This window comes from Balaenoptera ricei, chromosome 1 (assembly GCF_028023285.1).
Source record: "Balaenoptera ricei isolate mBalRic1 chromosome 1, mBalRic1.hap2, whole genome shotgun sequence".
Classification (NCBI taxonomy): Eukaryota; Metazoa; Chordata; class Mammalia; order Artiodactyla; family Balaenopteridae; genus Balaenoptera; species Balaenoptera ricei.
Window position 1 is genome coordinate 190,165,526 of NC_082639.1, and position 72,089 is coordinate 190,237,614.

Sequence of the window (72,089 nt, forward strand, 5' to 3'; positions counted from 1 at the left end):
TCCCCCTGCCTACCTCCACCCCCAAACATAATTTATTTTTCCCATCCCTGTCTCTCCCCTCCTCCCCTTCATTCCTTGTCAGGCTTTGCTGCAGCCAGCTGCATGAAAGCTCAAAAAGCTTTCTTTACAGACTGAGATTCACCAGTCTTTACACAGTATTGCATTTCTTGAAGACTTACATGTCAAATAACCCATGTGTGCCCTTCATTTTTAATCGGAAATTGTGCTCTTCCCCCAGAATTATATATAATTCACTTGGTTGGTAACACATTAGTACCTCTACAATATAGGCCAATAAAAAAAATTAAAATACAGTTTCTAGTAATAGCTTGTAAAATGCACTAAGAGAATTTTGTAGAAATCCATTTCTGAACAGATAAGTCAAAAAGAAAAGAAAATACTCTGGGCTTGGACCATATTCGAAAATTCCAGCTACTTTCAAATCTAAATATTTAATTCATAGTGGATCAATACATTTGACTTAGGCCAAACCAAGTTACCACTGTAAAGAAGAGTGACCAAATTCTGGAAATTACTACAATGTCTACCAGAACATTGAATTCAAAAATTAAATTCATTGTGTGTAATAGTGATTGTTTCAAAGAAGCAAAGGGCTTATTGCATTGATGGTTTTGATGTGTGTGTGTATCACATACATCAATATTTTGGTAACATACCTGTATATATATTTTAAAAATAATATCATTGCCTTGCTGTAAGCAGTGAATTCTTTTCAGAAGTAAATTAATGTCATGTATAAGCTTTATCTTTCCCTTCCCATTAGATCCTCGTATTTCCTAAGTGATGACAGTCATAGAACCTGCTTATTTTCCAATATTGTTCTTTCCCCTTCTCTGCCTTCATGACTACCATTCATATTTTTTAAATTAAAGCCTTCTTTTACTCACCTACCCTCATATATTTTTTTAGAATATATGTCTTACCTTCAAATTGTTCAAAGTTTTTAAGAACATTCTGGGTCTCACTTTTTGTGTACCTTTGTACAATGAATATTTGGAAGTGACAAGAAGAGTATCGCCACTTCACAAACTTGAAAACAGGCTCTGGAGAAATGTCTTCTAAGAATCAGAATGTAACCCTTCCAAACATGAATGACTATATCAGCAGTAAATGGCAGATTTTTTTTTTTTTTAATGGCAGATGTTTTTTGCAAAGTGGATGACTGAGAGATAACTAGTTCAACCTTGTATGGAAAAAGACTATGCAATTAGTTAATCCATCATCACAAAATAAAATTTTATTATTTTAAATGGGAAAGTGAGGACAAATAACCATTCTCCTTTGGAAAAAGACTATGCAATTAGTTAATCCATCATAACAAAATCAAATTTTATTATTTTAAATGGAGAAAGTGAGGACAAATAACCATTCTCCTTTGGAAATGAAATTATCCTAATACTTCAGAATGTTTGAATTTTTAAAGTGTATACATACTAAAACTATAAACATAGGTATGTTTCTATTTTTCTCTAGTGAGCTCTATTTTGCTTGCATCTGAAAATATTTCGATATTATTATCTTTTACCAACAAAATAATTTTTTAATTCCTTTATTTTAGGTTTAAGTAATGATTAAGCTCCGCTCTGTTTTATGCTAATAAAACTGAAATGTGGAGTAAGTGAAATCAATTGGATAGAAGTAAAGCTTACTTAATAATTCATACTCCAGGAAAGAAAGACCATGGGGGCGTGCATGAGAGCTTGTTCGGGCACAAGCATTAGTGGGGGATTAGTATACAGGAGTCTCTAGGCTGAAATAAAGCCCCATGGTGGGAGAGGTGATAACAAATACACTTGTAATAAGAGGATATGATATCCATTTTCTTAGCAGAAACCTAGGAATGTATGGGTCTGGATTTTTTAAAAGCACCTCGTTTACACAATTATGTATTTTAACATTTACAGTGCATTTCTCCCCTTTCTTTTTGGAAAGACATTGCACTAAAAGGGGCAAAGATATTTTGATGAAGTGACTACAGGGTGAAATTTTTAGGCCAGACAAAATGAAAGTTCAGTTAATCACATCTGTACCTGTTCATTTGCATACGAGTGTATGGAAACTGCTGTCCAGTTCTTTGACACAAACTGGATTAATCCAAAAGATAGTGAGCAGTTACCTTTAGGGGATTTCCCCCTGTGTTGCACAAATGACATTTTTATTCATTAAAATTCAAAGTTGGCTAAATTACAAATATATCTAGTGATAAGCACTGAATTTTTCTGTGGGTAGATGATTAGCATGTTGGAAACTACTAAAAAGTGATATTACTGGGAGTTGCTAATAAAGGTGAGCTGAGGTGGCAACCCCTTAAGGGATCCAGATTAAAAGCAGCCATGCAATTCCTACTATATCAGGTCAGTACTAGCAGGATTGTATCTAAGCTTAAAAATATGTTTAATACTACAAAAGATACATGTGCTGTAAGCTTATACTTAAGGAAACTTCTTGCAGTAAATTGTCTTAAGTGTAATGAGATTAAGGTCCGGATGATGGAGATCCGCTCTCAAACTCAACAAATCTAAAATGTGATACTCGTTCTCTAGATTAAAGAAGTATGGCACAGGGCAGGTTTTATCCTTTATGTATTTTCAAAAATATACATTCCATGTAGACGGTTCAGACTTTATCTCTGGGGGGAAAATGCTGTATATTAACTTCAACAAAAACTGATGGCACCCATGGGCTGCATAGGTTAAAAAATGAACCAGAGGACCTGAGTTTTTGCTATACCAACTATCAGCTATGAAATCCTTATCAAATGATGGAACCTCTCCCCTCCTACACTGACTGTGGGAATGTAAGTTGGTGCAGCCACTATGGAGAACAGTACGGAGGTTCCTTATAAAACTAAAAATAGAGCTACCATATGATCCAGCAATCCCACTCCTGGGCATATATCTAGAGAAAAACATGGTCCAAAAGGATACATGCACCCCACTGTTCATTGCAGCACTGTTTACAATAGCCAAGACATGGAAGAAACCTAAATGTCCATCGACAGAGGAATGGATAAAGAAGATGTGGTACACACATATAATGGAATATTACTAGCCATAAAAAAAGAATGAAATCATGCCATTTGCAGCAACATGAATGGACCTAGAGATTGTCATACTGAGTGAAGTAAGTCAGACAGAGAAAGAGAAATATCGTATGATATCGCCTATATGCGGAATCTAAAAAGAAATGATACAAATTAACTTATTTACAAAACAGAAACAGACTCACAGACTTAAAGAACGAACTTATGGTTACCAGGGGGGAAGGGTGGTGGGAAGGGATAGTTAGGGAGTTTGGGCCTGACATGTACACACTGCTATAGTTAAAATGGATAATCCACAAGGACCTACTGTATAGCACAGGGAATTCTGCTCAATATTATGTAACAACCTAAATGGGAAAAGAATTTGAAAAAGAATAGATACATGTATATGTATAACTGAATCACTTTGCTGTACACCTGAAACTAACACAACATTGTTAATCAGCTATATTCCAACATAATATAAAAAGTTAAAATTTTTAAAAATTTTAAAAAAGAAAAAAAAAAAGATGGAACCTCCATAATTTCATTCCTCAAGAGAAAATGAAAGGCTGCCAACACCCCAGTAGACCTCATGGTGTTTGGGTGGGGATTAGGTTAGCTAAGGGAGGACAGACTCTATCACAGTTAAATGGACTTTGGTATCCGGAAGACCTGAGTTTGATCTTTGACTTTGCTGCTTTGTAATCAAAGGACCTTGAACACTTAAACTCTCAAAACCTCAGTTTCCTCTTCTATAAAATGGGTATGAAAGGGTTGAGCCAGTCTTACTGACTGGTTATCTATGTATCTATCTAACTATCTATCTGTCTTCCTACTTACCTACCATTTTATGTATCAAGTAATCATCACATTGTGAGTTCTCGTAAATATTAATAAGGTAAAGTATTGTGAAGATTAGTATTCCACACAAGTGTAACCTATTATTAATAGAAGTAGCTTGAGAAAAATTGCATATCTAAAATGCATCCTTCAAAGTATCAACATTATACCTATAGTTAAAACTCAAGCAATTTCATATTATTGGAGTATAGCAGCCTGGATATTATATCAATATCTAATTTTTATTCCTAGAAGAAATGAATGCATGTAAGTAACAGAAAAATAATGTAAAATTTAAAAAGTATAAAAAGTGTGTTTTCTCTATCCTTTCTTCTGTCTATCTAAAGAATGTATTCTTAGGATTTTCTTTTAACACCTAGAGGAGTAGCTGCCCAGGATGCTGATTCATGGAGGTTCTTGAAAAATCTTCACACCTAAAGAGAATTGAAAGCAGGGACTCAAGTAGATACTGGTACACCCATGTTCAAAGAAGCATTACTCACAATAACCGAAAGGTGGAAGCAGCCTACTGTCCGTCAATAGATAATAGATTAACAAAATGTGGTCTATACACACAATTAAATACTATTCAGCCTAAAAGAAGGAGAAAGTTCTGCTATATCATGGATGAAGCTTGAAGACATTATTCTAAGTGAAATAAGCCAGTCACAAAAGGACTAATACTGTATGATTCCGCTTTCTTGACGTGCCTAGAGTAGTCAGATTTATAGAGACAAAAAGTAGAAGGGTGGTTGCCAGCGGATGGGGAGGAAGGGGGTGGGAGTTTTTGTTAAATGGGTATGTAGTTTCAGTTTAGGAACACAAAAAAGGTTCTGGAGATGGATGGTGGTGATGATTGCACAACAATGTGAATATATTTGAAGCCACTGAACTGTACGCTTAACAGTGTTTAAATTTTACGTTATGTGTATTTTACACCATAAAACATCTTGTGATCTAATAATTTTCTCTATGTTTTTCTGCCTCCTTATATTTAAAATTGTAATCGCAATCTTCAGTTTTTGGTGTGTATATTCAGTATCTCCAAAAATAACTTGAATGGATTGAACAGGGCATGGAAAGGGGAGTAAAATAGGTCATTTTTGCTTTGGCTGAGTCCTCTAATTTTAATCCTTCTTTCCTAAATTTAAAATAAATACATTTAATCCATGTTAAGATAACCAAAAGGGTTTCTGGCTTTGCTTCCTCTTCTAGCTAATGGATCTGCATAGAATGATTAATTGATTGTTTCAGCAAGCCAGGCATTTTATAGAACCACCCAAATAGCTACTTATCAGTGGAACTGATGCAGAGACACAAATAGTACTTGTACACATATTGCAAGTATTAGAAACTTTTTGTGTCTTTTAAAGAAAGCCCTATCTAGCCCAAAATAATAATATTATTTACATAGGAGTTTAAAGTCTTATTTTTCACATATACGCCCTTAATCCACACACAAATCTTAAGACTCAGAAACTCCTATTCTAGTACATACCTTAGAGCATTTCTTGCCCATGCATACCAAGAGACATATACAAGGATATTTACATCAACAGCGTGTGTAATTGCCAAGCAGATAACAACCCAAGGTCAAAGAAGAGAATAGAAAAATAAATTGAGGCTATGGACACAACTCGGAAAACTACACAGAATTGAAGTACAAAAACATTCAACTATATGCAACAATGTATATAACTCTTAGAAACATAATTTTCAGTAAAAATAAAACTAGTTCTAGTAAGACCATATAGAAAGTGTTACTTTTATAAAGCTCAAAAAAACAAAAACTATCAGGTATATGAAAAGAATCTCAAAGCAGCCCATGAAAGTGGCAGAGCCATTATGCAAATCTGTGTAGGTTACACACTGCACACTTCAAAGGGCATAATTCACATGAGGCTCAGCTGGATACGAGGGTCAACATTTCTTAAATTTGTAAAGTGCACACTTTGCACAACTTTCTGTGGCAGCCTTGATAATAGCAACTTCTGGGGAATTGGGGGGAGATAGAGGAGAGACATCATTTTGGTACTCTTCTAGTTCTCAAATTGGATAATAGGTTTACAAGTGTTCATTATATTGCATGTAATCTTTTGTATTTATCAAATAATAGACTCCCAAAAATATTTCTAGGCTATATCTTGGGGTTTGAGGCAGAAGAGAATGGGGATATATAATCAACTACTTTACACATAAGGAGAATTTTTCATTCTATTCTGTTCTCTTGCCCCTAAAAATCATTATAGTTTTGGCCCCAATACAAGAAAAATACATATTTCAAATTAAAATGGCCCCATTTAGCTACATCAAAATCTGATGGGAAAATATTTGCCACGATTTCTTGTCAATTGTCAACGAACTGTGGAGACATCCAATTCTGATTCCATGAAAAAGTGATATATTAAATCATGCCCCTTCTCAATGAATCAACTGCAGTTCCTCAGGTAAGTTAAAATATGTTGAAGAATCCCTGGCATTTCCAGGTGGTAAAAAAGACCTTATTCTTCAAAGCTACCATATGTCCGTTGATTCCCTTTCTTCCTACTCTATGTGTAGCATACAGAATGTGTGATTTTCTACACAAAAATATTAGGGATAAAAGCTGGTCAAAATTGTTTGGAAGATTAGGAATCAATTTATTTGCAGTAGATGGCTTTTCCCCAAGCAGATACATATTAAAATATATCTATCTGTTTGGGGAAAGTTGAAGCTTAACTAAAGTACTGTCACTTAAATTAAAAAACAAAAAAACAAAAAATAACCACAAAAATGTCTCCCATGGGCACATTAAAGTCACTTACACTCAAACAAGCCTCTTGCAACTCAATCTTAATATGATTTAAAAGCTCATTATCTTTTCAAATTATTTAAATCTGCTTGAAAATGCTTGAAGCTTCATGTTATGTTTTTGAAGCATGAAAGCGAAGTTATCCATCAGTTACCAATCAAACATATGCTCCTAGACAAAATAAGTTTCACTTTTCTAAGCACCTGTAATAACTATTTAACAATATATATAACATTGGGTAGCAAAAAAGGTATAAGATCACTGATTGCATGTTCCTGCTTATATCTATATGTAAGAAAAAGCTCACTACATCTGTAAAAATGTAACATCTCATTTTTATATCTGCAGGAATATTCTAAGTAAACTGCTAATTTTATTGTTAAGTCATTATAATAAACATTCTATTAAAGTACACATTCAAATTAAAACTTGTCTCTCTGGTGACATTTGAAACACACCATCTGCATTGTGTGCTACAAAAGAATTCAGATTACAGCCCCTTTCACTTATATGTAATAGTCACTCTCTTACATATCAGTTTAAACTGATATAAAACACTTTGCTTTGAGGAAAAACTATTTTAGCTATAATTCCCTAATGGGCACACATTCTTGATTTTCATTTAATATGTGTCTATAGTATACCATGCATCATGTCATATATAAGAAAGATGATAATACTAAGAACAAACAAAAATGTGGAGGAGGTATTGCAGAAAAAAAGGGGAAAAAATCTATAAATTGGTTTAAATTAAATTAAAATAACATAAAGCAAAGTAATCTTTTTGTCTTGCTTGACTAGGTCAACTCGTAAACCCAGTTTAAAAGACAATTTGCTCAATTTTTTTCTAGCAAAAGAGAAAAATGAGGACAAGTACAGTATGGGTTTTAAAATGACATACTGACAGATTATAATATGGTTTCTCATCAGATGACGTGGTGTTTTGACTGCATGGCTACAGAAGGGCTATAATTTAAATACCATTAAAGACACATAAACTCTAGCATGGAGACAGGAATACTGAAAAATTTTTTGGTCTATAGTCACAATGCAGATAAAATTGTTTCTTTGATCTTGCAGTGCCAAAATCTGTTGTCCAGAAGGGAAATGTCTTTGTGTTTCTCTCTTAAGCTAAGACAGATTTCATTTTCCATCTAAGTCGTTTCGTTCACACCACGTAAAAAGTAAAGTGTATTTTATCAGCAGAACTTAGTTTTCTTCCATTGTTATTTTAGGTTACTTTATGATCACGTAGTGCTCAAAAAATGTACCCAAAATACACGCATCTGGGTTTAAAGTGACAAAACTCTAACCTCAAATGTTTTCATAGGGGCAGTTTAGTAGCATTTCTATCAAGAACAATGCAATTTTCTTCTTTAATACATTTTTCTTCTTAAAGAATAAGGACACATTTTGTTTATAAGACTCAGCAGAACATAAACACACATATTTGACCTTTGTGTGCAATGTTAGCAGCTAATAGTCTGTAATAAAATATATACTACAACCCTTTGCAAAGCAGAGTGAATTCTCTCTTGAGCAAGTTTCTAAATTATTGAAAATCTTGTGAAATGTTAAAATTTTTTTGGTTTTAAATTTTTATATTACATTTTAAGGGAAATATTTGGTGTGGAAATTTTTCATAATTGATTTATTATGTCTTATTCTTTGGAAAACCAGACAAAAGGAATCAGTCACTATGATTTTCACTTAGCCTTGATGGCTCATTGTACAGGACCTGATTACATTTATGTCAAAATCATATATTGTTTTGAGACCACAGCATGCCAGTGATAGTTTCTAGAATTTAGTGAACTTTAAGACTTAAGCATTTATGTTTTGATCCTTTTATACTAAAATATGAGGAATAATCTTTTAAAAAATAGATACTGAGTTGGAAGTAGTTTTGCCAAGATTGAATCTAATGTTATAAATCTAATTTGTATCTATCTCTCTCTATTCTCATTATACTTAAGAAGTAGATCCAATTTCTCTTCCAGGTGAAATTTTGGGGATAATTGAAAGCAGTATGTTTAATGGCCAAAAATAACATTTTTATCCCGTCAAATTTATGCCATCAAGGTGGGAAAATCTTGATAATAAACTACCAAAATCAGGTTTGAAAAGCTTAAAGGCAAAATATCTACTGCATAAACAGTGCTTCTTTAAATTTTTTCTGCCTTGATACATATCATTATATCATGGCGTAACTAAATTCTAAAGTCAATTTTTTGATTAAGAATTCTTTGGAAAATTAAGAGTTATTTAAAAAGTGAAAGAAAAATGTTGAAAAGCTTAATCGGCACTATTTCTGGCACGGATCCTGCTCAGGGTAAAACAACTCAAACGCATTGGGCATTTCTGCAAAACACCCATCAACAAGCAAGCGAACAAAATCAAAACCCAAGCCTGTGACTGAGGTCTTCCTTAATGCTGTTCTTCTATATATTTGAGAGAGCGGTTTGTATTCAGTAGAAATGGGGGCTTCTTTCTTTTGCTGCCCATCCCAACGTGGAAACTAGGGGAGAGGTTTCTGTGTAAAACTCTTTCCTAGCGTTTACTGTCACCCACCTGCAGCACCTCATGAGGAAAGACTCTCGATTGTGACCCCCTCACCCGGACCCCACGCGGTGTCCCCGGCAACCTTCCTTGCAAAGCCCCTAGAGCTCGTCAGACCTGGACCAAAGGATGAAGTCGCCACCTGCTGAATGGCGGCCCGACCCTCTTTTGTGCAGATCGATTCCTTGACAATAAAAAGTACCTCACTGGCATTCTACTCAAACCTCTGCGTAACATAAAGGCTGTGTTAAAACTCCATCATATAAAAATAATTATGCTTTTATTGATTCTGAAAATATTTCATCTGTCTATGAATGTCCAGGAACAACCCAAGATTGATACAAAATGTCCTATTACTCAGTGCCTGCTGATGAAAAGTGAATTCTAGTTAACATAATAAGAAAGGCAAGTGGTGTGGACGGCAACATATAAACAATCCTAGAGAATATGTTGAATATTATGTATTTGATTTTGAAATGTTATTTTTTAAAAATTTCATATCAGCATCTTTCTGGAATCCATAATTGTTAACGGTTACAAGTATTGGCCCCAGGCAGATTGCCTAGCAAGGTTTTCTAGAGCAATAAAGGTAAACAAGCCAATTACTATGCAAACAAATATTGTGCTTTATGGTTATTTAAACACTCAGTGTACATTGGAGTATTAAAATACTAAGAGGAAGCACACTATCTTCTGGTTATCATAGGGACGGTTGGATAAAACAGAAAAATGCTTAAGCATACATAGGATCAGTAGCATAGGGGAAATATATTAAACACAGAGCAAAGGCATTTCTAACCAGAGGGGTATCAGAGATTACAGTCACTAGAATAGAAGGCATAAGTAATTATTCAGAATCAACTCTTAAATTATGAGAGAGAGGATTGGTTTCATCACTATGAGTTTAAAATTCCACAAGAAATAGCTAAGCAAAGAGAAGTATTTTATTAAGTTGGAGATGAAAGCCAACACAAATATACAGTGGTAAATATTGCTATGCTTTGGAGGAAATGTAAGAAAGAGAAAACACATTATAAAATGTGTAAACTAAATACAAATCATCTGTCATTGTATTTTTGCAGAGTTCTGCTCTGAATCAGTGCAGTCTTGAATGAGTTCTGCAGCAAACCAGTCTGGTTTCAAGGAGATCACTGGTAATAATTTTGATTAATAAGGTAATTGTAGGGTGTTACTAAAATCCATTTCATTCTCAATTTGATGAGTAAAAAGCACTAATGTTCTTACAATGAAGGTAATAATTATTTGTAGCCATTTCAATGATAAATTCACAGTAAATCCATCCAGTAATTATTCCCTTTGATTCTTTTAAAAAAATTAAAGCACCATGAATAAACAATATATAGATTTTATCAGCTCAAAACCAAAATCATTTCAGACGCTCAGTGAAGCCAAAATACAGTTGGGTTTGCCCAACATTGAGTGATTTTGCACTTCTTTGGAGCTCTCCTGATTTCTAGCAAATTGATAAGTACCTGAAAATCTCTGTTAACTGAACATTATAAGAGCAAACCCAGGGCACAATGATTATCATAGTACCGCAAGAATCGATTTCTAGCCTATATTAATCCATTTTCTTCCCAAAATTTAGATTATTACCTGAGAAAATGATAGCAGAGTGAGGTCATCGAATAAACCATGGAGAGTACTGTATGAACAGAATCTCTATCAATTCTCTGACAAGGCACTCTATATTTAACATGGTTACATTTGGAACTTGATCACCATATGCAGCTATAGGTCATTAAGAGAAAGACAATATCCGATACCTATAAGTGGTTCAGGTTGTGACAAGTTATGCTTTTGTGTATGGTTCCAAATGTGGTTGGTACAGAAGAGCTGTTCTCCAAGATCCAAGCTTCTTGAGCTGCCAGAAAATATCAAAACAATCGGGGCTCTTTGGAATGCGTAGTTAACTTCCTGCTGTAGGACAGGAATGCCAGCTGCTCCTGTAGCAGTGCGTTTCCAGATGTCAAGGCTGTATGGAGAGTGAGGTAATTGCAGGAAGGAAGGGATACAATTTTGTTATCACAGATTACCATCCCCATTGAAAACCATGGCTACAGCATTAATGTCAGCGCTTTGGAGACACACAGTATGAATGGGAGGTCTCCAAGTTGAAGTGTAGAGGTTTGTACATTTGCTTCTGTGGAAGAGGATAGGCCAAAATTATTCAAATGTGTGGCAAACAAAGAGAGGGAGGCTTCTCAAAGCTGTAGTGTCGGAGTGATAAAGCATCTGTAATGCTACAGGCCTCATCAGCTAAAGTAGGTCTTAGAAGGCCAAGAACGAAATAACAAGGTTTAACTATAAGTGTTCTGGAACTATGGCTTGCCCATTGCGTTAAGAAAAATAAGATGTTTGGACGCAAATTAATTAATCAACGACTCTATTTAGGGCTGTCTTTTGTTATTAGTGCCTGAGTAGGGGAAAGTGGATGATGATTTCCCGGTATTCAACCAAGAATAACTTATTTCTCAATTTCCCCTGCTGTGTTATCAATAGACCATAAGTTATCAAAAGCACTATAAACATTAAAAAAAAATTATTGGCGTGTAGTTGATTTACAACGTTGTGTTAGTTTCAGCTGTACAGCAAAGTGATATATATACATATATTTCAGATTCTTTTCCCTTATATGTTATTACAAAATATTGAGTAGAGTTCCCTGTGCTATACAGGAGGTCCTTGTTGGTTATCTATTTTATATATAGTGGTGTGTATACATCAATCCCAATATAAACTTTTATTTCAAAGCTAGAATCAAGGTGTCACATTTCTATCTGGGAATTTTAAAGACTACCTTATTTTGGCATATTCCACTGGCAAAACCAGTCCATATTTGTTCCCAAATTATGGAGATTAATTGAGAAAATTTAATGTAACAATTTCTTGGCTTTCTGTCTAAGGCTCCCGATTACCTACATGCTGAATGTAGCACATGTGTTTAGTGTTGTTTGTAAATGAACAGAACAGTTGGTGCCTTGGTTCACCTACAAACATAGCAGGGTTGAAGATGGTGTCTGAAAAGTCCTTGATTCTGGATCCATTCTACCAGCCACGAAGATAAGGGACTTCTCATTTTCCCTCACATCAGAAACTCTATCCTACTCAGACTCGAAGATATGCATGGGTCTTCTAGGCAGTTGCGTATTACGATTGGCATAACACCGAGCTAAGAGCTGTCAACTAACTAGAAATAAATCACATGTGCAATTCTTAAGCCAGGTCTCCCACACCCTGCAGAGTTTCGTGGTTATGCCTGTCTTGTTGAACCTGTCCTATTATATCTGACTAAGGCACACCTGATGGCACAATTCCAGGAGTTCCATTTACATCATCACCTCTGTCAACGGCATCTCCTGGAGATGTACTGTGCACAGTTTCTATGGCCATAGGTGACAGCCCTGCATACCCTTGAAAACATTTTTTTGAATCCTCAATAATTTATTCAATATATTACACGTCCCAGAGCTTAATGACATCCTAAATATCATAGGATCTTGCCAAGTGCAGTGCATTGTAGCTACGAGATATATAAGGACAAGAGCTGTTGCATACGTTGAGGGGGGGACGCTGAGGGTGGAGAATGATAAAATTTTTTTCTGGCAGGTGGGAAAAGAATGAATAAGGAAAATATAAACAAAATATGGATAGCTAAGTGTTTGCTGGTGTAGGAAAATAAACTTTTACTTTGTAGTAGGCATTTTTTTAAAAGTTTTTATCTCCTTTAAATCCCTGTTTGGGAGTAGTTCGTCAGTTTTGTTTTTCTTTTAAGGTTTCCTGTCTTTCAATGGTATGTGAAGACTCTTGTATTAAAAACATTCTCTCTCATAAGTCATTCTTTCCAGTGACAAAGCTGATTTGGTCTATTGCAAATGAGTAAACCCAAATTTATACAACTCTTTTATGTCTTTGTATTTATAGCCTCTGCCATTTTCAATAAAGAAAAAAGTTATCAAGTCGGGCTAAGAAGCTACATCTGAAGTTGAACTTGTCTCTAGGGCAGTGGACATCTCAGGTTCTGGATCACCTGAGAACTTGTTAGAAATGTAGGTTCTCTGGCCTTGCTTACTAATCAGAAACTGGGCAGGAAGCCCAGTAATTTATATTTCAACAAGCCTTTCAAGTAATCTGATACAATGAAAATTTTGTGAAACTTTGACCTAGAAAATCTGTGGTAATAAAAATGTTTCTTCAGTAATTAAATAGCAAGCAATAGTTGCAGAGTATGTAGGTAAAAGAAATGGTAATTTCTTTTTAATTTCAACATAGTTGCTCTAAAAGTGTTTTATACTTTTCAAAATTCACTGGCAATGATAATTTCTCATATCCACTTCTCCCCTTGTTTGCATCTTATATTATTTATTACCAGGGAAAGCTTTCTCTGTCGTAAAAAACACACACATGGAGAAGTAAAGCATTATCACACTGAGCTCCTACAGTCCTATTTTTTGTATCCTGCAGAAAATATTTGCATTACAGAACTGTTCTTCACTTGATACATACGAGTTCTCTACGCAGAGTTTCTACTGATGGTAATGTGAAGAACCAACGTAACTCATTTTGCAGTGAGATAAGGGAAGAAATGAAAAATGTTTAGACAAGTGGTTCTCCACCAGGGGCAATGTCTGGAGATATCCATATGGTGGGGGAGGGGTGCTGCCCACATCTGGTGAGTAAAGGCCAAGGAGGCTGATAAAAATCCTGCAATGCCTAGGAAATCTCCCACACCCATAATTATCTGGTCCAAAATATGAATAATGCTTCTGTTGAGAAACCTTGGCCTAGAGAAAAATAAAGTCCTATTTCATCAAATTAAGTTAGTCATAGTTACTATAATTTCCATGTTACCCACTTGGGAAGCCAAAGCCTTCCATCATAGCTGCATAACCCTAGAACATGAATTAAATTCCCTTTCTTATACTCAAAATCCCCACTTCCACACCAATCCTCAAGCCCTGAAGAGAGCTTTCCTTCTTAGTGCAGAAGATACGGCTAATTATTACAGACCAGTATTGAACCGTCTTTTAGGAGCTCACATTTTTGCACTGGCATTTTGAGTTCCATGGCACATTGCCTTGTGGGAATGTTCAGCTGTTAGTCAATTTCTTTTTCTGAAAAATGTTGTTTACTTGAAATAAGACTTCATCATGAAAAAACAAGCATTTATTTCACTATCTGTACGTTTATGGCTCCTAACAAGAGTCTTTTTTACATTGCATCTTTTTCTCAATTTCTATTATGATTGAACCCTATCGATCAGGTTGATAAGATGCTAAAGCATAGCCCAGTTTCTAAACAAAACATATTTTCCATTAGTAAACATCTTTCAGTGGTCCTTTCAACAACTTCTACAACAGCTCTGAAAATGTTTTCTGAAGGGCATGTGATTACTTTTTCCTTTCTTAGCCAAAGGATATTTTTGGGCTTCTCTGGCTAAAGAAGCCATTCAAAATTTAGTAGAATTGTGCAACATGAAATGTAACAAAGGACAAATGTTGTTGTGTGTATGTAATTTATCTGGAAATATAAAGAGCCGACTGGGAATACTGTATTTCTGTGCAACCTGATTTGAATTTTCATGAAGTTACATCCTTTGGGCACTGTCTGTAGAAAGCAGGCAGGTGACACACAGCTGCACCCCCCTGCTCCTGAAGATTCTAGGAGAGGCAATTTGACACGAAGCCTAATTAACTCTGCAACGTTTGATCACAGATATTTTTATTAAGAGCATACGTACCACCCACCTGCAAACTCTAATGTTAACCATGGATCTCTTCACGTAGCATTAAGACAAGAAATACCAGACTCCATTGTTACAGAATGGTCTACAGAAGTACCAGGAAAAATAACCATGCAAATCCTCATGTGTGCTGATTCCTCTCACTTTTTGGCTCAGGGAATAACATTTTCCCCTAAATTCGCATTCATGATATTACACTGCTCTGTGTTTTCCATACTATTATGTAAATGATGACAATAATAGGGACAATTCAGATCTTGATGCTGTTTAACTGAATTTGGAGTCCCTGAAACACATGTCAAAATTTAACATGAAGACGATCACAAAATTCCTGTTTAATTCTTTTTTAAAAAAATTTAATTTCTCCTAGATGTGTCCTCGATATTTGGGGACTGAAATATGCCCCGAATAAGGAGCCAGTGTTTAATTCTGGAAACTGATAATCTCCTGATTTTTACTATTTCATTAAAATGCCCACCTTTACCTGAGGAGGTGGCCATCTTTTAAATATTTTCATCAAAATGTACTTCAAACTAAAAAGTTAAACAACTTCTAAGATCTATGTGAGATTTGCATTTTTAACCTTAAGGCAGTGGGTCAGGCTTTTTGGAGACAAGACCTTCTACATGTTTAATTTATAAAGATACTAATTTCTAGTAACATCACTATACACATTTCCATATGACGTTTCAAACATTAATCTGAGTAAATATTTCTTTTTTGAGTTGTTTGATATCCTCGAAAAACTAGAAAGCCAGTTTAGGGGTATAATTAAAAATTTAAAAGCTTTGTTTCATAAACATATTTTAGGGTATGTATAATATCTTGTTTTTTTTTTTTTAACATTAAGTCTACTATGTCTTCAAGAGCAAATTTTATTTTCTCTAGAATACCACTGACTGCCTTTAATAATAGGATCTAGCTGTTTATCTGCAGTAGATTTCTTCCACTCTCCCACTTCTGCCCATTCTTTTGAGAATACTCAGAAGTGGAAGATAGGGATTTTTCTTCTTCATGTTTTTAAGAGCACAATGTTAGTGATGGAAAAGAACTTCTGAATTTCCAATATGCTTAGGACAACTTACCTTCTTGTCTTCTGGGTGATCCTTTTTGTTCTGATTATAACTATAGAACTATGAGTAATATATAATTGTAATACAAAAAAAGTCAAAAAGGGGGTTGTACTTATATACAAAAATAATATTCATTCATGTGCATAATTTGTATATGGTTTACATACTTTATACAAAGATTAAAGGATGTTTTGCTATATGAATAATATCCCCAGGTTACTTCAATATATATTATAGCTTATTGAATAATAGTTATATTTTACTGCATATATATTTTCATGATGATATCTCTTCTCAAACATTTCTAACCAGTTATTGGGAAAATATATTCTTTACCTAAAAATAGGCAAAACTACAATTAAACCAATGGCACTTATAGACAAGCAGAACGACTTAGCTTATTTTCTGGGCTTCATTTTCTTTGTTTCAATTTGAGAGCTGCATTACAAAATTTCTATGATTTCAAAATTTCTATGATTTCTTCCAGCCCTATGACATGGTTAATTCCAATAACAGATATTAGGATATAAAGAGAAGGCCAAATTATGAATTGAAACACCCAGGATCACAGCGACTATTATGTAACCAGACAGGCACCTATAGCTCATCATTTTATGAGCGATCTTGTTACTATTACAATTTATTCTTCAAATCGCTCCATCTACAAGTTTGATAGCCTGACATCCATATGTGCATACGTGTTCTTTAAAACCATTCCAGGGGAGGGACTTTTTCTGAAAATCTACAGCCACAGCATGTCCAAAAATGAACAAGGTCAAGTAAGGACGCTCCTGAGATGCAGTGTCTCTTTTTAAAACATGTTCTTTGTTGCCTGGGAGGTCCCAGCATGGAGCAGCGGTCAGAGGCCAAGCAAGTAGTGTTTAAAAAAAAAAGTAAAAAAGGTGAAAAAATGGTAGGAAGGAAAGTAATATGTGGAATTGTCAAATACAGGGATGGAGTCAAATGGTATGGGGAAAGGAAACAGAGACAAGCAGGAAAAGGACCCAGCAAGTAATCCCGACCGTGTCGTGAGTCTACACCGCTGAGTCACGGGTATACTGTAAAGTTCCCTCTTCCCAGACTCTGTGCTTAAGTGACTGTATCTTTAAACTGCCTGATCCAACAGCTGATTCGGTTGCCACCACAGAAATAGAAATTATAGCTTTCAACCCTTCATTTTATCCCTCTTACCTATAATCCTCTAGTTCCAGTCTGTCTGACAACTTGACAACGTTGTTGTTTCTTTTTCTTTCTTTTTTTTTTCTTTTTCTTTTCTTTTTTTTTTAATTAGCACAGCTTTGGGGGACCACCTAAATATGCTTTACACATAGATAACAGTAGACACCCCTGGAAACTCTTGATGAGAAAAAAAAAAAAAATCCTGCTGGGAATATAAAATGGCACAGAGAACACACAGAACGGATTCTCATAATTGAGATTGTCATGTGTCTTATTAAAAGCCATCATTTACCTGGAGGTCTTTCTTTAAAGCCTAAGATTCTTCACAGATTTTACGTAGGGATATCTTTTCAAAGGCTCACTGATCTACTTTCACATGTGTGTTGTTTGCTTGGGTCCTTCAAAGGGCTTCAAAGTTTACTTTCATATTTAAAAAGAGTAACGATGAAAGCTATTATTTGAATGCAATGCCTTCAGTGAGACCAAGATGCTTATTATAATTGCCCTGATGAGATGGTCAAAGCCTCTCATGGCTCCCAGCCTCCTCTAATGTGTATTTAGGTGCTCTGCCGGATGGCTCGCCTCAGTGATGTGGCATAGGTTTGATGAAAGGACGGTAAGCAACATCAATTATAAAAGACATATGTTAATGAGAAGAAGGAAAGGAAGAGAGAGAGGGACTAGGGGAAAACAAAGAAGAATTATCTGCAGTACAAAGAACAAAGCATTTCAACTGAACTAAAAGAAATGACGTACCTGAATCACGTCCTAATTTTAGGGTATAACTATGCTCTTTGGAGTATGTGTCTTTGGAGACATAACATATTTCTTCAACTTTTGTGGGACTGTTATTGAAGGTGTAGATCAAACTGCCTTCAGTTTCCTTTATGGACTTATTGGTAATTTTGCCACGATCCCTGTACAAAACAAAGATGTTATGTAAAACTCAGGTCATGTTAAGCAAATTAGCTAAAATTGATTTTTATCCTCTAATGGAAATGTTTTCCAATCCAGCAATCCATAGAGATCTGTCAACTTTTCGTATCCTAAATTTTCCTTTTTCCAGGACTACTAATTTAGCCCAGAAAACATTGTTTGCCCACCTCTCCAGAAAATAACAACCAAAGACCCCTGAAAAGGTAAAACAAATACTTTTGCCTACCTCTGCTATGCTAATTAATTATAAGGATTACTTTTCCTTTGGAGGTATTTCCCATGTGTAAAAAGGTTTTAAAATATTAAATACTATTAGTACAATTCATAAATAAGTCTAGATTTTATTCCCAAGCCCGTTAAATATATTTGCTTTATTTTTTATCTAATTTCTCTAAAGAGACTAACTTATCTATCTAAATAATACTGTGCTATATTTATATCATTCTTCTAGTCTATGATAATGGTTGAATCTTCAAAAATAGAAATATTGAATGTGATTAAGCCATGTGGTTTTCTGCCTTTCAATTAAACTAAATGAAGACAAGCTGATGTGGGGGTTTTTTTCCCCCCCTTTTTACTGTAGAATCAGAGAATCCTGGTATTACATTTAAAAAAATACCGTAAGAGACAGTGTCTAGAACTTATGAGTTTGTTAGACAACTTATTTCTTCAGTTAGACAATGTATTCTCCCCTTAGGAATGTATGTCTGTTACTTTTATTGTAGAAGGACTATCAGTATTTTCTGTCCACATAACAAGATGTTTCATTCCCGTACTTTTCCTCTGTGCTCCTTGGCACCAGTGGTGAGGCACTCGAGAGTGCTCCGGGGCACAACTGAAGGCGTGTGAATACCCCTTGGCTGAAACTACAAGGGAGAAGAATGTTGAACAGCCTCCCACGTGCCCTCTGCTATTCCCAAACCTTCCCAGGCAGAGGCCGTGGGTGTGGCAGGGAGGGAGGGGCTTAGCACAGCTCCTGTTTTCTGGCTGGGGTTTTGGGCATCACTCTGTGAATACCCGCTTAGCAGGAAAACGCCTAACAAGGGGAGAAAGAGTTCATATAAAGAAATACGTCAGATATGCTTTAAGATATTTAAAATCACTCTGTCAGTTTTAACATTACAGAAGATTGGAACATTCTGAAAAGGCCATGCATACACCCATCAACTGGTCTGCGGTGTGGTGATTGCCTAGCTTTTGACGAATTTATTTTACTGAATTCACCAGGGACTTCCTATCTCTATTTATGACACCGAATTGTTCTTCATGTGAAATTTAAAGTTTTCAAACACAATGGAAGTTGAACACACCCCCTCCCCCCATGCACTCACATATGTCAGCATTTTGGAGTCCACGCTGCCTTCGCAGGTTCATCCCCAAACAACTTTCTATGACTGGCAAAATTCCTCCTATGATAGATAGGGAAACTGAGGCTCAGAGAGTCACTAAAGTTACAGAGTGATTGAATATGCATAAAAGGTTATGCTCCCAGGGGTGTGGAGAAAAGGGAACCCTCCTACATTGTTGGTGGGAATGTAAGTTGGTGCAGCCACTATGGAAAACACTATGGAGATTCCTTAAAAAAACTAAAAATAGAGCTACTGTATGATGCAGCAATCCCACTCCTGGGCATATATCTGAAGAAAACTCTAATTCAAAAAGATACATGCACCCCAATGTTCATTGCAGTACTATTTACAATAGCCAGGACATGGAAGCAACCTAAATGTCCATCAACAGAAGAATGGATAAAAAACATGTGGTACTTATATACAATGGAATATTACTCAGCCATAAAAAGAATGAAATAATGCCATTTGCAGCAACATGCATTGACCTAGAGATTATCATACAAACTGAAGTAAGTCAGAAAGAGAAAGACAAATACAATATGGTATCATTTATATTTGGAATCTAAAATATGGCACAAATGAACCTATCTATGAAATAGAAAGAGACTCACAGACATAGAGAACAGACTTGTGGTTGCCAAGGGGGAGGGGGGTTGGGGGAGGGATGGAGTGGGAGTTTGGGATTAGCAGATGTAAGCTTTTATGTATAGAATGGATAAACAACAAGGTCTTACTGTATAGCAAAAGGAACTATATTCAATATCTTGTGATAAACCATAATGGAAAAGAATATATAAAAAAGAATGTATGCATATATATAATTGAATCACTTTGCTGTACAGCAGAAATTAACACAACATTGTAAAGCAACTATACTTCAATTAAAAAAAAATTTTTTTTTAAGTTATACTCCCAAACAAGCACTCCATCCACCATACTCCCTTTTCATGGCAAATAAATGGGTGCTGGGGACACTTAGATTATTGTTAATGCCACCAATAAAATCTCAATGTTATGAACTCATGTTATAAATTAACTGTATTTTGATTAGATTGGAAAGGATAGCTAGAAAGTATTTTGACCTGAATACTGTGATGGGAATAAAGAGTGTATGTGAAACATTTTAATGGTCATAGAATTTATTTACTCTTCTCATTTTCCACTCAGCCATCCTTTATTAGATTGCGAAGTAGTTGTTTTTCTCTCTGCTATTCCTATTAACTAAAGAAATGTAAGAATAGCAGGAGCTTGGAAGGGAACAGTAGAGGACAAAAGATGTTCTGAATTTTTTAAAAAATAATTTTTGTAAAGTTTTTAAATTAAGGCTTCCCCAGGGCAATGTCTTGGTCTGTAGCCCCTGACAGCTACTATTAATTACATTTTAACCTGTTAATGGTCTGACACTTTCCAGCGTATTTTAAGCCCATCCCAAGTATTCCATAAGGATTGAACCCATTTATGAAGAACAGAGAACTGTTGAATGGATTGGGCTGGGGATGCAAGCAGACTCAATTTGGGAGAGAAATATTTACTAAAGGTTTCAGTGGAGTCATCAAAGCTCAGGATATTTGAGTAAGACAAAATTCTATCAAATGGTCCATTTAAATCTTCTTATAGGGTTCTCCTGTTTAAAAGTGGCCCCATGGTCACTTTTCATATACAACCGAATGTGCCTCTGCATGGTGTATGAAACAAAAGAAATACAAAGACAAACAAAAGTTGACAAGCTAAGAAGGCAGGTGGGAGAAATCTTCCTCCCTTGCTTTAAAAGATTATGATAAATTAAAACTGCAAACTTTGGGGACTTCCCTGGTGGTCCTGTGGTTAAGAATCCGCCTTCCAACGCAAGGGATTCTGGTTCAATCCCTGGTTGGGGAACTAAGATTCCACATGCCACGGGGCAAATAAACCCTCGTGCCTCAACTACTGAGCCCACGTGCTGCAAACTACAGAGCCCATGCGCTCAGGAGACCTCATGCCACAACCAAAAATCCCACATGCGGGAACGAAGATCCTGTGTGCTGCAACTAAGACCCGAAGCCGCCAAAAATAAATAAATAAATAAAATTTAAAAATTAATAAAAGAACCAACCACTATCTATGAAAAAATAAATAAATGAAAAAAAATAATAAAGCTGCAAACTTTCTCTCTCCCTCTCCCTCTCTCTTGCTCTCTCTCTCTGTATCTACAATATATTTAGAGCATCACTTGAAGATATGTTATAAATTAATTCCCTAATTCATTTCGGGAGTTTTTTTTCACACGTTTCTCTTTTCATCTGCAAGAGTCATCCTGAATTTAGAGAGGAAGAAAAGCATGACCTTCCATAGTCAATGATGATCTTTCTTTGTTTCCCAGTCCCAGCCTTTGCACCTACATGCTGCCCCGGCACGGTATGGAGGCCAATCAGACAGCTCTCACTGCAAGATGCCAGAGAGACTGTGGAAGCCAGAGACCCTGGGCTCACAGGCTGAAACTTGCTTGCTTGGCAAGGCTCAGATGCCATGGTTTGAATCTCTAATAAACAGCTCGCTGCCTCGCCAGTAATGTACCCTGGGGCTGCTGGGAGGGGATTCTTTTTATAGAAAACATAAGGATTTAATATCTCTACGAACTCTTTGATTTAATAGAGTTTTGGGGTTTTTTTTTTTAAACTTTCCCCTTTATTTTTGTAGACCCTGTGATGTGAACCAGTGTTAATTCTTGATGCGGCAGTAGGATGTAATCAACGTCTCTCTACTGGGCTCAAGATTCTTTATCCTTTTTAACCATGTGCTTAAAGGAAGCATAAAATATCTTGCCACCGAATGTCTTTTTACAGACTGAAAAGACTTTTAGGTTAAACAACGTTTGTGAGGTTTTTGATGCAATCAAATGCAATTTCAATCTTCTTGAAAGATCCAGCCCTGCCTCTCGAAAATTGCTCATATGTGTCAGCTTTCCATCTTTCTCACTGGTGTTTTACACATGAAGTCTATTTTCACTGAGAAAATGGAATCTTTGTGTCTTTGTCTCTGAGCGTGCTGCTTTCAGGCATGTTCTGGCAGGGGCTTTGACTGTCGAGGCTCTGGGGGAGGGGCCTGGCAGTCATTTGTCAGCTTTTCTTGCATCTGTAATTTCTGGCCACTCAGCAGTATTAGGGGGGTCTCAGAAAGGGGGCGAAGAGGGTTGAGGGGAGAGCTTGTCACTGATGAAAGCCAAACTCTGCATAACTGCCTGAATTAATGACCAAAGAGAGAGAGAGGGGAGTCTGAAGAACTTTTATTGTGCCTTAATGAAAAAGATTTTTTGGAAATGGCTAATTTACAAAATTGCACATGGTAACATTTTCAGATCTCAGTTGAGAAAGCCCCAGTCCATATTCTGTTACCGATTTCATTGCTTTTAGCTTGGCATTGGCTCATGAAACTATTTTAATTTTCCACCAGTGGCTTCTGGTTATTTCTGTCCTTATTTCCTCGTAACGTAACTGACAGGCCAATTAAACATCTGCAGTTTTTTAATCTGGATTTTCCCCCATAACTATTTTGCTTTTCTTCTAAGACTTCCAGATGTTTTGGCTCCTTTAGGATTTGACGGCATGCAACTATACTTGCTCCTATTTCAAAGACAGAGAATCAGATGGACCGGCCAGATGTTTCTATAGGAAAAGCTTGGTAACACACCAATAATCGGGTCAGTATTTTTGTCTCTTTATAGATACTTTTACCCTAGTACATATCTTCTTGTCTTTTAGCATTTTACTATTTGAGTTGATCTTCGAAACATTTTTGTAGGTGATTAGAGTTCAGAATTTATGCTGTTATCTGTAAAGTAATTTGTTATGGCCGGTGAAGAAAGTATCCAATTCTGTTATCTCAGTGTCTAGCGATGGGAATAGAAGCTGCTGTGATTTGTTTTTTATTATTTCTGTCTTTTTTTTCCCCTTTGTGGGAGATAAGAAGTTGTAAAACTATGTGAGGCAACAATGTATTTTAACTCAGTTTCCGGCTTTGTACAAACATTAAAGGAATCACCGATATCTTGCCTTGTCTGGAGAAGAGTTAAAAGAGTCTCTAATGTACTTCAAGAAAACCTGTTTCCCATAATTAATAACAGGAAGCTGGGTAAACAGACATTTGCTGACACGTGAAACTGAAACAGTAACATATACACAGAAACCTGGGAAATGAAACAACGCAGCAGCCCTGTATGGTTATACCAGAGGGCAGGTCGGTTGTGATAGATTTATTCACAGTCACATAAAGTCCAGAGTAAATGATCATTCACTTTACATTGCAAGGTGACTTCTGATCATTCAAACACATGCTCGTAGAGTGCAATCGTTTCTCCCACGGTTAGTATTTGGAAATGATCTCAAGCTATTCATACTCTTAAGATTTAGGCAGAAAATCATTCTTTCCTGGAAGATAGATTTTCCGGACAATCAAGTAAACATGAAGGAAGACAAGCTTTCCTTTTTTAAAACATTATTATGAGATTTTAAAACCCATTCTTGCTACACTTCTGGAAATGAGAACACTTAATGGGATAATCTTGGTATATGTAAAGTTGCTTTATCGGGGCGGGGGGGTAGTGTATATTCGTGAGGTCTCAGGCAAACTAAGTGCAGCAGGTATTAATTAGACACATAAAGGATCACTGGGCACCCTGGCCCAGTTGTGATTACAGCTCCAGACCAGCTCCCCGGGGAAGTAATGTGTCTTTATCTTCCAGTTGTATCAGAGAGTGGGGACTGTCTGTGCTCAGTACTGACCTTGAAAGCAGCAAACTGATGTGATGTGTGGTTTCCCTGCTTCTTAGAAGACTGAGCTTGATTTGAATTTGGGGATTTTTGCACAGAGTTAGCACTTAATGTGCAGTTAATTTTGAGGTATGAGTGGCTTGATCCTTTAAGTGAAACATTTTTTATTACATTTTAAAGTTGACTTTCTGAGAACTGTTAAATGTAAAATGAAGCTTCATCGAATGTTTATTTCTGGTTTTGTGGGATGAATAGGAGAATAAGGAATGATGGCAGAAGTGAGGAAATGTGTGTGTTTTATGATGTACATATTGCAAACTAAAGGATGTATTTTGACTATTCTAGTGTAATAAAAAGAAACCTACACTGTTTCACACAGACAGAGTTATGTGTCTTCCTGGTAAGCTCCCAGTAAGTCACATCCTAACACTAGAAAAATGCAGTGTCCTGGGTACCAGATTCAGAGGATTTTGCATCCACATAACTTATCTCAAAACTGAAAGCCAAATGTATTGTTTTCTTAACTATATCTGCAGTAGATGTAAATTTAAGGCAGAGGTGTTATACTGAGGTCCAATTAAAAGTAAATATAAATTGTTTCATGTTTTATATACACATGGAAGAAGAAAAGTAAATAGGAAACACTTTATCTCCAGAATCTGCTATTCGTTGTGGAATTTGGAACCCACCCAATGAATATCTTAAATTTCAAGAAACAATTGAGTTGCAGTGAAGCTTTGTTAATTGCAAGCAAAAAAAGAAGACATTTTCTGAGCTGCAAGATGTCAGTGAGTTTATAAAGGCGCAAGAAAGTATGTAGAGACTTAAAGTGTACTTACTTATTTGGACTTTTGTTCAATATAGGATGGACTATATATTGAATATTAGGAGTATACCAGCTATTCAGAATATTTTTTTGTAAGAAAAACGTAAGTTAATGAATTCCAAATTACAAACAACGACAACAGCAACATTGCTGTTCTCCTTGTTAAGCCTTATGGAAAGAAAAGGAAAGCCCAGCAGGTTTGGTACTAGAATTATGCCATTTGCAAATTGACGCCGTGGAAAATAGAAGATATTTTTTCCAAAATTTTTTAGGTGAGGATCTTCTTGGAATACTTTCAAGTATAAATTATAAACTTTCGACTATTAACCATAAAGTTTAACCCTATGGAAACAATGATAATGCATTAAAAAAATAATGATCTTCACAGGCAGACTCGTTATTGTACACTCATGTCATGATATTTAAAGTTGTTCTTGGAAATGGTTCGTCATAAAGATCCTGTAGATGACCTGAGTTACACTGTTCAGTGACGATCCCAGAGCCACCTGAGATGTGGTTACTCTTATTCCTCAGGTAGGTTCAGTTGAACAGAATTAGCAAAGTCTGGTAAGAGTAGCATTTCCCTTCCTTTCTTTGACTCCATCAGAGCACAATGTCTTTACATGAACCTGATGGAGACAATCTGGTGAATTTATTAAGAGAACAGTGAACTCACAATTGTGACAGAGTCAGTAAATCCTCTTGCTTTTGTGGAAACTACTAACTAAAATTTCTTAAAAATGAGATCTGGAAGCAAAAAAAAATTTTTTTTAAGACTGAATCTCAGTGTTATATTGAGCTCAGACCAATATTTCGAATGAAGAGCTAAAACATATAAAGCAAACTTACACGTTAGACCTGTGTACATTTTCTAATAGTAACATCTTTTGGTTCAAGTGGTTTGTGTGTGTATGTGAATTTCACTCATCTGTTTGCTCATCATATAAATGTCCACTTGATGGTTGTTCTGTCACACTGTTTTCTAGTTTCTATTTGCTTTTTAGGAACATGCCCAGAAAAAGCTGAACATCTATTTCCTGACTTCTGCCTTTCCCTCCTTTATTTTTATTTATGTATGTGTTTATGTATATATTCAGTCCTTTGTGAATTTTCTCTAAAAGGTATTTCAGAGAGATAAAATATATGGATATGAATGGAAGCTGGCAAAATTATTTATTGATTACTTGGTGACTCCTGCTTCCTACAGCTTTAGTAATCGCTGTAGTCTATCTGGTACCTAGTTGAGTTTCCAGTACAAGCTTGGAAAATTTTTTGACAGAGAATTTAGCAGTTTCAACATGACCTTTCCTGTTCCCCCTTAAGCTTCACTGCTATGATCAAACAAAACTCTAAGACTATTCCACACTTCTCAAAACACTTCTCAAAAGGATATGCTTCAAACTTCAACCAGGTTTCTGGAGATCTGTCTGTCTTGCATTTTTGTGTGCTTTAGTTAGCACGTCTCAATATATTTCCTGTCATTGTCATCTTTCTAAACACTGCAACTTGTGACACACACTGAACCCATTGCTGGAAAACCTATTATTTTGCTAATAATGAGCTAGCAGCAGAAACTATTAAGATTGGAGGGCAGTTTTTAAACATGTACTCGAGCATGAATAAACGATGGTTGTGGTGGGACCTCTATTGAAGTAACAATTAAAATTGTCTTTGTAGTATAAATATAGGTCAGACCTGGACAGGTATATGGTCTATCAATATTAGGAATGCTGATTCCTCTATTAAAAAAAAACAACACAGAAATTGCCTAAGATATAAAGGTCAACCTCTTTTTATTTATTGCCTTACACTAAAAGGGTGAACTATCACTGCCATCTAATTAGTATTCTTCTTTCTTTCCTGTCCTACCACTTATATGTTTTCCTCCTTCAAAGGAAACCAAATTTGCTTTGCTGGAGGGGAAATTATGTTTATAAATTTTAATTTTAGAAAGTAAAAGCATATAGTTTGTCTTGGTGGTTTAACAGGTCGAGTATATTTCATCCATAATATATTTGCAAGCTGATTTAGTTCTGCTTTACAACGTCTGCGGATATGTAAGAATAAAAGTAATTTTAAAGTGTAAGTTACACTTTAAAGTGAACGTTACTCCTTAAACGAAAACTCTGAATGATGTTGCTTAAGAGAATTCCTAACTTTTAAAAACACTGTGGATTTACTTATCAGTTGCTTAGAAAATCTAAGTATGTATCATGAAGTTTGTTGAATTTTACTGGCTTCCAGATGAAAACTTTATTGAAACTTCAAAACCATGGTACACAAATTCTCCATGAAAGAAACCTAGAACAATGCGCAGGCAACTTTTAGGAACTGATGCTGTTCAATTCTACTTCTTCTATTCTGTATGGGATAAAATATCCCTAAAGTTTTCAGCTCACTTGTATTGAAGTGGTATAAATAGGCAAGTCAAATTGTACAGAGAGAAGAGGACACGAATCAACTCTTGCCTGTTTCTGCCGTTTCTTCAGCAGAATAGTTACTAAGTAAGTTGTATCTTATTTAGTATCTGGATACTAAATAAGATACAATAGATACTAAATAAGTATCTATTGCATCCTGTAAACAGGGTGTGTGCCCTTTCATTTAGCAGATCCTGTAACTTCACTGACATCCACATTTCACAGGATGGGAATAGAGTCAACAGTCTTTTATATATCTGGGAAAAATGGATTTATTGAGGAGGAAAACCACAGATTTTTTTTTCTTTTTTGTATGCTTTACACTTTCTCTTGTAAATTCAGTGGCAGCAAGCGTCATTAAGCCAAATTTGGTTCACGAGTTTAAATTATAATTTCATGTAATAAAAATTCTTGCTTTAACAATGTTTATTAAGCAGAATCATTCAACACTGATTTTTCTTTCAGCATAACATACACTTTTAATGTTAATCAATTTAATTAACATAATCCAGCAATATCTTTTTTAAATAAATAACTCTTACCAAGTTAACACTATCAAATGGTGAAATTTATTGTCACTATATTATACAAAGAGAACTTCTTTATTTTTTATATTATATGAGTAAATTTCTATGTGTAATTGCAAGAGGGATTGTTTGGTTATGGCCTTAAAGCTCTATGAGAAAATATTTCTAATGTGAATTATTGGTTTCATAAACTAAAATATTTGAGACATTTGTGGTTTTAAGTGGCAACGTACTTTTTTGTTAATGGGATTAGAAAATGTTGGACCCTGGAACTTAACAAAACGACTAAAAAACCATTTCATTGTACTCTCCCATCATGTTTAGTATAAGCATTGAAAACAGAACAGAACAAGAAACAGAAGACACAGAGGATAATACACTGTGGTTTCTCCTCTTACACGATCTTTTGAAAACAACTAAAATATGCAAGCAGGGTTGAAGCATGCCTGACTTTCAGACAATCCAGTTTACAAAGGAGTGGGTTTGAGCCTCAGTGACTCTGACAGGATAAATTATTCTATCCTACTTACAGGGAATCTACACACATCCATTCTAGCATCTTCTAAGACAGGAAGAGTCACCTGTTCCCCTTAACATATGTGTAGGAACATGAAAGATTTTCATGGGACAGAGCCCTAGGCACCATCTAACCAATGAGACTATTCCCAACAAATATGCGCACCCATCTTGAGTGCCCTGGGAGACTCTACTTACTTAAACAGAGGCTGCTCATTTCTGTACTTTAATAGAGCCTTACTCTAGTAAATATGCACTGAATGAATACACCCCCAGCACCCCACACACACTCACATCTGCGAATTCTCCTACCATCAAGGATTAGCACAAATGCTGAGGAACGAAGACTCCAAAAGGAAAATACCTGAGAAGAGATGACAGAACTCATCTTTGATGGAACAGAATAAAAGGTTAAAAAATTCCATTTGGACACTTGAAAAAATGCTCATTTTTTTTTTCTTAAAAAAGAAGAAATTGGTGGACTTTATTAAGTATCATTGTTTAGACCTTCAGCCTAATGGCAGGCTTTTCCTCAGATCATGTAACCTGGAGGCTTGTTCAGGAGTCTGGTCTTCCGAGAGCAGGGGCTGTGTCCAGTTCTAGATTATTTTTCCTACCTCTTGGCCAGAATAGCAACCACAGGGACCATCCGCAGATGCACAATGCATTCAATTCAATTTCATTTTCCAGAGGACACGGATGGGGAAGAGAAAGAAAGAAATTCTTGGCTCAAGAGGCTGAGGGTTTATTTGAGTCAGGTGCGGGTCTAGGAGAAATATGCAAAAAAAAAAAAGGTTTGGGGAGGAAAAATGAGTCACAACTACGTGAGGAGGAAGCATCTTTAATGTCAATGTCCATATTTCTTGATTAAAATATGGGTATTTGCATCATGCTGTAGCATTCTAAATATAATAGCAGCCAAAACTCTCTAAGAATAAATTCTTACTCAAGAACAGGAAGGAAAGAACTGGTTAGAACCCTAATGGTACAATAAGAAGCACTGTCTAGCACAATACTATTATTACAATAAAACCTGTTAGCTGATTGGTTAATGTCTCAGAGTAAATGCACAGGTGACTGAGAAATTTTTCAGGATTAAAAAAATAGGTCATTGGCTAATATTTCAGAATACATAAATATGTGAATAGTCAGGACTAGCAACACACATGTTTACTCTTAGAAAGAGTTTCTTAAACGGTATTTTCAGGTAGGCTTTTGATAACATTTAAATTTTTAAACACACATATTTAAAAACAGGGCAGGACAGAAAATATCACTAACCGAGTGTAAGCTCTCGCGCACACAGGGTACTTACTGAAACTGCTCAAATATAAATTATTCCATTATTGTGGCGGCTACAAGATAAAAGCATTGCTAAAAATAAGTACACTAATCCTTTGAGAGTAAAATGCTAGTAATGTTTTTAATGAAGCTAACCATTTAATCAATATTCAGAATTTTTCCTAATGCTAAAATTACCTTACATATGGCCTTTTGGATCAAAACTCCTCTTGGGTATGCAGAAGAACACTGGCAAAACGTGAAATGTAGTAGAAGGAATAGTAGCTTTGGAGCTCTGGGATCTGGCTTGACTTCTGACACAAAGCCTGTCACCCAGCCATCTCTGAGAACCGGTGTTAATCCTAATAGATGCGGCCCCTAGAGAATAAGGTGGGGCATGATTGCCAGGATAAATTAGATACCACAAAGCCCCCTTAGAAAAGAGACTTTTCTTTCATCTACATCTGGTAGAATCCTACTTAGTAAAAGTCTTAAAGAATAACTTGACCTTGGTTCTAACAAAATAGATCCAGAATCCAGCCACTTCTCACCACTCTGCTGCTACCATCCTAACACAAAGCGCCCGCATCTCTTGCCTGGGTTCTTACTAGACTGTCCTAACCAGCCACCGTGATTCATCACTACTCATCACCACCAGCCTAGCCAGCCCTGCTCTGCACACGGAAGCAAGAGTGACCTTTTTAAACCTGGAAGCAAATCGCATCAAGTCTACTGCCCAAACTCACCCCAGTACATCCCCATCTCACTCAGAATAAACTCCCAAATCTTAACCGTGTCCCACAGGGGTCTGCCCATCCCACCTCTCCACACTAGCTGCTGGCACTCTTCCCTGTTCACTCCGTTTTGACTATAATGAGCTCTTACTTTTCCTCAAGCACCCAAATAATCTTCGTGCCTCTGGAGCCTTTGCACTTGCTGTGTCCTGGTCTGGAAAATTCCTCTTTGGATATTTCTACTGCTTCCACCAATGGTTCATCCAAGGCTCAGCTCGAAGACTACCTAACCTAGAGGTCTTTCCTGATCGCTTCTATAAAATCTCATACCCTGCTTACTGGCACCTTACTGATTTTATATGTGTTTACTGTGAGCAGGGAATGTTTGTTTACCATCTTTTCCTCAGCAACTGGAAGAGTGTTGGACTTAAAATATAGGTGTTTTATAGTATAGTTTGAAGTCAGGAGCCTGATTCCTCCAGCTCCATTTTTCTTTCTCAAGATTGCCTTGGCTCTTCAGGGTCTTTTGTGTTTCCATACAAATTGTAATTTGTTTTGTTCTACTTCTGTGAAAAACGCCATTGGTAATTTGATCGGGATTGCATTGAATCTGTCGTTTGCTTTGGGTAGTATAGTCATTTTCACAATATTGATTCTTCAATCCAAGAACATGTTATATCTCTCCATCTGTTTGTGTCATCTTTGATTTCTTTCATCAGTATCTTATAGTTTTCTGGGTACAGGTCTTTTGCCTGCTTAGGTAGGTTTATTCCTAGGTATTCTTTTTGTTGCAATGGTAAATGGGATTGTTTCCTTAATTTCTCTTTCTGATCTTTCATTGTTAGTGTATAGGAATGCAAGAGATTTCCGTGTATTAATTTTGTATCCTGCAATTTTACCAAATTCGTTGATTAGCTCTAGTAGTTTCCTGGTGGCATCTATAGGATTTTCTATGTACAGCATAAAATAGATAACTAATGAGGACCTACTATATAGCACAGGGAACTCTACTCAGTGCTCTGTGGTGACCTAAATGGGAAGGAAATCCAAAAAAGAGGGGATATATGTATGTGTATAGCTGATTCACTTTGCTGTACAGCAGAAACTAACACATTGTAAAGCAACTATACTCCAATAAAAATTAATAAAAAATAAAAAACATATAGGTGTTCACTAAATAAATGTTGAACAAAAGAATGAGTGGATAGCAATCAGTCTCAGAGGTATGTATATAAGCCATAAAATCTCTTAGGAGTACATCTATTTCTTGCAGCCTAAGGTCTCCTCTCCTCCTGATCTTAAAATCGTACTTCTGTTTTACGTACTTCACTTATTTCTCAAGGTTTTCTTTGATGAGCTCTTTATATGTAGTTTTTAATGATTAACGTATAGGGCATACTCCCATTTAAAGATTTTTATATTCAGCTTACAAAGAAAATTGGGACTGCTCGATTATTACAATTTAGACTGAGAAAATTTAGTACTCTGAAAATTATTGGAGCTATTTCAGTCCTAGGACCAACTCTTGGATTTCTGCAGGGGTTTTTCTCAGTTCTTACCCATTCATTCAGTATTTCAACAATATTCACTTTGCACCTATTAAATGAAGAGCACTCTTCTGAGTGATTGAGATCCTACCTTCAAGGATTGGTCTTCTAAGGATGAAAACAATAACACAAGGAACAAAGTGCTCAGTGCCCTGAAGGGGTAGAGCTAGGTTATTAGAGTTTAAAGAAGGGATTAAGTCCAGCAGAGGTAGGGGAGGTGGGCTGGAGAAGGTGGCATTTGAGTTACGCTACATTTGGACATTCAGAGAAGAGCAGGGAAAAGTCATTTCAATAGGAGGAAACAACATCAGCAAACTAGGGAGGTATATGGAAAACAAAACAATAGACTCACATAATAATGGGAAACCTTGCGCCATGGATGTTTATACACTTAAATTCTCTGTATAAGAGCACACCAGCTCTAATATACAGTATGGCTTAAATTTAAACGCACTTCTGGGTGCACTTGAAAATATGCATTTAAAAAGATAAAACCTTTCCAGTTTTCCCTGTTGTATAACGTAAAACAAAAAGAAATCCTCAACGATCAAAGTAGATCAGAAAATTCCTTAAGTAATAATTACATACTATTCCAGGCAATGTATTCAAATCTAGCTTTGAGTCCTTGCAGGAAAAAAAAAAAGAAATAAATTACATAAATTTTTAAACCATTCTTTATCACCAGTGTCATTAGGAAATGTGCCACATACATTAGATAATGTTTTAAATGTGTTAACGTTGTCAGATCTTTGCTTGTGTGGCAAGATACCTGCCTACATGTGCACACTGAGATGTGTTTCATGCTTTGTACCCAGTGAATATAAACATGGAGAACTCGCTAAGAAACCTTAGGGTAAAACTATTCTTCCATGTCTATATTTTTAGTGAGAATCAACATTTTATCTCCATGTGCAATTCAGGATTTGACTACAACTTTCTTGATCCATTGCATTACTGGCAAATATGCGACAAAGGAAGGGAATTCTACTTTGAGTTAGAATGGCAGCTTTGTGTTTTCTCCACATCAAAAGCATCTTTCAGTTCATATAGTTTCATTTTCAGATGAAGAACATCAAGATTCCTGTGCAGAGTGGATTTTGAGATGGGCAGAGCAGTGACACTGGTGCTGGGAACCAGGCTGAGTTGTCCCTTATGTGGTTTGTGTTTGCTTTTGACATTTCCAACCTTAAAATTCTACCTGGCCTGAAATCGCACTGACTTAAGTGTGTGCTCCTAACGTGTCAATAAGGGGTAAGACAAGGAGGAAAATAAACAGCTGCTTGTTTTTAGTATTTTGTTAGAAGAATAAACAGTTTGGGGAAAACACAAGTTCTATTTCATGCTTGGATCATTATTTAATTTTTGGCAATTACAATGTTACCTCATCTGAACTGAGGCCTGAGTGATCCTTCTAAAATGCAAATCTGATCTTGTCATCTGTCCTCTCCTTTGTCACCCTCAGATGGCTGCTGATGCTCCTCAGGGTGTAAATGGACCATGTATGTAGGGTCCATGTGTTTAGGAATGAACCTGATAGGATTCCCAGAATCAAGTGCTCCACCTGTACAGATTGGGTTTCACTCCAAGAATGGAATGTTGTGTATATTCCTGTGTCAACCCAGGATGTTTTGTGGGAATTCTGTAGCTGATAGCTTTGCACTCCCACTGCAACTCTGCCCTGGGTCTCCAGCCTGCTGTCCACCCTGAGGACGGGGGCTTGCAGTCTCCTTGCCTGCAGCAGTAAGCCCTTGAACACACCTTTCTCTCTCTCCTCTCTCTTTCTTTTCTTTCTCTTCTCTTCCCATTCCCTTCCCTTCCTTCCTTCCTTCTTTCCTTCCTTCCTTCTTTCTTTCTTTCCTCTTTCTTTCTTTCATTCCTCCCTTCTTTCTTTCTTTCTTTCTTTCTTTCTTCCTTCCTTCCGTGCTTCTTTCTTTCTTTCTTTCTTTCTTTCTTCCTTCCTTCTGTGCTTCTTTCCTTTCTTTCTTTCTTTCTTTCATTCTTTCTTTCTTTCTTCCTTTCTTCCTCTCTCCCCTCTCATTCTTCTTCCTCTTCCTCCCTCTCTCTCTCTCTCTATATATATATATCTCACCCACACAAACCCCCTATTGGTGTCTGGGGAAACCTAACTGGTCCAGGAATGGTGGGTGTCTTAAAGATGGCTACCTGAATACTGAGCAGCCTCTTCACGTGTGTTTTGCTGCGTGACTCCTTGGCAAATCCTATCTTTCTTAGAATTATGTTAGAACTAGGTCAGTAGAAATCTGTTTGCTGTGTCAGCTTCACCTGTGCACCAGAATTATCCCACAGCGTGGGAGTGGCTGTCCCAGGCATCACTATAGCATCTCTAGAACATCTGTGCAGAAAGGCTGCAGCTTTGAAAGTTATTTCTGCTCCACACGCAGCTGCCCTGTTGGAAGCTGCCCCCAAAGGCAGAGGGTTGGTATTAGCAGAAAGGCCAAGAGCAGAAGAGGATGCAGGAGACAGAGGAGGGAGTCCCAGGCCCTGTCAACATTTCCAGCAAAATTGTCTCTATGCCCTGCAGAAACTCATGAATACTACATGGAGAAATGACTTGGCTAAAGATGTTTTCTTCTTGTGATTATGATGAAAGACTTAAATATTTGGAGAAGACTTTTATCAACTATGACTCTCAGGCCACAAAATGTTCATATGACACATTATTGAGGGTGTTTTAGAAGAAGCCTTGGTAGTAGAAATTTTGAACAGAATCCTTTATTAAAATGACGTGATTCTGTTGGTGGGAACATAAATTGATACAGCCACTATGGAGAACAGAATGAAGGTTCCTTAGAAAACTAAACATAGGACTACCATATGACCCAGTAATCCCATTACTAGGCATATACCCAGAGAAAATCATAATTCAAAAAGACACATGCACCCCAATGTTCATTGCAGCACTATTTACAATAGCCAGGACAAGGAAGCAACCTAAATATCATCAACAGAGGAATGGATAAAGAAGATGTGGTACATATATACAATGGAATATTACTCAGCCATAAAAAGGAATGAAATTGGGTCATTCGTAGAGACATGGATGGACCCAGAGACTGTCATATAGAGTGAAGTAAGTCAGAAAGAGAAAAACAAATATTGTATATTATCACATATATGTGGAATCTAGAAAAATGGTATAGTTGATCTTATTTGCAATGCAGAAGTAGAGACACAGACGTAGAGAACAAAAGTATGGATACCAAGGGGGAAGAGGGGAGTGGGAGGGATTGGGAGATTGGGATTGACATATATACACTATTGCTACTATGTATAAAATAGATAACTAATGAGAACCTACTGTATAGCACAGGGAACTCTACTCATGCTCTGTGGCGACCTAAATGGGAAGGAACTCCAAAAAGAGGGGATATATGGATACGTATGGCTGATTCACTTTGCTGTACACCTGAAACTAACACAGCATTGTAAAGCAACTGTACTCCAATAAAAATTACTTAAAAAAATAAAGTAAAATGTGTCCCCTAAAAAAAAAAACAAAAAAAACCGTGATTAATGTGATGGTGAGAGCAGAGGTGAGAGGTGAATGGTTGGCAGAGGGGCGGGAAGGGGAGGGGTGATTTTCTTGGGTCCGGCTTGGGTGGGAGATCAACCTTTTCTGCCCTCTACAGTTTGGAGCCCCATCCATAAGCCCTGGATGGGATAGAAGGAATTTGCCTCTGGTGCAAACCCCCAAGGGCTCTCCATGAAGACTGGTGACAGTCACTTCAGCCTTGGTCCCTGCTTCGCTGCGGTGAAATCTAGCCTTATGACCATGTGTGTATAGGTATTTGTCAGCTGCTTTGTGAATATCAGTTTAGATAAAGACTCAAAGATGGGACGTTTTCTTTCACCTTAAATCTACCTTTTCCTATTTTATCTACTTTATATTCTACTTTTGTTTCTTTCACACATATCTTTATGAGAAAGAGTTTCTCCTCCTTACTTTCGTGTATGGAGTGATTCTACCATCACAATACTCTTAGCTCTCTCCTTTCTTCTGTTCCAGACAGGCATCTAATTGGAAAGTTTGGAAGGAAAAACTGGGCACGTGAGCCAGCAAATCTCCATATTCCCTTCTTCTGTGTGTGTGTGTGTGTTTCTGTCTCTCAATCACTCTGCTCCTCCCCGTGAAGAACTGCTCTGCCTGCAGAATTCACGTTCCCTTGTATGACCTCCCTGCTGTGATTTTCAGCTCACATGCTTGTAGGTATAAGGCATAGTCTTCAAAATGATCAGAGGCAGCAGTAATAGAGGTGATATTCTGTCTCCATCTGTTTTATTTTTTATTTTATTTCAGAACTTGAAGGGGGAAGAAGGGTGTAATGTCTTGAGAACCCCAACTATCTAATGCATCGCTTGAAACAAAGCCTTGTCTTCTGCATGAAAACCAAGCATCACTAACGTATATTTACCCATATTTCATGCTATTATTATGATATCCCATTTCCTTTTTTAATGGTGACTCAGAGCTGTGTGTGTAGTAGGGCCCAATCTGACACATCCTCATTTTTCCCCTTAAACAACATAAATCAAAGTATTCAATTACAAGTGCCCATACTTCATTTTCTTGGGGGTAAAAATGATAATCTGTACCTAAATTAGGACAATAAGTCAAATGCATACAGATTAAGACTTTTGATGGCAAACACCTGTATCATGCCTTCCTTTACTCTTTTAGGAAATATAAATTTGACCCAAAACAAAGCAAAGAGTTCTAACGATTTTCTTTTTCTGTGTTTTAGCCCAGATTGTGCTATTTTGCAGAACTGACGTATGTGGCCATTACAAATCTTTTAAATTCCTCATTACCTTCAGATCCACGAGGAGCTGAGGTAAAGGTTGATGAATCTGCACCGAGTTATGATTTCTTTACCCTTCCTGTAGTGTTCCCATTAATTCAGAGCAGGTATTTCCCTCCAATGAGAAAAACCATTAAAGCCAAGAGCAAAATAAAAATCTCCCTTCTCATTTACTTTCTCAGCAATTGGAACCACTACGTGACTCCAGCATCCTAAAATTCAACTATATAAGAGGGATAGCAATTTAGTCAAAACTCTCAAAACTGGCTGCATTTGGGGCAAGGAGGTACAGTAAGGAACTAAAAGCCAGTATTCATACAGAGAGGCTCATGAGGGACGAGGCACAGGGTGACAGGGAGGGAGGTGATTCCTGGGGAACATCCTGCTAGCTGTTATCAGAGCTGCTGGGGATCCCACAAAAACTAGCGAAGAGCACAGAAGCCCAGGAGCTGCCTTTCGTGACCCTTGAAATCTCTTTAGAGGTAGCACGTCACACCTCATTCTCTGAAATCCCTTTAGAGGTAGCAGAGCACACCTGAGTCTCTGACCATTTAGAAACGCAGCTTCTGTTTCCGAAAGCCTCACCAGCTTCCTCCTGATTCCTGGTCAGATGGCCCCCTGGCCTCCCTCAGTCTTCACAGTGTGTCCCTTTGCCACCTCCCTGCAATTCTGTTTTCATTATAAAACAATTCTATCTATGTTATCTTGGAAACTATCTTGGCTTAACATCTTCTTAGCAGTTTTCTTTGGCACCTAACCTCCCAGGACCACACCCAAAATGAATCAAAACTCCTGATGTTGATGTGGCAATTTCTAGGAAGTATCATTCTGTCTTCTGGCTCAAATATCCCCTAAGGTTAACAGTGGGTGAATCAAAGTCAAAACAAGCCCCTTCCCATCTGCCTGGCACCTAGGAGGGAGTAGAAAAATAATGAGGGTGGTACTGATGGATGGCATGGAATTAAGATGAGGCATCAATGGTAAGATAAATGTTCTAAGAAAGTAGACCCACGTTTCAAGGAGACAAGTGGCAAGAATTCACTTGGCCATTGGACCAATGGCTTTCAAATCAATGTTTCCATGAGCTACTACTGCTATGAGACTCCAAGTCATTCCAGAAATGACAGTTCGATGGGAGTATCCTATCTCCATCTGGCTAGCCCCACAGGGATCATGGCATCCATCAAGTCCACTGCTTGGAAATAATTCTGAGACCATTACTTTTGTGGTTCTCAGGTCTGCTGAAAAGATTGTATGGCATGATGCATTCAAGCCACAAGAACAGCCCAGCCTGATTGTGAAGATCCTTGAGGCCATCCCAGGTGGGACTGAGTTGACCCAGAGCATGTGGTCAATGCTTATGCTAGCTGTCTTCAGACCATGCCACCCACACTCTCAATAATATTGATTTGATGGAGATGGGCCCTGGGACACTGAGAATGACATGAAAGAATTCCAAGACCCCAGGTGTTATTTGAAATGTATCTGAGTTCTTCCAAATGCCTGCAGATTTATTGGAACAAATGTTCTACAGCAGAAGCTACTTGTTTGGTCACATAGAAAATATTCCTACTTGGTGTCTCTTTCCTTTCGTGACAAGGACTTACTCTAGGAATCGAGGAGAATATGATTGCAGTCCACTAATAATGACCTGACAGCACTTTTTACACACTATTAAAGCAAGCAGTTAATTACCTGATTGAAAAAATTCCTTCAAATGACATGAAATGAGAAACATTAATACAGATATGTCTATTTTTTCCTGAAAATGAACTGACACATTTGATTAATCCTTGGATTCTCATATTCAAATATTTTAGGAATCAAAGAATAGACTTTATCCAAAAATTATACTGAATACAATCCAGTGATTACTTTTATAATTCTGAGAGTTTAGAATATTTACTCCTTTGGTCTTCATGATGGAGATCAATTATCTTTGAAAAGCACTGAATAATGACACCTTTGAAACTGTAATTTCGCCCTGTGTCTACTTCCCAATAAAATAATAAAGTGACCAAAAAAATGTAATTCCTTGAAATGTCTCCTCCGTTTGGATTGTGCGTACTTGAAATGTTGCTCTCCTCAAATTTAAGATTTTTATGATAAAATTTCTTGCTATCAAAAAGAAAGATGGTCTTCTTTTTATAACCTCACTCTATATTTTAAATAAAATAAATGTTAATTACCTTGAGTATTTTTATTTGATTTTGAATCAACTGGATTATAAACCCCTTGAGGGTGGAGAATATTTTTCTTGTGTTTTTGATTTACTCCTTTCTGTGTAGCCCTGTATTTAGAATAAGTAAGAGCTCAATAAATGGGACCTGAATTAAAGTAACACAGTGATCCAGTTTCTGTCTTTTCACCTTGACCATAATCTATAAAATTCAGTCAGCATCTCTTTTGCATTCTACTCCTCAGGGACACAGTGTTAGTTTAAATTTACTCCCTCTCTATATGGTAACGTTGAATGATTGATTTAGAAATCACTTACGAATATGAAGGTCAAAGAGAAAAATGGATGCAAATTATGGACAAGCATTCAAATATAAAACTTTTTGACAAGAGTTTAATGACTCTTGCAATAACTAATCAACAACATTTGAAAGACTGATTGGAGCACTTATTTTTCAGGGATAAATAATGGAACTTCTTCAGGAGAACCCACATGACTTTAGAAAACAATTTCAAATTTACTGCAGTATTTCTCAGAATTGAGAGCAATGCTGCAGATAGGAAATTACCACAGTAACCTCCAGCCCCTTGCTATTATGTTACCCTTGACCTTCAATAAAGTTTTACTATAGTAGGCTCCAGTTTCACACAGACACACTAGATTAGTGTTTTAAAGTGAATACCTTAAGAGGTATTTTCAAGTGAATGAAAAATATTCAGTAGGAAGCCCTTCAGATGTAGCATATAATAAAAAATACTCTACTGCTGTTTGTGGAATGAATGTGTTTCCGTAGTGAGTTTCACTACCTGACATGAAATCAAGAACTTTTTTTTTTTTTTTAAGAAAGCCGAGAACTAACAAAATTTTCGGGCAATGACTTACATTTCTTCTCCAAGAGAGAAGTTGATTTGAGTCAGAGTTTCACATCTAGAAATATTCAGTTGATTAATGCTTAAAGAATCACGAGAGAGAGTCTTATGAGTCCAACCAAGTTTCCCCACGAAACCAAATTTTAGTTGTTCACACAAATTTTTAAAAATGCCAGACAAAATTTGAGAGGTGCGAGATTTTAGGATTTCTAAGTACACATTTTTAATCCTTGACAGAGCCCATTAACTTTGATCCAAAATTGAGATTGTGTACATTTTTTTCTTTTTTTAACCATGAAATCATGAACTATGTTGATGGCCAATGTCTCCCCAAGAGCTAATATTCAATAAACTTTTTAGATTGATTATGAAATGGCTACATTGTAGCAATTTGACAAGCACTGTCCTTGAATAGAATTTCGTAAGGATTATCGGTGGCTACGTTCATTTGGATGGAGACCATGATAGGCTGCACTCCTGTGCTACTATAAATTGTCTTATCGCCAAGTTCAGTGCATTTACTAAAATGCTATGAGGTTAATTTATAAATTTGCAACTATTACTAATATAGTTTTTTTAAAAAAATAAAACAAAACTTGTATTTAGAAAGGCTGAAATGATTGTATGCTAATTTGAACAGGTAGGTTGTATAAGAAAATTCCATTTTTGATATCCTTCAAGAGTTGGATTCCATTATGTGTGCTTTGTTCTTTCTTCAGACCTCTTAACTTCAGACTGGAGTTGAACAGAAATATGGCTTACTCCTTTCCCTTCAAATCATTCTCAGGCTCCAGACAAGGAGCTGGACCTTTGAGCAAACAAGCAGGTAACTGGCAATGGTACCTTTTAACTCTGGAGGCTTTCTAAGAGTATACAAGAACAAGGAACAAGCTGCTCCTGAATGAGAAGATCATGTAATTAGCAAGGTATCTAAAATAGCCAGAATTATTCCAGCTAGGGTTAATGGATAAGCCAAGAAAAGCTAAGCAAATGATATCCGCAGGCATTTGCTGTATCTCAGACAGTTCCTTATAGAACAAGCTTTCATCCTCTCTCCCAGTTAGCCCCAGTGGATTCACCATTACTGGTTCTGGGGCTAGAACAGAGGTAAGACAGGATGCTTGCTTTCCTCGTTGGCTAATATACTTTTTTTGAGGCATTACTCCTATTAAGATGGAATAGCAGAATACAATGTGTTGATTATCTAACAGAGATAAAAGCAGGAAACTGATGAACCACAGGGAGATATGACTGAGAGCAAACTGATTACATGAAACAAATATAATTGGTGTGGAAATGAAGTTTGTCTTATCCACACAGGTCAAATTCTAATACAGTGAAGTTCAAGAGAGTTCAGTGCAGGAATTTTAGATAAATAAGTAGAATAAATGGGCTTTTCCATGGTGCTATGTATGTTCTATCTCAATCTTTCTTGTAATAGAACTCATTAGAGAGATCAGACCTGCACATTTAAGAATTGATTACCCGGCACTCTTGCATTCTTGTTCACTCCTGCTCCCTTTCTTTCTTTCTTTCTTTCCTTCCTTCCTTCCTTCCTTCTTTCTTTCTTTCTTTCTTTCTTTCTTCTTTCTTTCTTTCTTTCTTTTTTTCTTTCTTTTTCTTTCTTTCTCTCTTTCTCTCTTCTTTCTTTTCTCCCCAGAAGACCTGTGTGACCACCAAGGTGTACTTTTTATTGCTCTTACTCCCCTCCCTCTGACCCTTACATGTGCTGACCCTTTATTCCCAACTTTTAGCTAGACCAACTCCCGCTCATCATCAACACCACTGGGGACGTCTTCTGTGCCGTTTCTTTACGACAACTCTTGGGCGCTAACACCTGGTTGGGAGACTACCTTGGAAGGGATAGCATCTAAAATTAAATCTCCAAGCTCGGGTCTTCCCTGGTGGCGCAGTGGTTAAGAATCCACCTCCCGGGCTTCCCTGGTGGCGCAGTGGTTGAGAGTCTGCCTGCCAATGCAGGGGACACGGGTTCGAGCCCTGGTCTGGGAGGATCCCACATGCCGCGGAGCAGCTGGGCCCGTGAGCCACAACTACTGAGCCTGCGTGTCTGGAGCCTGTGCTCCGCAACAAGAGAGGCCGTGATAGTGAGAGGCCTGCGCACCGCGATGAAGAGTGGCCCCCGCTCGCCACAACTAGAGAAGGTCCTCGCACAGAAACGAAGACCCAACACGGCCAAAAATAAATAAATAAATAAATTTATTTAAAAAAAAAAAAAAAAGAATCCACCTTCCAATGAAGGGGACACAGGTTCGATCCCTGGTCCTGGAATATCCCACATGCCGTGGAGCAACTAAGCCCGTGCACCACAACTACTGAAGCCTGCGTGCCCTAAAGCCTGCACGCTGCAACTACTGAGCCCACGTGGGGCAACTACTGAGCCCACGTGCAGCAACTGCTGAAGCCTGTGTGCCCTAAGGCCTGCGTGCCGCAACTACTGAGCCCACATGCCACAACTACTGAAGCCCATGTGCCTAGAGCCCGTGCTCTGCAACAAGAGAAGCCACCACAATGAGAAGTCCGAGCAACGCAACGAAGAGTAGCCCCTGCTGGCCGCAACTAGAGAAAGCCCGCGCGCAGCAACAAAGACCCAAGGCAGCCAAAAAAATAAATAAAATTAAATTAAAAAAAAAAAAAAAAGAATTGATTACCCAAGATGATGTGAGATAGACCCAGCATCCTTTCCCGAATTAATACCATCTTGCATTTGTAAAATGTTTTAATACACTGAAGTTTCCACACACACACCTATTACTTCATATTTTAGGACAATAAGGGAAGAAGAGCCAGGAAAGAAAGCAGTTAGATGCACAGGTGAACAGTCTGGCCTTTGGGTTCAAATGTAGCCCTACTCCATAGGCTTCACGGAATCTTAGACTTATTACTTAGTCAACCTGTTTCTAAGTGTCTTCATTTCCAAAATAGGGATAATAATGGGGCTGGCATCATATAAATGTTGATGAGAATTAGATGCAGAGTACATGGCCTGATGACTTACTGGGTGTAAGCACTTAATAAACGTCCCTAGTATTGTCAGATGTATAGGGCATGTGTTGGACTGTTTACAAATGAGGAAATGGAATAAGAAAGATGTTAAGTGCTTCTGTAGGAACTTTGATGTTTCTTACTGTAACAAATTGACTCAGCTTTATCTTTAGTAGGACTTTTATTAAAACAAATGTTATGAACCAAATGGAATTGTGGTGCTTTCCTCTCTATGCGTTTTCCTTTATCCAGTTCTTTTTAAAGAGACACCCAAGAAATGGAAAGAAGTCTATCCTATCACTCTAGATAATTTATTCCATGAATTTGGATTCCTTTCTTCTCTTTTCAGGCCTCAGTTTCTTTGTCTCCTGGTAATCTCTGAGGCCCTTTTCTGAGTGAAAATAATATTATTTCACAAACTAGAAAATCAAACTCTTGACCTCTGATGTTTGACTCTAATAAATAAATATCTTAAATGAAAAGAAAAAGGGATCCACATTTTGATCATAAAAAGATGTTGTTACATTTTATCCTATGCATATTATTTAGGTGCTGACATTTCCTAGGTCAGTTCTTCCTTTGGTTTAACATCCCATTTCAAAAAAAGTTATAATGGAAATTCAGATGCATAAATTCAAGTTAATATTGACAGCAGTCATGGAATTAAAGTTTTCCTTGTCAAGTCCAAATAAGACCATTAATAATGTATTATGTATTAATGTGTGCATATGGTACAATGTATCACAGCTTCACATAATGACAGACAGTATCCAAATCTAAGTAAATATTTCTGAAATTCTACATGATTTTCATTAAATACCTAATTTCACATTTTCAGCTAAGGAATTACTTTCTAGATTTAATATGATCTGCTGCTATATCTTTTATTTTTCTCCTTTATTTCTTCCTTTCTAAAGCTTAGGCTTATACGGGTATTTGAATACAGTGATTTTTTTTAAAGAAGGATGAAGAAAATCACAGACATTTCTGCAATTTCATACTATGGCTAGTTTGATGCCTATTGATACCTGATTTTTGTATACTATGAATAGCTACAAAAGTGATTTAATTTGGATCTATTCTGTGTTTATACACTATTCTAGAGGCAGACATAATTTTGGTAGACAAATAGGTTAAGGAAATTGGTTTCTGAGTGCTTTATGAGATGATCTGAGTAGTTGTTGATTACATTGGTATTTGCAATTTCCTAAAAGAATAAATTAAATCTTTTGTATAGGCTTTAGTAGAAAAGAACCCTCAATATTGTTACCACTCTGTATATTTCAAGTGTTTTTTTTTGTGATTCATTTTATATTTATTATTTAACTCACTTGATGTGGTAGTTTCCTCCACAGTCTCTCAAAACTCATGCTGCACTCTTGATTTTTGGATTGTTATTAATATCCCTGCTTCTGATATTTGAAACTATAAGTTCAATTCCTTTATTTTCATTCCCCATGGAAGTTCAGTGTATGTACACCACAGTTAAAAACTCATGTAAACATAAAGCCTAGTGTGAATTAGCGAGAGATTTTATAACTTACCTAAGTTGTTCATAAACAGAAACCTGAGTAAATTTGCTAAAATTCAGGGTAAAAATGTTGGCAAAGTTCCTCAACAGTCTCTCAATGATCAACTTCTCTCTCATAAAAATAGTGGTAGTGTTAACTCAAAATATAATAACTTTTGGTAATACCTTGAGGATGTCTATTATGTAACTCTTAGTGTTAATGACTAAATCAGCATTTGGAAAATCCCCAAAGTCATATCAGATGATTGCAGTAATAACAGTTAAGATCCATCCCGCAGCAAATCCCTTTTTTTTTGTTGTGCAACTCAATGGTTCAAGATTTTTGTGGAGTTTGCAAAAAAATCCCACTCAGAAAGGATCTGTACAAAGAAGTGACCATGTTGTTCCCTGACCTTACTGGGCTCACCAGTAAAATGCATTGCCAGAATTGTCCAAGATTTCTTTAAACTATACAATTTTACATATGATACTTCACACCAAAAATCAGCTGTTTGAGATGAAGAATACCCTTCAGATGGCACGTTTAGGAATCAGAGTTTATACACAGAGGAATTTAAAAAGTGAAAATTAAATACTTAAAAGGAATAGGTGTAAGTGTGACTACATTTTTTAAAAGGATGGACTACTTGACCCACGTGTAACATATTGAGATAATTTTGAGAGCTCAGAATTCATCAGAGTCTCAATTTCAGTTAATCATGCAGACATATGTCCCAGGACCCTGGAGATCTACTAGCTCTAATTCCCCAAACTACTGAAAGGGAAATGGAGGACCAAAAATAGTTAATAAGATATTTAGTAAAATGTCTTCTTACTTCTTACCCAGTGCCCTTATTTGCTGTGTAACTATGATGAGAGACAGACATAAGAATACTAAAAGGTAGTTAATGAATTGACCAGAATTTTGGAGAAACAAGAATAAAAAAGACCCCCAATGAGTGGCACCGACTGTGAAGTTATCTGGGGAGAAAGAATATTGGTAGCTTAAAGGCTAAAGAACATAGGTGGTGTCTGAGAAGAAGAAAAGAAAGAAAAAGTTGAAAAAATACTAAGTCAGTATATTTGAAGCTCTTTCTGCCTGATAATAAGAGAAAGACTCTTTAAAGATAGATTTCCATACTCCTGAATTCGTTCTATGCTAAAAACGTGATGTCTTTGAAAAAAAGACTTTGTATACAAAACTTATAAAGAAATGCATTTTAAATATGTTATGTAGCAATATCTTCTTTTAAGAAATGATGCCATCAAAATCACTGTGCCATTTTTTTTAAACACCTAGCATAAAAGACCTGGAGTGATATTTATTGAGGGCTACGATATACTCTGATTTGAACCTGAAAAAAAGGTGTAGTCTTGCATACTTGCCTGTCTTCATCTTTAGACTGTGTTAGCCTAAATATTGCCTGAGGTAAATATTACTAGTGGCAATTGTCCAATCCTGAAATAGCATATATAGTCCATAAATGCAAGTTGAAAATAGTTTAGCAATCTCAAGTATCAAACCCAGGTATGTTAATTGCATCTTTTCCATTTGGGCATTAAGATTGTGACTTAAGTTTTAAATTGACTGTACGTATCTCTTGATATATTGCTGCCTAAATAATTAGTAGGGAAATGATAGGGAAAAATACATTTAAACTCACCTTTGTGTTACTCTGAAGTTTTCTCTCTGAAGATTATGCTTAAGATAACACAGGACCTTAAAGGTGCTGATGTAGAGTTCTACTCTGATGCCCTCGGAGAGATGTGTGAGGGTTAAGAGGTCTCTATGGCGATGCATTGCCGCATAGTTCATGCAAATCCACAGTAATTCTGTGTTCAGATAAGGATCTCGGTTTCAATATACTTTTTCAGAAACGCATTTGTTTCTTTTTTAAGGAAAATCTGGCTCCAGAAGAAGTGGCAAAAAAAAAAAAACACCCTAATGTCAATGCTCACTTATTTAACTATGACATTGCTGATATTTTCTTAGCAAATCAAAACAGAGGTAACTTTGCTGACTCCTTAGAATAATTTAAAATAAGCATCCTAACAAGATGCTATGAGTGTAATATATGAAAATTAATATCCATGCATGAAGCTGTCCACAACACATGCTTTCTTATGAAAACAATAAAATGAGAGCAATGGAGGTAATAAAGTATAAAGCTTTAACCATATCACCAATCCCTTATGCAGCATGAAAATGGTCAAAATTTAAATGACCCAGTTCTAAAGAATCTGAATAAAAAGGAGGTAGGAGGCATATTTGTCAATTTCTGCAACCAAGGAAGTTTGTTGAGGCAGGGGAATGAAATCTTTTAACTTAAATTTTTATATTTAATCAGCATTATGGTTTTTCAACCAAAAATAAATAAGTAAATACTGTTTCCAACGAATATGTTTGTTTGAAAATTTTCCAATAATTTTACGGTATATTTAGAAACAGCAAATTTAGGAACTTCATAATTGATACCTTGTTCACTTTTTTGTTTCTGTTTTCTGATACATAAGTAGGTGATTACAGTGTAAAAATGGAGGTATGAAAAATGACCTATCAAATGAAAGATAGTGATTACTTCTATAGCCAAAGGGGCATCAGGAAATGGAAAAGGAATTGGAGTCCTCAACTGTATATTTATTTTTTAATGGCTTGGAGTAAATAGAGAAAAATGTTAAAAATTATAAATCTTCGTGGTAAAAAGATCAGGATGTTTATTACATTGCTTTTACTTTTCTGTGTAGTCTGAAACACTTCTAAATTGAAAATGAAGTTCTTTTCTACTTTTAAAATTCTAGCTAAAAAAAAATGTTCATATATGACTTCTTTAGTGAAACTTAAAAACTTTCGTTTTCCTCATTAGTTAGAGATTTCATTTTCTTCAGAGTTCAAATTTTATATTTAAAATGAGTAGATTTATGTAATGTAGAGAACTGTTTGCTAAACAAAACACTCAGCAGTAAGAAAAAATAAAATCCTAAATCTTTTAAATATATTCTGATACCAGGAGACCTTTATTTCCCCCTTTTATGTTTGTATAGTTAATTTGGGGTCATTTTATGTGCTTTAATGCAAGTTAAGTAACGTTTCAGAGGCATAAACATGACAATTTTATCCAAAATAGCAATTAATGAGTATGTATAAATTGGTTTTCTCTTATATTTATCAAACACTATGTAAATGCAGAAATATGCTTTATGGAATTGTTAGAGCAGGAAAAGTTTTACTATACTTCAGGATAAAATTCTAGGGAATTTTATGTGTTTCTTATGTGTTTCTTTCTCTTAGTTAATGCAATTTTAAAAGTCAAATCAAATCCTTTAAAAAAAGACAAAAACAAAACCTGGAACATAACAGCCTCCTGTATTACTAAGAGTGGACATGTGAAAATTTTAAAGAAATCATTATATATGCTTTTCTGTGTTTACTTCAAAGAGAATTTTTTTAGACAGGAATCATTATTTTAAATATTCTTGCAAAACTTCCTCATAACAGCAAAGGGACAATGCTGGTTTAAATGTAAGTTGCACCTGAATAGCCTTAGTTATATCTTGAAGAAGAGCTATAGTCACTGTTTATTAATTATAAAAGGAAGTGGATGTAAGTTTACAGGTCTTCACTTTTTTTTTTTTTTAATGTGGGCATCTTAACTCCTGGATTGCCTACACCCTCATCATATCTGTTTATTCACAATTTGAAGTTTGCACATAGTTTCCAGTAACGGTAAAGCCCTTGCAATAATGTTGCACCTGGACCAGGCAGGCGGAAGGGGAACAGAGGTCAAGACCAGCCCATAATGAGCATTGACTCCACAGACTTAAGACTCCGTGAAAGGTCCAGACGACCCCTGCAGCGTCATCTTACAGCTCTGATTTTCTTCTTTTCAAGATGTAGTATAATCCATAAATACAAGCAAATCACGAGCAGCTTAGTCTTTGGATTTTATCTTCCAGGTTTGGTCTTTTTTTTTTTCTCTCCCTCTTCACGGAGGTTTGAAAAATTAACCCTCTTCTGTCCTCAGACTAACCAGAGAATGAATTTCTTCATCCCCACTGTTGTCAGCTTAAATCTTTAAGTCCTTTCAAGGCAAGAGGCACTTTGTAAAGTGGCTTAAAACAACCAGAGAAGCGGCCAGTGGTTCATTTTCTCCCAATATAGGTGAATAATGTCTTGATAGGTGACTAATAGTCACAAGGCAAATCAGTGAAATATGTCTCTTTTATGAAAGTTTCTAAAGCAATAAGCTTAGATACTTAAAACCGTAAATGGAATTTTGGTTTAGCTCTGATTTCCCATCACACAGAGGCTATATTTACGCACAGGCTTCTAGATAATCCACATGTATGATAAAAATGTCTCTAATCACCTTTTCTGACATATTCTCTTCATATTGGATTATCTGGTGCAGCTCACCCTCTCCTATTCTGATGGACATAATCTCTTTTCACACTTAACGTTTTGTTTCTCTAGCCCAAACTTTCCTGAAAGAGAAGTTAGGCCCTTATGATTAAAACAGTCATTTCCCTGCAGGAAATACACCCAATCACATGTGCACTGCAAAGATGAACAGAACCCAGCTCAGGTGCATCCGTGGAGAGGAGCCTTCCACCCTGAAATGGGCATGGTCCACGTGCTGGAAGCAAGGGCTAGCCAATCAAATTCAGTCTTATCCCGTCCACAGCCTTGCAGAATTTCAGGATGCCAGAGACATCTGCCTCTGCCTTGACATATATTCTTTTGATGCCCTGTACACACTGAAGGCCCCACTCTCTCCACAGTTTAAAAATATAAAGTTTAAGGTCCTACTGTATTGCACAGGGAACTATCCTCAATATTTTATAATAAGCTATCAAGGAAAAGAATCGGAAAGATAATATATATATATGTACATATATAACTGAATCACTGTGCTGTACACCTGAAACTAACACAACATTGTAAATCAACTATACTTCAATTTAAAAAAATAATATATATATATATATATATGTATATATATAACTTTAAAAACTACAGCTCTGAGTGTGAACCTTAGCTGTATAATTCATGGTGAGGTCAAGTGTTACCCAAGCAGAAATGGCTGAGAACCTAGCACAGTGGGTGGGACGTCTGGAGGGTTCAGACGTTTGCTAAGGGCTGGGGAAAGAGCCTTTAGAAGGAGCATAAAAATGGATCCAAAGGGGGTCCCGGGAGAGCCAAAGGAGGCCTGGTTCCTCAAGGATCTCTATCTCCGACAGACACAGTGTCACAGAACAGGAAGGGGACAGAGTGAGGGGCAGACATTTTACACAGCTCACAGCTTCAGCACTGATCACACTTTCTCCCGGGCTGTTCCCCTAAAGCATCAGGACACACAGGAAGACCTCCACCGTGACCCCACGGAAATAAAAATGCCAACATTCACTTAGTATTTGTGACTCTCTATGATCCTGCAAAATCAGACCTGTCTCTTCTTCAGAATAACATGGAAGAGAGAGAATGGGAGGAGGTCAGAGTACTATTTCTTATTCACACCTATCTGTTTTGAACATCTTAGCTTCAACCATCTGAAATTACAACACCAATATAATTTTAATAATTTTTTCCCAAGATTCCATTATCCATCACCTCCTCTCACATACAGGGCTAAATTCATTGCTCATTCAAACCTGTTATTTTAAAAGTAAACCTAAGCTAAACAAGTATCTAATTTAATACCTTAGACTCTGTATTATACTGTTTATATTTTGACTTCCGTTTCTGACTGTATTTATTCATTTAGGGTAGTAGAACTAAATCACTAACATATATATATTTTTCTAATGGATTTTTATAATTCATACATCAGTGGGAAGTATCACCAAATATGAATGTTACATAGAAATCAACACATATACTTAATGGCATAGTGAGAGTACTAATATTTCAGTAACATAAATTGACTCACAGTTATATACATATATGTATATATGACAATCATCTCAGAAATTTAAATTACAAGGTTCAAAACAAACTGACTTCGCATGTTGCTGGCATAGAACACGCCTTCATAGCTGTGAATTCCATGGGCAGTTCCACTTTAGTTTTTGTGTAATTTGGAGGCAAAGAAATTCTAATTGATCTTATCAGTCACAAGACACATTTTGCAAACAATTCCACTAGTGTGGCTTCTGGTGAGGTATCCCATTTTTGACAACTAGTAGACTGGCTTGAGATAAAAGGTTACCTGAAGAAGAATAAGCAAAGAATTCCAGAGACAGTGCTGCTATGTGGCCAATAGATTTTCAATACCACTGGTAGTTAATTTGGGGTTTTTCTTGTCTCTATCACACATTTTTTAAAATATGCCCCTTTGGTATTGTTTCTTTCTAACTTTATTAGTCAAAATAATTAGTTTCAGAAAGAAAACTTGTTTTCATCTAACACTGTTAAAATTTCATCTAACACATTCTAAAATTAAATTTTTCAAAAGAGAACATCTTTGACTCTTTGCAGTAATAAATAACCTCTGAAGAAAATTGATTCAAGAACTTATCAAATAGAAAAAAAAAACTGAGAACTTACATGCCCACTTCTACAGCAAATATGATTTGCTAAGCTACATTGACTCTGCAGATTATCTTCATTTCTTGATATATCTTTTACTAATCCAAGTCCAAACGAAATGTCCAGAAAAATATACTTTTCTTTATATAATAACTATACGTATAATGAACCAAGAATTTTAGATAATGGATACTTTCATGGTAAATTTAAAATATATATATTCCAATAATGATGATTTATTCAAGTGACAAGAAAAATAAATTTAGCATCATCACTCTTTCATCTTAATTCAACCATTATGCCAAATCTCAGTGCATTTTTTAACCAATACATGGCTTTCCAGCTAGTTGAGAGACTGTGGAAGTGCATGATAACTTTAAAAAAAAACGACTTGTGATGAAATGGCAGAAACAGCCAACTCAAATAATTTGTATTGAGCATTAACCTTGCAGCTATATTAATATGAGTACAAATTAAATATTTTCAATTTGTTTAGATGCGCTAGCAAGGGGAAAACACAAAGACAAAACTGAGGCAGAGAGGCTCACAATGACTCCACTGATTTCTCCACTGGTCCTTCCTCTGCACATGGTCAATTAGAATTGAAAATCCTGTGCTGATTTCATTCGCTGGAATTTTTAAGCAGGTCAGGAAGAAAGATGTTATTGAAAGGAAAAATCTCATCTAAATAAGAAAGGAGCACAGGGCCATCTGGTCTGAGCTATACATATAAAAAGTTATTTCAGCTGAACTGCAGGCTTGATGTTTCAAAAGAAGTGCCAAAAATGAACCCCAAATCTGTTTACGGTAAAATATCCCCAACGTTCCTCTTTAAGCCTCAAATATGCGATACACAGTTCATTTCCTATCTGTGATTCATGAGCCCATCTGACCCCAGCACCTCCCTGGGCTTCACTGAGTCTCAGGCAGCGATAGGGGTGTTCAATCACTCTTCAGACACGTCTCCCTCGTGGGGTATCAACGGGACCGTGGACCTTTTGAAAATTGTGAAAATGACTTTGATAGTTTTCCCTCAAATGGATTTTGAGTGCAGCCTGCATGTGGGCTTGGAAGGATAAAATCTGAGGCATGAAGCAACCAAACCAGTTTCCCTTCTTTCCTCCTTGAGACTGGCGGTAGGTTCCTGTGCATTCTCTGTGCAGTGCCCAGGCATCTACTCAGAATAATTCCAATCCCAATGCCTAAGGGCTAAGTTTAAAAAAAAAACACCCAAATCTCTCTTGTCATAAAGAGAAATTATGAGTGGGAGTCTACTCTCAGAAATCATCTTCCTAATGGTAACAGAGATTAAAGAAAAAAAATATTGTGTGCTGTTTGTCAAATGAGAGTCCTATGTTTTGACAGAATCAAAATATTTTTGATATGAGGCATTTGCAATAATTACATCATCATTACCTTAATTTAGCCAGTATCTGACCACAGACATAAGTAGCTGACATTGCCATCCAAATTTCGTTGTATTAAAGTGTTAATATTCTAACTCAAGAGCGTTTTAAAAACTCTGGTTATAATACAATACTAACAATTATTTTTGGCCATAAGACTATGTTCAAATATATCATTTACATGTACTTATATGTACTACATACATGTCCAAAAATACAGCATTATAATATCAGCACATGTTAAGCAAGAGTACAGGTTTTAACTAAACTCTTCCAATAAATAATCGAATTAAGTATATTCTAATATATGAAACACCAGAATCTTGATATATCCCTGACATCAGATGTCATTGGTTGTTTTTGTATATTTCCTATGTTTGTTCTGCCATTTCAAATAAATCAATACTATTGTGTGAGAAGAATAAACTGTCCTATAGTAAATTGTTCTTTCTCTGTTATGCTCTGAAAAACCATTTGTTCTTGGCGTTACGTAGTTCAACTATTTCAATCAAGTCCATTATCTTCTTTTCTTTGAAAGATGCCTTTTTAGTAACCTGTATCCCCAGCGGGCCATGTTATGTTTTGCTTTTAGAAAGTAGGTGAAATTTAAATCCAACTACTTGCTCACTTTTTAATCTTTGATAAAACAATTTTATAATTCATCCTCAGGCGAGAACTCCACTATATTTTGGAAGAACTGTTTACGTAAAAATTATGGAGTCAGCTCCAAGGATTTCTCAGAAAAGTTATTTATTAGTTCACACTGCAGTCTTACCCCAGAGAATGTCACCTAACTTGTGTAGCTTGCTTTTTCTAGCTACAAAATGTGTTTGTTCTTTAGGCTATATACTTTTGTCAATAATAGTAACACGAAAGCAAAAAAAAAACAAAACGCTTTTTCACTTGTTTTAAAAGAATCACACACTACTTCAGCAAAATTAATCTCATTAATTTGTGTGTTGACAAATAAATACTGCTGCTCATGTACATATGGCTTGCAAATCCTTTCAAAATTAATCCTTTTTTAAGTATGCAAGAAAGAAATATTAAGAGCAAATTCCAAAATTAAGAAAATAGTGTGTCAAATACTTGGTATGTAAGAACTGGTAAGTATACCCAGTCATTCTATATCAATGAAGATTAATTTAAACTACAGACCAAAACTTGGTAATTGAGACGTTATATATATACAGTTGTTCTATGTTTATATCTCAGATATGGCAATGTATTTTGTTAAGATTATTAAACTTTGTTCTATTTGAGTTAAGTAAAATAAAATCATGTACTTAAATATACACATCATTAAAACTCTGAACACTTGCTTGGTGAATAACTGTTTAGCCTAAGACCCATAAAATAGACTTGAAAATAAATACAAACGCTGTACCAGCCCACAAAATTTTAATCCAGCTATCATCTAACCCGAAGCACATGAAAAGAGCATTACTTCTAAAGAATCATTTGTATAGGAATTCTCTATGCAATAAGTAAATAGTAAAAATGTTTGAATAGGTTACAAAAATTTGAGTGTCAAATAAAAATCACCAAGTCATAACAGATATCAATGTCGTAGCATTTTTTATCCAAATGATTTCAAAATGCTCTCCATTTCCACATCCTATTCGCATCATTGAAATTCAGTCACCTCTGAAATGTTCAACCAGCATGTTAATAAGGCTTCCCAGAACCAGGAAACTCCGCCTGACTACATGTCTTGATAAATATGGCCATACCGCCCCATAACACATCTTCAAAAGAAAGATAGCTGCAAATAAAATAGTCCTTTCCTGTGGGTGTCGGTTAACCCCACAAACATGAGAACTTCCTATGGGCACACACCCAGCATACATTGGCGATTGATTAGGTGATTGAAAATGTTGCCCACAAAGGCGAAATTTTTTATGTGATGACATCATCAGCAAACCTGGGTTTCTCTGCGATAGAATGATATACGTGCCTGGCTGAGTGTGTCTCTGGAGTGTGTGTGTGTGTGGGGGAGAGAGAGAGAGAGAGAGAGAGAGAGAGAGAGATGCTTAAAGAAGAGTATCATCAGAAATGGTATAACCTTCCGCAAGGTTTGCAAGAATCTTTCCACAGACCTTTGACTTTCTTCAGATTTCACACAGCTCAAGTTCATTCAAAAATGCATTTCCCACACCAGCAAATCGTGTTTTGTTTAGTGAGCCCTGCTGTTAATCCTAAAATACCCCGGCGGGTCTGTGGAGGTGCGATTTCTATAACCAGATGAGGCGTGGGCATCTGTGTAATAGTGTGCGTGTGTGTTACAGGGTCCCCGGGGACTTGCATTGGAACGGAGGAGACGTCTTGGTTTTCCAGGCAAGGAAAGGGTTAAAAATCGAGGCTGTCTGGGGTAAGAGAAAGGGGATATTGTTGTCTTTAATCTTTCCGCAGTCTGTGTAAGACTTCCATCCCGGATCTGCACGGAGCAGTGGGAGAGGCCGGGCATGCGTTTCGTGCAGTCTCCTTGATTGTAGAGGGGGGACCTGGCTGGGGTCCAGACAGGCTGGGGCTCTGTTGATCATTATGTCTGGCCTTCAGGTGTCTCGGCGCACAGTGGGCGGCGGTGGGGGAGGTGTGGATAACAGGAGAGCAGACAAAGAAAAAAAAAAAAATGGTGTATTTAAAAAAGATGATGCGAAAACGTGTGTCCAAGTCCTCTTTAAAAAATGACTCCTAACGTCTTGGACTTTTATAACGAGAACACGAGCTCTGCTCTGGCAGATCTCTTTAAGCCATAATTAGTTATGTCTGGAGCCTTTGAATAATTCCTGTCCATAATTGATGGAGTTAATATTCTCTTTCAAAAATGAGAAGGACAGGGCTTTCTCCCAAACTCCCTTTGGGTCGGAGGTTTTGCCGGTCCAGATCTTCATCCGTGAAAAAATCGCATCGGTTTGATTTACCTTTTTAATTTCTTAGGAGACTTAGCTTATAACTTTTTAAGGATTTGGATGATTCTAGAAGTGAAGGCATAATGCATTGCTGGATTCCCCTCGCTGAGTGTAAAAAGAAAGCAATAGTACAGGATCATTCTCCCCCATTTGTTTCCAATTATTTTATAAATAATAATTAAAAAAAAACTGCTTTGTATGTTGCTTCTGTTTGAAACTCCATCCAAAAAAAAAAAAAAATCTTACCATGAATGTGACTTCAATGCTAACCCTACCCTTGCGTGCCAGTAGAAAGAAATCCCAAATTCCTTTATTCTTTAAGTATTTCTTCTATAAAAGCAGCTTCCGCATGCTTCCTCCCCACCCCCACGTCCTCACTCCACCCTATTAGGAATTAAAAAAAAAAAAAAAAAAAAATCTTTATACATGGAAGGCTGAATCCCGAGACAGAAAGCTGTCTTTTTCTTCTGTCTTTGCACTGGCTGTTTTCAGTAGTCTTTCCCTTCTGCCGGAACTTGATTTCACATTTTGTGGATGAAAACCCTAAAACCAGTTCAGCCTCTTATCATGATGAGAACATGACAAGTGGTGGTTAAAAAATAAATAAAAAGAAAGCCTTGGCTTGAAGCCATTGTTCAGAATTTAAGAGCTATTTGCCTCCAAGTGTCTTAGCCGTCTTTCATAGCTAATTATAATAACTGTCAGATGTCTGGAGAGTGGATGGTGCCCTCATCAGTAAAGTCAGCAAAGTTTGTCTTTTATTTTTCTTGGGGACAGATCAAATCAGATTAGGCATTAAGAGCGCAAAGAAGTGAAGTAAGTACATATGTGTGTGCCTTCATTTTTTCTTATGAACAAAGCAGCGCACTGGAGCGATGTTTGAGGTGCAGTCTCCTGCAGCTACTCTTGGAATGCCTGACTTTTATTTTTCATTCTTTCTCTTTCACCGAATCAAGCATTCAACAATTGTTTCTGAAACCTTTTCCTGCCGGCTGAACACCCGTCAAGACACACATATAACAGTAGCTCAGAAAAAAAAAAAAAAAAAATCTTCACATATCGGAAGCTTATGACAGAAAACTATTTTCATCAACACACCGGACGGAAAGAAATGGATACTTACAATTTCCAAACGGTTATTTGTGCTAGTTCCTTGTCCCCGGGGGCACGGCCGAGGCTCTGGCCAGACTGTCCATCAGGCAGGTGCAGAATCCTGGTTTCCAGGCAGGAGAGAGTTAGCAAAGTGTTTCCCAAAGTCCCTCGGAACTCAGGCACTTGTGCCCAGGCATCCTTGGCTGCTGTGAAGGCTGTACTATCTGCAGTTCTGAATTGAACTAAATTACAGCCCATGTGAAAGACAGGGGCAGTGAGTCATGTGGGAGATACACAGCTATCCTATTGGCCACTGAAACATAGCTTAGGCATTCTGCCTTCTCCTCCATTGGTGAATAGTTAAAAATGAAAGCATCTGGGTCCTCGTCTCCAGCTTATTTGTCCTTTATGTGTGGAAGAATGACTGTAGGATTTTACAGTGACAGAATTAGTTAAGAAAGGGACTGAAGTCATCCTTCACAGAGGCTTGTGGGAGGGGATTGGAAGCCCAGCTTTTTCAAGATTTTTTTTCTTTTTTTCCTTTTTATCCCCCTGCCCTGCAGTTTTGTCTGTGATTTGCCTGTTTGCCTGTCAGGAAAATGTGTGTGTGTGTGTGTGTGTGTGTGTGTGTGTGTGTGTGTGTGTGTATTTCCCCAGTTAACTTTGGAGGTGACAGAAAGTAAATTATCTCATTCCTTTGCAGAACTCAGTCGTGTTTGGAAGCACAAAATCAATTTTTCTTCAATGATGAATTTTCAGAGTTTATTTTGATGTTGAAAGAAGCTTAATTGCAGTTCTCAACAGCCTAAGTTGTTCATTATTGACACCCAGAAACAGAATTAACTTTTTTTGAGCGGCTGTTACAGTTTGGAGAATGTAGGGGGGAAAATGACACTGGAAAATATTAAAAGGCAACAATATCAAAGAAGCTTCAGCTAAGCAGGGATGAAGAAGAAGTATACTTTTTCCAAAACCATTCTTTAATTTACCTCTTTTGATAATGCAACACGACCAGAAAATGGACAGGCAGACGGTGCTTTTCGGTTATCCCAGCATTATTTAATTCACCTGATTCGTAAAAATCTCTGGGGCGTTTGTAAAGATTTAGAGGTGTGAGTTCCCTTAGAGACCATCACATCCTTAGAGACCATCACATACCATCTTCCCAGTGTAAAGGTTGTCAAAGGTGAGGAAGGTAGACTCTGACAGGTAACACCTCTCTATTCATTTACCTGGATCCAGGATTCACAGAGTTATGTAAAGTAAATGAAGGGGACACCAAAGTGAGTAGTACTGCTTTGCTTTTTCTTGCAAACCTACTACGAGCCAGTCAGTCTTGTTTAATGGCTACAACGACTCATAGGGTCAGTTTTATCACTTTCATTTCTTGGTGGTGAAAACAGACTCAGATGCTTTGCTACCATGGTAGTTCTTGATGTGAACCCATATTGGACTGATTTCATGTCAACTTTTTCAACCAGGGATATTGCCTTCCAAAATAATAGCGGTCATCCCTTGTAAATACCTTCCTGTTGTGTGTGCCAGGTAATGAGCCAAGCACTTCACATCACCTTGTTCAATCCTTCCAACTATCAACGAGGTAGCTATTCTATTATCTCCATTTCAGAGAAGAGGAAATGAGGCAGACACTCAGTTTCATCAAGTTGGTAATTGGTGGTACTTGATTCGAACCAACTTTCCTCTAGTTTACACACTATATGGCTTTTCATCATGGTGTTGAATAAGTTTGTTTTTTTCCCTTTCTGGTGCAACAGATTTGAATATTTCATGTATATGGAGACTATCCACTGTAGTCGTATAGGTGCGCTTGGTTCAGACCCACATCTTACCGTTAAACGGCTATAAATCGGCCTTAGAGGGGCAGCTGTGGAGCTGTATTTGCCTTTGGGGCCCCTCAGGAGGGCTTGCACAGAATCCTGCAGCAATAGAAGCTTCCACATTTATTGAAGGAACAAATTCACCCAGCACATCATTCTGAGCCTTAGGTGCCCTGCGGCCGGTCTAGAGCTTGAAAACACATCAAAAAGCAGGATAAGGCAAATCCTGGATCCTTTCCAAAATAGCATCAAAATTCCATGTCAGCCAAGGCAATATTGAGTCCACGTGGAGTTTCCTGAATGTGTCCCCACTGCAGCCCCAATCACACCAGTTAAAGGACATTTCCGTTCACACCGCCTACCCTTGTGGGGTCTGTTTGGAGACTGGAGATAATTACTCAAGGAATATGACAGTATCCTCACCTGTGGTGTTGAACGTACACACCGCTGTCACTCAGAGCACAGGGCAGCTGGGCTCAGTTAAACATAGGTAGATAGGTAGAATTAGAAGATCATTTTTGTCTTCTTCTTTTTTGACCTATTTTTTTTTTCTTTCCTTGAGTGGTACTTAGTTTCCCCCAAATTGTCATCACCTCCTGCCATCCAGAGCTCTGCCGAGTCTGCCTTCTCATATAGCACCCATGTGATCATGTTATGTTATCCTATTTTCACTAAGTAAGTTTCTCTATTGAAAATATTTCAAGGACTGGGCTGTATCTCACTCTTTTCTTCATCCCTCATAATGCCTATCATAGTAGAGATGAGATAAATATGTGTTGATTTTTTTCCCTTTGTCTTGCAGTGATCAATTCAAAAGTAAGCTATCGGATCTAAAATAAATCGGATAAGATAATGCTAAAGGGGCTTCCCTGGTGGCGCAGTGGTTGAGAATCTGCCTGCCAATGCAGGGGACACGGGTTCGAGCCCTGGTCTGGGAAGATCCCACATGCCGCGGAGCGGCTGGGCCTGTGAGCCACAATTACTGAGCTTGCGCGTCTGGAGCCTGTGCTCCGCAACAAGAGAGGCCACGACAGTGAGAGGCCCGCGCACCGCGATGAAGAGTGGCCCCCATTTGCCACAACTAGAGAAAGCCCTCGCACAGAAACGAATACCCAACACAGCCATAAATAAATAAATAAATACTTTAAAAAAAAAAAAGATAATGCTAAGGTGTTAAAAATAACATTTTAAAATAAACTCTACGGGGACTTCCCTGGTGGTCCAGTGGTTACGACTTTGCCTTCCAATGCAGGGGGTGCAGGTTCAATCCCTGGTCAGGGAGCTAAGATTCCCACATGCCTCGCGGCCAAAAAACCAAAACATAAAACAGAAGCAATATTGTAACAAATTCAATAAACACTTTAAAAGTTGTCCACATAAAACAAAAATTTTTTTAAATAAAATAAAATAATGTCAAAGTAAATGAGTCCGACACTGGAGGACAGGAGGGAAATGATTTTGAGAGCACAGACTCTCCCCACTGTTGGTCTAGATTAACCATGGGGCGCGCTCACACTGGCCAAGCTGAGGTTCCCAGTGTTGGCACATGCTTACTTAGCTCCTCTTGGCCATCACCTATCAACTCCTCTGTCCTTCTCACCCACCGGGGACCGGGCATCCGGTTCTCAGATTTCCTCTTTATCACTGGTCCTGCTGTCCCCCCAGTTTAGTTCAGTGTTCACAGAACAATATATCCAACCATCTACTATCTTGGTTCACTGACCTCTTCAGTGCCGATGATTCCCACCTCCACTCCCACCGCAGTCACCCCTGCCTGCACCGTAGAGGTTGGGATGGTTTGCTTTTGAAATTGTCAAATGAACCCACATGCTCTGTAACCACCACCTTCAACCATTCCAACTTGATCACTACGCCTCCCTCTCACCCTTTCTGATCCCTCCAAACTCTCTGGCTCCTCCATTTTCCCCGTATCCATCATCCATTTCCATTTTTCTTTCCCTTTCCTTTCATACTTCCTTCTCTGTGAGAGTCCACATTTTATGAATTCCTACAGCATCTGGTCAATAGCCCCAACTTCCTTGCCCTGTTTTCCTTCTGATGCCTCATCCAGCCCACCAGGTAAAACCCATTTTTGGATGAATCCAATTGATTATCTCCTCTAGACTAATCTGGGCTTCTAAGAACTGCCAAATCAAATTCTAATGTCTGTAAAGGGTATGACTATTATAAACACATCATGTCCAAAGTTGCCTAGTTCCTGAATAACACCTGTTTGCCCAGTCAGCTCCTTTTCTCACTGTCTACAATGCTCTACACCCTCTCTCTCTCTCTCTGTCTCTGTCCCATCCATCTTCCTAGATTGTGTTACCTACTCATTCCCAGGGGCACCAGTAAACTTACCAAGATGAAGATTCGTCCTTTCCTCATTTCTTCCCATTACAATGGAAAAGCTGTTTTCAAATCTGTCCAAGGCAAATCACTCACCGTGTACAAGGATGTTACCTCCCCTGCCTGCTCAGAAACTTTTTCTTATATGTTTCTACCCTCCTCACATTGTCAACAGCTCCCTGCCTACTCAGTCTTTCTTGCTAGCGTTTAAAAGTATTCAGTTCTTTTCAATACTTAAAAGTCCCTGCCTTGGCTACCAGGTCCCCCTTCTGTATTCCGTCCTTCCTGGACAAACTCCTTGAAAGATTTAGTGACACACAATTTCAACTTTCTTTTCTATCATTTCTCTGCCTGCTGAAATCTGGCTTGTGTCTTCACTATGCTGTGCTGAGAAGACCACCAGGACTGTGTGTTGCTAAATCCCATGCCTTTTTGCTACTTGGCTTCTCTAAAACGTCTGTGCAGTCGGTCACTCCCTCTTTCTTGAAGCGGTCTCTCCTTCTGGCCTTATGTGTCCCTGGTTTTCTTTCTATCATTTTATGTCTTCTTGTTCTCTTCGGTAAACTGTGTTTCCTCTTCTTGTTTGTAGTGTGTTTGTGTTTTTCAGTCTTTCAGAGACTCTATTCTCTTCTCACTAATTCACCTCCATGGCTTTGATGACGACTCTGTACAGATGATTTCTATCCTTCTAACTGCAGCCCGGACCTCTCTCCTGAGGAGCTGTAGATCCACCACACCTTTCCCCTTGAACCTCTCACAGAACCTCGCATTCAATATGTTCATCATCTCTTCTGATCTGTGTAACCTTCATTACTTCCATCTCCATGAATAGAACCACCAGGGATCAAAGACAGAAAACTGGAGCCGAATATTTAAATCTTCCTTCTCTTTTCCCAGGCTCATATCCAACTCATCAGCATACCCAGAGGCCTCTTGACTCTGTCCACTTCGTTCCATCTATTTCCTGGCGAGCATGCTTCAATATTCGTAATACTTCAGATCAGAGATTCCCCTCTGCTTCAGCCTGGCTCATCCCCGCTCCACGTCCCCTCCTGTAACAAGCTTTTCTCAAATCTTCCATCTTTTAAACGGAACACTTCAGTGGCCCTTATTTTCCTTAAGGCAAAACCTGAAGTCCTCAGAAGAGCCTTTTTTTTTTTTTTAATAAATTAATTTATTTTTATCTGTGTTGGGTCTTCGTTTCTGTGCAAGGGCTTTCTCTAGTTGTGGCGAGGGGGGGCCACTCTTCATCGCGGTGCGCGGGCCTCTCACTGTCGCGGCCTCTCTTGTTGCGGAGCACAGGCTCCAGACGCGCAGGCTCAGTAGTTGTGGCTCACGGGCCCAGTTGCTCCGCGGCATGTGGGATCTTCCCAGACCAGGGCTCGAACCCGTGTCCCCTGCATTGGCAGGCAGACTCTCAACCACTGCACCACCAGGGAAGCCCAGGAGCCTGTTTTTTAATCTCCTATTTTATCTAGAAAAAAATGCATGGACATATTTAATTCTACCTCATAGTTTACAAATGCTACTATATATGACATACATTAAAATTAAAGCACATAAATTTTAAAATAAATTTTAAAATGAAATATATAAATTGTACATACTGAATACATACATGTAAAAATTAAAATGCATAAATTAAACTTGGCTTCCCAAGCCTTTAAAATCTTTGAGTAAAATTGATGGATCAGCAAAGCACTGTATTTGTCCAGTGGTTTAGAGAACACTCAAGGGAACTAATATCCTAGTTCTAGAATATAAATACAGAGCGGATTCAGTACCTTTCTTCTGAGGGAACCTTGAAAATGCCCATTCGCACACTCAGAGGGAATGGGTTTCCTTTCCCCTGGCTTAAAATCTGTTTCTCTTGAAACTAGAGGAATTCTAAGAAATCTGAGTATTCTTACATACTTCCTCCTCTTCCAGGGGTCTGTAAAAGTAAGGGCTTCCTACATTTAAAAGAATGAATTGAAATTATGAGGTTGGTCAAGTCACATGGCTTTCTCATTTTTTTGAGTCTCCTTCCCCCTGCGTGTCCACGGATAAGTGAATATTGTGAGGCTTACCTTCCAGATAGACCTTAAATGCAATAGCCTCTCCCCACATCTTTCACTGCTATGCATGTCCCAGCCACTCTTACCTCTCACATCCATTACTGTAACCACCTTTATCTGGTCTCTCTGATTCTGCACGTGCACTCACTCCCACTATGATCTATGCTCCACGCAGCAGCTAGCTTTTAAAATACAGAATATGCCTTGTCACTTTCTTGCCTAGAGTTCTCCAGTTGCTTCCCATGACATTTCTATTAACCTCCTGATTCCTCGCTGTGACCTGTAAGACACAGCCTCACCCTATTACTGTTCCTACCTGACACTCTGATCTCACCTGGTATCCACCCCGCTTTCACGGCTTGCAATCATACCGGCCTTCCTAGTGTTTCAGGCTTTCCTCAAGCTGTTGGATTAGCTGTTCCATCTGCCAAGAACGCCCTTCCCCTCAATCTTCCTGGGCTGACTCCTTTATGTCCATCACCTGTGTTTCTCTTCAAATGCCACTGCTCAGAGAAAACTTCCTTCTAGAATGGCACTCATCTATTGACTTATATAACGTAAGGTCTGGTTTTGTTTTCTGTTCATAGAACTTAATACTATCAGAAAATGTCTCATTTTAACCCACTTTTCTATTATATGTCTCCTTCCACCTGAACATGACTCATATGTTTCCCCCAGTGCTTAGAACGTTGTGTTGCATAAAATAGGCACTCGTATGTTTGCTGAATGAATGAATGCATAAATAATTATAAGGGAATTCAATTAATGTATTTGCGGGGAAAGAATCACCGAAGTGTAACAATAAAAAAATTATTAACGTAGTTCCATAGTGAAAACAATAGAGAAACTCTTGCATAGCTAAAAGCTAAAGTCAACTGTACAGATTAACTAGAATATATTGCTATTGAATGTTCAGTGAACTATCTAACTAGAATATGTGTCTGGAATTTGTTGTGTCTATGGTTCAAAGTTTGAGTCCCCATATTCTAAATATAGTGTACAACCATTACATATATTCATTTACAAAGGAATTAGTTGAGAAAACAAAATTGAATAAACTGCCCAAATGTGATAGTGATGAAAATAAAATAAAGACTAATAAATGAGTTTTGTGATTATATGTTCACTTGCTCTTTCAAAGTTGTAGGTATGTGCTTTTATAATTGTTCTAGGTCAGTCATGTAAAGTAAAAAAAGCAAGTAGATCTATGTTTTTGTCACCTAAAGATATTTCTTTGTACGTTAAAAAGGTCAATTTCTATTTTCAACTTACTAAAGGAAAATCTATTGAAGAATGAATGTTATCGATGGCAGAATTGGACATGTTAAACTGCATATTATTAAATAAGCCCAGAATATATACCATATTATAAATCCTAAAATGTCTTTACGAAAACACATTCACCAATGACAACCTCTTCTATTTATACAGCACTCGATACACCTCAAAGTTCTTTCATTGCCACTGTTATATTTGATATTTACAATAACACAATGAGGAAGGCGGTACAAGTATTGATAGTCCCTTTACTACGTATAGAGAAACTGAGATCTAGGAAATTATGTGATTTGTAGAAACTCCTAATGCAACATAGTAAAAGCACCATGTCTCTGCTTGCCAACACGTACAACCATAACGACTGTGAAAATGTAAGAAGTTCTGTTAAGACTTCTAACTTGGCCTTAAACTTGTATCCTAAAGGATAGGGTCCACAGACAGTCCTGCGTTTCACACATTTATATACAAATTGTTTTCATTATAAAATTAGCTCTTGGTAGTAATTTTGTTTGTTTGTTTGTCATGGGTGGTCTGAATCTTGGGTGGGAAAATTAGGATCAGATGAAAATGAAAGCTATCTGAGCAGGAAGTTTCTCCAGCATTCTGAATTTACAATGAGCCCACATTGGGCTATGTGGTCAGCTCTTAGATAGTTAGGCCAAGCATAGTAAAAAGGGTGCCTCTTTTTTCTTTTTTGAACTCTGTAATAGACAAAACTTTTCATGAACTTAGATTTTTAGCTTTAAGTGACTGAAATGCTTTTGACTTTTCTTGGTTTATTATCCTCTCTTGGGTGTGATGACCATATTTCCTACAAGTATGTAAAAGTTAAACATTCAGACATGGAGGATTTCCCAAATATGAATATGATTCATGTAGAACAAAGTCAAAACTCACTATTTTGGTGTTCCACGGTTTTCCTGTGGCTGTTTTGTCATCAGGTAGAAAAAGGAAGAGAAGTAGATTGATCTACCTTTGTCTTAAATTTCTCAATTTCCAATGCCTTAGCTAATGAAAGGCAAAGTATATTTCCTGTTTTCTTCCAATCGTAGGTAAATAGCTACATAGACAGCACACAACCTGTGAACAGAAACTCTAATTTTTAGAATTAGAGTAACCAAAAAAAAGTATTATTCTTATCTGGTCTCAGATTACAAGAACAAAATTTTATTTATTTAAAAGAATCATTACTTTATTAGAGTTTTAATTTTATGTATGAGTACATCCTTTGAGTGTGTATACCTAGATGCCAAATAGTAATGCTTTTCTGACAGTCATGCACACGAAATATCTGGGACTTTGTCAGAATGCAGATACTGATTCTGTAGGTTAGAGGCATGGTCTTAGCTTCTGCACATCCCTCTTAAAATCTCCCAGGTGATGCTGATGTTGGCCTGCTGAGCACACTGGAGGATCAAAGCTTCAGAAACCATTCAGATGTATCAAATTAGTACATAAGACAGACACCAGCTACTCAGTAGGACTTACTGACCATCTCCAATGAGAGAGAGATTCTCCCATCCCCTGTTTTCCTTTTTCTCCTCTTTTGTCAATTCTCACCCTCACCCTTCAAGTTTTGTCCTATCTTGCTGGCACTTGATACCTCAGGAAGTTGCCGAAGTCCAAGTGATACCTTTAGGAAGGGTCTCCGCAATCCTTCTCTGCAAACCCACAAAATAGAATCTATAAAGATTGACTTGAACCCCTCCACAGTACCTCATCAAAGTCCTGCTCCCTCATTTACCTATTCAAGGTATCACATTTATCTTTCATCCACAACTTTAACTCTGGAATGCTTTCATTCAGCGCTTGGATTGTGGGGCTGAGAAAATAATTTTTGCTCTGTTTGTGTTTGTTTTGATGCCAAAATGAATTTGAAAATAACCTACTGTTTTTCTGAAATCTTTGCTCAGTGTTCTGCTGGCTTGATTTTGTTAAAGATCATTCCCCAGTGGTGTTGTTCTACTAGAGGGTACCTGTGTGAATAAGTATAATGAGGTAAGACATTTATCTATTGGGAATCCAGGGGTGAACATCTTTGGCAATGACTACTTGGAGAGGAAACATTTTGATAAACGGTGAGATTGTTTTATGATCTTCAAATAACACCGTTAAGTGACTATCTACTGCATTCTGGTTTGGGCATTCATGTTTCTTCTAATATCACACATATGATTAATTTAAGCTGTTCTACATTTCTTGGCATAAATTGAGTATCCATGTAATTGTAACACGGTGAAATGTCAGATTGAAGTATTTTAATCCTATTTGGGGGGTTGTAAGTATTTATAGAAACTTGTGCTGAATGTTCTTTTAGTCTTCCAGGGTCTTCCTTTTACAAAGATTTCTTTTCTCTTATTTCTTATTTATCTTCAAAAATATCACTCAGGCCATGACACTTTATTGAATGAAAGCAAGTGTTTTATGGGCAATTAACTTTAAGAAATTACCTACTGAGCCTGGAAAATAAAATAGAAAAGGCACAAGGAATCCAAGTTCACTCTACAACTCCAGCCTCTTGACCTAGGTAAGTATGTGGCTTTTACAGACACACCAAATTACCCAGTAAGGTCTTCAATTATGAAAATTGTTAGGCCTTCCAGACATCACATTACGTTTGAGCTGTATCTATATATTCACTTCCAACACAACTCCCAACTCTTGGGTGGTCTAAAATTGAGATAATTAATTAAACCCTTTGAAAAGCATCTGCCATCCACATTTTGTCTTGGATGAAAGAAATTATTTCATGCTTTACTTAAGGAAAGTTAATACCCAAAGCCTGCACATTACCACTGTCTTGAATTAGAACTTACCAAATCTGAAAACTGGCTATTCACATGCAATCTCCTTTAATAACTTATGAAAATTTAAATTAAATTGGATTAATAATTTACATAGAAAGTTCCACCAGCGAAGCTCCACATTTCTAAGCTTGAGACTAAGCAGTGAAAATATCAGTTAGAAAAATGGGTGGTTGGATGTGCTCTTTCAAAGATTGTTTTAAAAGACTTTAGAAACAAGGGGAAAAAATCCTTCTTGGGGACTTGTCTTAGAGTAATATACAATATAATGGGAACAATACATTCTTTGAAAGAAACGTTTAAAAGAAAATGGAACCATTCTTTCCCCTCCCCTGAACAGATTATTTTTTTCCATGTGTATGGGGGTGGGGTATGAGGGGAATAGTAACATTAGTTGGCTGCTTTAACGGGCGAATGTTATGTTGGAAATTTCCAGTTTGAGCTTTTGCATTAGAGATGGGCTCAGGGAATGAAAAGCAAATGACAAAACTATGCTTCTTAGTCAGTGGGGACGGAAATGACTATGTAGTGAGCACAGCCAGCAGTGAAGTGTATGAGAACCTGAGCTGTCGGTCTAGATAGGAAAAAAAGAGAGAAAATGGATGGGGTGCAAACTTGAGTACTAAGGTGATTGTAGACCTGGTCCTTAGGTTGACAACTACTACATCCAATATGTATACATAGAGCTGATTCACTTCGTTGTACAACAGAAACTAACACAACATTGTAAAACAACTATACTCAAAAAAAAAAAAAAAAATCCACTCGCTCGATCTATCCAAGGTCATCCAGAAGGTAATGGAAGCATGGAAATCATACAGGATGTATGTCTTCTCGTTTAGGGCAGACCTCCTGCCAGCAGCTGGATGCAGGAATATAGTAGCTGCTGTTGGATTGTTTCCCCAGACTTCTAGGAAGTTCCATGCACATATTTGCATCTGGAGCAGTCATGTTCTTATTACCCAGCTCACAATGTGCTGGTCCAGGTGTGGGACTTGATCTAAGCACAGTGTGTCACAATCCTTTTCTTAGGAATTTGAAGTTGTGACTAAGAGATTTCCACTTCAGTCTATAGACTAAGAAGGAAAGTCTATTTTCAGCAAGAATATAGACTAGGAAATCAAGAGAGTCGATCCTCAGCAAGAACGGAGAGTGATGCAGTCTGCAGTGTGGATGGTAGACTTCTTGAATTTTCTACAAAGCCATAGTTTGCTTCTGTCTTAATACTCAGCTATGTTCTGACCACTGGGTTTCCTGACATCTTTCCTTCAATCCCCAACACATCAGTTCCTTGGATTGAGATCTGACATGGCCTGGCCGTAGAAACAAACTTCCATTCTAGACAGATTTGGTGCAACTTCTGATCATAACCATCAAATCAATGTATACGGGCCTCACTTTCCCTATGAATTATATAACATATTTCATCTTAATAGAAAAAGACACATCTCTTTTACTGGAGGGACTTCCTGCTTCCTGGAGCAACTGAGAAGTTGTCCTAAAGTCTGCCTGAGACACCATGTGGGGCCTCACTGTTTTCTTCATTTATAATATGCACAGTAAGATTGAATCAGTTAGCTAACAAATATTTATTGAGAATGTACTATTTTCCAGCACTATCATCAGTTGGGAAAATAAAAGAATAATGCCTTTTCTTACCCCACAGGAAGAGATAACAAGGTATAAAATCATCGAAATGCATCTAAATATAATAAATTCTTAGGCTTCTTTTAATATACTGAATGATATGTAATCTACTATATATAACCTAAAAACAAGAAGCAGATAAGAGAAGACAACTTTGGCACTAAATAAGTAAAAGTCTAAGCGCCCAGCTAGCTCAGTCGGTAGAGCATGAGACTCTTAAATAAGTAAAAGTCTAGTCAACACAAGTATTAATGTTCTCGAACTCTGGAGAACATTGCTCTGCAAATCTCTCTTATGACTATTTCCTTTTGGTTTTTCATGTTTTTCTGGTGCCTATAAATGGCATGATTTTCATTAAGTTCTATGGGGGAGTTCTTGTCATTGTTCTTAGTTCATCTACATCATTTCACATTCACTGATCCTCTCCTTGATGTAGAGTCAAATCAACTCCTACGGGAGGGAAGGAAACTCAAATGACACTGATATATTTCATCTGATTCTGACTTTTGACCCTAAATTAGGGGTTTGCCTAAATATTCAGGGCTTTACAAATAATAAGATATCAGTTTTCTTATTCGCTTATAGTCATGAAAACAAAAGTGAGATCAAACTTTTCATCCCCCAAAGAATTTCAATTACAAGAGCTTTTCTTTCTCCTTCTACCCTCTTTCCCCAAAGCCAAATCCTCTGCAGCCTTGACTCATTCCAGATAGCTGTGAACCTTGATCTCTTCAGATTCTTGCTATGAAATTCAAGATCTCTGCCTCTCAAGTTTGAAGTCCATTCACTCCTGGACTTCTCGTGCTCTGCAGTTTTAGGGGAGAAGAAATTTCCTAAGACCCCTCTGTAGTCATGAGCAGAAGTGAGGCTATCATAAAGCATTCTGTAAGGACACACCTCTTCCAGCTATAACGCCTCTAAAATTCAGAACTGCTAAATATATTTGAGCTGCCCTTTCATGCCATTTTCCAGAATATTAGGGCATCTAATTAAATTATGCATGCTGCCTTGACCAAATAAGGCATTTGCTTCATTTTAATGGGGAGTGACATTTATTTTCCTACCCTAAAAGAATTCCACAGAGCTTTCATTCTAATAAAGGTTAATTTTATCTTTAATATGGTAACTATATAGACATAACCATACCAACTTTTTTTCAGATTAGTTTTCTTAATTTAAAGAGGTAAATTTTCCTTACCTGCATCTTAAAATTAACAATAGATCTGATAACTAACTTCAACTTTTCATCCTGGTTTTATGGCATATGTTCTTGTCATATCCCCAATCTGTGAACTGAACATATCATTTGAAGGCACAATTGAGAATCAACATAATTATTTTAAATGGGTTCTTTCGATGTTTTAGATGACTATTGAAATTTGTACAATGGGGTCAAATTGCAATTTACAAACTTTTGTGCATATTGAAAGTGATTTCTTTGGCAGTGATGTTTTCAACAGATGATGATGATGGCAGTTATCTTCTGCTGGTCTGAATTTAATTTAGTCATTTTTATTCATGATGTTCTAACCCATGGCATATTAAAGAATACATAACTTCCAAAAGTGCTGAATTATCTCTGAGCGGCAGTTTATCTCTGTTAAATACTATACATCATAAGCAAACAATTCATGTAGAAAAATGTGCCTGTTCTTTGGAGGGAAGTAAATAGATAAGCTGTCCAAGGTACAAGGAAATAGAGCATAGATAATGCAGGTCTGAGATATTCTCTTGCTTAAGTGATGCATTAAATCAATATTCTGCAAAGTCTTTTGCTTGTTATGTTATTTACTTGGATACTGTCACAATTTTCCATTAAATTGTCTATTTCAGAAGAAATATTTTTTTCTCAGTTCCCAATTTCATTTGATTAGTATTCTTTAAACTCTTTCACTATATATGCAAATGATCAACTATTTCCATTATGTCACTCCTCTGCTCAAAGCCCTTCAGTGGTTCCCCATCTCTTGTCACGTCACATGTGACCATTTTTACCTAATTTTCAAAATCTGCAGTACCTGCGTCTTCCTCTAACTAAGCAACATTATTTTCTAATGTTATCCTACGTTTTCCCTAATCCAGCCAGGGTTGCTTCTGACTATCATATACACATATCCTGCTAGTCTCATGAACCATAACTTTATCCTCTTCCTCCTCCTTCTGTGTGTGTGTGTGTGTGTGTGTGTGTGTGTGCCTTTTCTCCTCTTCCCTTTCTTTAGTCTTTAAAGGCTGAAGAACCTTCTCTTTAAAGCCTTCTTTTACTCCCTGAAAGATAACTGATGGTCATCTTTAAAAATTCCTGCACATGTAGGCACATGTCGTCTCTAACCATGTAATGTAATATAGGTCTTATTATATATTTTTATTCCAAGAGCCATTATCATATATCAGGAGGTCTGTGATGTCTAGTTACTTGGGATAAACGAATACAGTATGGTAAATGTTTGTCCACTCCTACATAAGCGCCAGAATCAAGAAACCAACCCATATCTGAACCCCAAAACTCACTCCCCTTTACCCTACTGAACTGCCTATATCACGTGAGTGATTTCTCTGTGGTTAAATTCCATGGATTAAATGAGAGAGTCAACATGAAGCACTGGTAAGAGTAAGATAATAAGAATCAATAAGTTCATGCCTCGTCTTAAACGCACTGTGCTGGCTGAGGGTCTGTATAGCTCTGAACTAGATCACTTCTCTCTGTCTCCTTAACGTTCTGTCATTCCTGACAATAGTTTATGGTTCTTTACTTTTCGAGAAGATGATAAAACACTGAGGACATGCTTGGCGTTCAGTAAAAATATTTTCAGTAAGAATGTGCTGATTCAAGTTGTGATTCTAAAGAATCTGACAAATCAACTTGATTTATGTATATTGGAACTTATGAAGAAATGCATAATTGGTGACACCTGTCATAAAATCTTCAGGTAAGAACTAAAAAATTTTCCAACACAAGATGGGTATTGAAAAATATTTCTTCATGTATAAATAACCCAACTTTAAAAATGAACAGGGTATTGTACTATACTTAAGAAAGAAAAGCCAAGGCATTTGTGACAAATGCATAAGCTGAAGTTCAAAAGTAATCACAATAATCCATAAATATTAATAAGATAGATATTTTGTATCTTTATTCTGGCCACTCCTGAATGTTCAGTGAATGTTTCACGATACTGGGTAACTTTGTTCCTGCCCCTGAAAAGTGGTTGAAACACGTAGGCTCCCTTGGAAAATATTTTTTTAAAGATTTAGTTTTTTCTTTTTTCAAGGTGATAGGCCAAATAGGGGGCTGATTTTGAGTTCTAATCTCTGGAACCTGTGAAAACTACCTTAAACGGTAAAAGACATGATTAAGTATCTTGGGGATACTTATGGGGAGTATCTGGAGATTTTCCAAGTGAAGCCAATGTAATTACATGTGTTCTTATGAAAGAGAGGTACAGGGAAATTTGAAACAGAGAAGACACACACACATATACACACACGTGCGCTCACACACACACACACACACAGAAGAGAAGGCAATGTGAAGATGGAGAAAAGATTGAAGTGCTGTGGCCACAAGCCAAGGAATGCCAGCAGCCACCAACGGCTTGAAAAGGCAAGAAACAGAATGTCCACTTGAGCCTCTGGAGGGAGTGGGACCCTGGCTGACACCTTGAT

General features: G+C 37.2%; 1 long non-coding RNA gene and 1 other non-coding gene across 2 annotated transcripts; both read right to left on the reverse strand.

Annotated features, from left to right (window-relative positions):
* Window positions 1–11,037: 11,037 nt before the first annotated feature.
* Window positions 11,038–56,685, reverse strand: LOC132354288 (uncharacterized). Its single transcript, XR_009499223.1, has 3 exons — window positions 56,485–56,685; window positions 18,009–18,169; window positions 11,038–11,232 (listed from the first exon to the last, which is right to left on the reverse strand). It is a non-coding gene; the product is annotated as an uncharacterized LOC132354288 (long non-coding RNA).
* LOC132354737 (small nucleolar RNA SNORD22) lies at window positions 41,017–41,143 on the reverse strand. Its single transcript, XR_009499385.1, has one exon. It is a non-coding gene; the product is annotated as a small nucleolar RNA SNORD22 (small nucleolar RNA).
* Window positions 56,686–72,089: the final 15,404 nt, after the last annotated feature.